This window comes from Triticum urartu, chromosome 2A (assembly GCF_056163025.1).
Source record: "Triticum urartu cultivar PI428250 chromosome 2A, HENAU_Tu73, whole genome shotgun sequence".
NCBI lineage: Eukaryota > Viridiplantae > Streptophyta > Magnoliopsida > Poales > Poaceae > Triticum > Triticum urartu.
In genome coordinates this window covers 251,887,133-251,959,221 of record NC_141874.1, presented here as the reverse complement: position 1 = coordinate 251,959,221, position 72,089 = coordinate 251,887,133, and the positions used below count along the sequence as shown (strand labels likewise).

Here is a 72,089-nt window from a genome sequence, read left to right as displayed (position 1 = left end):
TGAGCTGGAAGGAGAAATGTTATAAAAACATAAAAACATGATTGCACGTCTATTACTGCATTGGTCAGTAAAATCTGTGCAAGCTTATGTGTGCAATCACTAGGAGTTAACTTGCCAAGTTATGTATAAACAATTATTATTATTTCATAAGAACTTTTAATTTATGAAATAAAATATCATTTTAATTTGATGAGTTAATAGGATGTGGGGTATTATTATTGTTTAGGCTGGACGTGGGACAGTTGAGTTGGTTCTAGGGAAAAGTACTGGGAGAAAACTCAGTTTACATCAAAAAAGAAAGTGGGAGAAAATTTAGATATATGATTAATGAAAACGAAAAATAAAGGAAGTGGGAAGGTTTATAAAATGGTCAGACGAATGACATGTTTAACGGAACCTTATGTTGTTTCTATTATATATATGTAATAAAATAAGATATAAATATAGGTTCAGTTTTCCATTCTTATAGAAAACATAGGTTCAGTTTTGCATTCTTATAGAAAAATGGAACTGAGCTATGTGTCATCTTGAAAAAACAAACATAACTTGGGTTGCTGATGTTATAGACAAGCTAGGTTGGGAGGCCGAGAGGCCGCTTGATACCTACTGGATCCAAAAAATGTTGAAACATGTCGTGGGCTGCCCATGTTAAACAACAAAACCTAGGTCATGGACCTAGTGGGCCCGGGACTGTCAGCCTCTCAATGAACAGTTGTCTCTCGATTCCTCTTATTTTGCTGACCATGTTGAGAACGAAAGATGGCGGCTCCGCAGCGAGAGCACCAAGGCGGAGGACGACGTCGAGACCTCGGACTGAACGAACCAGAGTGGGGGAAGACACAGGCGGAGGGGAGTACGAGGGTTGAATTGTTTGGGTGCAGGGTGGGCCGGTGGAGCTGCTGCCATTGGAAAATGTGTGGGAGTAGAGGGATGGCATGGCTAATGCCATAGGCTATGATGGCCAGCCGCTGTATAGGAAGAGGACGAAAGATTGAACAAAATAAAGAAATACAAATGGATAGGTGGTTGGTCCCATATGTCTATGTACGAGACCTGCTGGGTCCACTGGAGAAGGGGAATATGTTGGGAGGAAGGTGATTCAAAGCATGACAGCCGAGTGAACTAGTTTCTTTTTGAAACGAACCAGTAATATAGTTACATACATAAGCAAATAGCCACTAAAAAACCAAACCGGTTAATGGGCTCTTAAAAGAAATATTTCGGACAAAACAGATAAATACAACACATAGGCTAATGCATAAAACACTCAGATGATAAAGGTGCTTATAAACAGATAAAGTACAACATCTAGACCTTCGTGGCACGCTTGATCATGACGCTGCCACTGTCTGTGTACTCGTCGGTTACGGGAAGCAGACACACCCTCATGTCCAAGATCCGCCTACACATGTCGTAGCATGCGTATGCGTCCTTGGCCACATAGGTTATGTAGGCTAGATTCAGAGGTACGTCCCACGTGTTCAGGTCCTTTGGTATCGTTGTCTTGTTTCATGTTGGCGTATCAGCGGTTGATGATTGTCTCGGCGAGGTCAACCACGGAGTCCTTTGCCCGATTTAGGGTTTCGGCATAACCCTTGAGGTTCGAACACTGGGGTGCGCATGAAGATCTCCCCCTCTCTAGCTTGCACACTCAAGGATCTCACGGCCTAGCTTCGACGGACTCAAAGAACATGAGACATAAGATTTATACTGGTTCGGGCCACCGCTATGGTGTAAAACCCTACTCCAGTGTGGTGTGGTCGATTGCCTCTTGGGATGAGGACGAACAGTTACAAGGGAAGAACAGCCTCCTGAAGAGAGGTGTTCTTGTGCTTAGTGAACTGGTGTGAGGCTAAGGATGGAATGGCTCTGATCCCAAATGAGATCGATCCCTAGCTATGGTGGTGGCTAGTCCTATTTATAGAGGCCCTGGTCCTGTTCCCAAATTTTGAGCGGGAAGGGATCCCACAATGGACAAATTTGAAGGGAGACTACTACTACAAGTTATCCTGACAAAAGTAGTCTTCGCCTGCCAAAGGCTCTGGTGGTGACGCCGTCTTGGGCTCCACGGTGACCTCCATCCTGCTGGTCTTGGTCTTGTTGCACCGATATGGAAACCTTTGCCTGATGCCTTGTAACTCCTCGCCTGCGCTTGCCTCCTTAACACCAAAGAGGAAGCGAGGACACTGCGCTTGCTGGCACCCGCCTGGTCTTTCTCGTCATGTCTTACGTCATTAGAACCTCGCGAGGTTTGCCTTGCCTTGATCTCTCGGCCCCTCGCGAGCCAGCCTGGTGAGGCCGCCCCTGAGGAGGTCTTGCGTCGTCCGCCTCGCGAGCCTTGGCCCCTCGCGAGGGTTGTCGGTGTCATAACCGGCGGATCTCGGGTAGGGGGTCCCGAACTGTTCGTCTAAGGTCGATGGTAACAGGAGACAGGGGACACAATGTTTTACCCAGGTTCGGTCCATCTCTATTGAGGTAATACCCTACGTCCTGCTTGATTGATCTTGATGAATATGAGTATTACAAGAGTTGATCTACCACGAGATCGTAATGGCTAAACCCTAGAGGTCTAGTTTGTATGGTTATGATGATGTCCCTCCACTCCGGACTAAGTCCTCCGATTTATGTAGACACCAGGAGGATCTATGGTTACACAAGGTCGGTTACAAAGAAAGGAATCTGCATATTTAGTCTCCAAGCTTGCCTTCCATGCCAATGAGGGTCCCATCCGGACACGGGTGCAGTCTCCGGTCTTCGTATCTTCACAGCCCATCAGTCTGGCCCATGGCTAACAGGCCGGACGCCCGAGGACCCCTTAGTCTAGGACTACCTTAGTAGCCCCTGAACCTGGCTTCAATGACAAGGTATCCGGCACGTAGGCATGTCTTCGGCATTGCAAGGCAGGTTCCTCCTTCCGAATTCCAAAATAGTCTTCGGACGTATCGACGTGTCAGGACCTGTAACACACACCACACACACAACCGCAGAGAGAATATAATTTTACATGAGTCCAATCTGCTGACAACTTTCCGTAACATGACATCACATCTGTCCGGTCATAATTTTGAACCATTTTTCGTCTGCCGCCCCATGTTTCAAGACGCGGTTGCCATTGGCATGTCTTTTCGAAGCAGAGATCGTGTCCCCTTATTACGAGGTTCTCATCAATACGGGCATGGGTAACCTAACCATGGCGTTTACACAACCCTTGGGAGTAGGCAAATTTTAAGGCGAGTGGGGAGGCATCCAATATTTTTCTGCCTTTATAGGGAGATAAGAATCCCTTTTCTTTACCAACGTCTTCTCTCTTCCTCTACCTTCCCATTCTTGAGCTCCAGTGCCCAAGTTCTCGTATTCTCCGTCTCGAGCAAGCACTCAACCAAGTCCGGATCCGGAGGTCAAGGCAAGTGGATGGCCTCCTCCGTCCAGGAGGAGGACATCGCCGAGCTTCGGGCAGCCGGGTACCTGGCGAAGGGAATCGCCCACCGCCTTCCGTCCCAGGGACAAATCGTTCCCACGCCGAAGCCCAACGAGAGGGTAGTATTCATCCTCATTTCCTCCACGAGTTAGGGTTTCCACTCCACCCCTTCATCCGTGGGCTGATGTTCTACTACGTGATAGACTTCCATGATCTATCGCCGAAGTCCCTCCTCAACATCTCGGCGTTCATCATCGTGTGTGAGGCATTCCTCCGCATCCAACCACACTTCGGGTTGTGGCTCAAGGTCCTCAACGTGAAGCCGAAGGTGGTGGATGGCCAGCACGCGGAGTGCGGAGGCGCCATGGTGAGCAAGCTGGACAATGTCTCCTGGCTGAAAGGCACTTTCGTGGAGACTGTAAAAGAATGGTAGAAACATTGGCTCTATATCACAGAACCCCGTGGCAGCACCTGGGCCGCAACTACCGAATTCAACTCTGGCGCTCCCATGCGACTCACCTCCTGGATCGAGAAGGGCCCGAACGGGTGTTCGCCAGCCGAGATGACAGCGCTGCAAACGCGCATTCAAAGCATGGTGGATAAAGATATCAAACTCGTCGATATAATCCAGGTGATGCTAGTTTGCCGGATTCTCCCATGCCAAAGCCGAAGCTGCCCTCTATGGGAGTTCAATCCGAAGAAGCACCATACCCTGAAGAGGCTCTTCGAAACCACTCACGAAGATGCCTGGAGGTTGCTTTTCAAAGGCAACGAAACACCGCCGGCCACAGATTCGGACCGCGGTCATGACATTAACCACCTTGCCAACGAGGTATGTTATTCTTACTATATCCCTTACTTGCCTATTTCAAGGATGATGACTAAGCTATTATCGTCATCATTTCTTCGGGACTGGATGGAGAGGCGAAGCTGATCCAATGTCCAGCTCCGCTGGCTGAAGAACCAGTCATCCCGCGTTTAGCGAAGATGCTGGTGCCGGCACCCTACAAGGCACCGGAGAAGAAGGCCAAATGGTAAGCCAAGGGGGTCTGGAGTGGCCCCCGCCGCAAGGGTGCTTCGGACGCAACGTCCGAAGAGAAGACTCAATCCTCCGTCGCTGAAGACGACGACGATGAGGAGGAGGAGGAAAACAACCCTCCCCCTGATGAGGGGAAGAAAAAGAGGGCGGCCTCCACCATTCTGGAGGTGGAGGCGCCCAAGAAGGGGAAAGGCCCACTCGTGGGCAGCTCCGCATGGGACGTAGAAAGCAGTCCGGAGCAATGCCCCCGAACTAAGCCGCGGGCTGCATCGTAAGTGCTAAGACTTATATCCACCCATAAAGTTTCTCGTCCTTATTGCATTGACATGATTGGTTATGTTATTTTAGTCCGGCCAACAACAGCTCCCCGCGATTCTCGTCAGGAGGTTCGTTGGATTCCAAGGCGAAGGCCAGCGAGTCACCGCAGGCCGCTCACTCCCCCAAGGCCAAGGATGATGCAGAGGTGCTGTCCCGAAGGACTGTTCCAGGCGGGGAGAGGCTCAGGAGGCGCCAGAAGGGGAAACCCCCATCACCGGACACCAGGGGGAATCAATCCCCAAGGAGACTAGTGGGGAGGTCTGTATTCAGTTCGGCCCTCAACCGGATTCGATTCCGGAGACCGATGTGGCTCCGGAATCCAGCATGCAACTTCCTTTAAAATAAGGGGGATGCCTATTCCGCTGGTGACCCCTGTCCAACTAGGGGCACGAGATAATCTGCTGGAAGCGCTATGAGGTGCTTCCATTGTGTATGAGCACCGTGTCCTTATGGGCACGGTAATTGAAAGGGTTCAGTCCACCAAGAGCGGACTAACCGAATCCTGCAGCAACCTACTGATAGGTTTTGAGGTAAGCGACACAAAAAAGAGAAAATCCCAATATATACAGTAGCCCTTGAGACACTGTCCGGTGTTCGGAAAGAAAAGCCGGACAGAGTATCAATCTCCTATTGCAGGAAACTAACTAAATTTTTTCTGAAATGTAAACACAGGCGTCACTATTGGCTGCAGCCTCGCATACTGCCGAAGTCCCCGGACTGAAGAAGAAACTGGCGGAGGCCGAGGAGGAGCTGGGCCAGGTGAAGAGGCAGCTCCAGGAAAAACAAGGTAAGTAATAACCTGTTATGTATTCGAAAAAACGAAAATGATATGCAATGACCAAAATGCCATGATGTGTACAAGGGCGATGACCGAGGTCGAGTCCTTGAAACAGGCCCTGGTTGAAGCCAAAGGGAAGGCTATCAAGGAGCAGACCGCTCGGAAGAAGCTCAAGGCCTGCGTCAACGAGGTCCAATAGGATCTCGAGGACATGGTGAAGAAGTGCGAGGCCTTGGAGCGTGATGCATCGGTTCAAGAGACCGAACTCGTCAAGGCTCGTCAGAGTGCGGAGGCAGCCCAAAATGAGGCCTAGGGCACCCTCCAGGAGATCCAGGAGGCCAGGAAGATCATGGAAGGTAAGGCATTCAATATGCAAAGCAAGAATGTGAAGACGAAACATCGTTTACTAACCCGGATTCGGAGTTCTCCAGGGGCTTTTACTGATCTGCCGCGCAGTGTGGCTGATGCCACAGAGTTCTTCCGAGCCAAAGAAGAGAGCTCCATGGAGAAGCTGTTCTGGTCGCAATATCTTGCGCCAGAACATCCAGTGTCCTTCAGCGATCAACTAAAACAGCTGGTCGAGCTGCATAGGGTGTCCGAATTGTCCATGAAGGATTTAATAATCCGGTTGTGGCCAGACAAAGCTATACCCGCCAGTTACTTCGGCCTCGTGAAGCGACTAGTGGATGCATGTCCTCGGCTGGACGCCATCAAGCGGTCCGTCTGTATTGAGGGCGCACGTCTGGCCTTGTCGTATTGCAAGGTCTGGTGGGCGAAGCTTGGCGCTATCAAATTAGCGACCGAGGTGCTTCCGGAGGGCAAGGAGCACCGCACACCTGAGCGATCCTTCGGCGATGTCTAGGAGGGGTCCCGCATTGTTGCGGATCATTGTGCAAAAGGCACTATCTTTGAATGAATGTATTCGACCTCCCTCTACCTTGTATGATAAAACTAAGTGATTGTGCAATGTAATGCTTGTTATGTTTTTAAATTTTTACTTCCTGCGTGGCCGTGTTGTATGAAATCTGAGGGTTAACCAGTCGTCGGCTTCTGCCCCCACATAGGTAGTACGGGGGTGTTCGGGATGGAATCTAAACAAACTTTATCCAATTAGATGGTCCTTGAAGGAGTTGTTTAGTGCAACGAACCAGGCAACTAGACTATGCGGCTGTAACGCCCTCACTTAGCCATAGGAGTTCGACAATAAAAATATGGGCGCAACCCCTAGTATCCGAACTAGAGTGCTATAAGCGTCTGATCGAGAAGTACCAATCCTTCGCGTAATGCGGAAGAAATCTCCAACGATTTGTAACCTCCAAACAGCTGACCGGCTCTCGCCGCGTCATGACAGTCAGTTTTCGGCTTTCTCTACTGAGGTGATCCTTTGGATAAACCAAGGCATAATCACAGTAGTTCTCTCTTTACTACCTTAGCCAATATAGCGGAACATAAGGTAGCATGCACAGGAGCCAGACAACCCAACTATTGACCAAAGACATGATTCGGAGCCAATGCATATAATGCTAAATTCGGGGTGCCGAACTATACTTATAAAAAGTGTTCGTACTTTTGTTGCCGTAATGTGGGGTATTATTAATCCCCTGGAAAACATCAAATGTACCAAAGTGTACGGGTGCTACATGATAGGGTTATCCACATGGGAGCTGAAAAAAGAAAAAGGAAACAGAAAAGGTACAAAGGTAAAAGGCTGGGTCCTAAAGCTCCAGCCGCAAACTATTCTCATTGTGATTTAATTAGTCCGTCAAGGCACATTGATACAGGTAGTGTGATAAGTAACATGCTATTTGACATGCCGAAACCAAGGGAGAGCTGCATGAGGGTCCTGAAAAACAGGTAGAGTTATCGTTAGCGGAATCACCTAAAAAGTCCCCACATGTCTGCGTTTGTAGCCATCTTGGTGTGTTTATCTTTCAAGAGGACAGATGACCAGACCGCCATATGGGGCCTATGGGATTTAGACCTGCAAAGGAAATAAGTAAATGTGAAAGTATGTGTGTATGGTATGTCGATTGATCCGTACTATGGACGACAAGCTAGCTGCCTCCGTCGATGCCCATGGAATTTTGAGTGCGTAGTTATGTATGCGCGCCACTTTATCGGGACTGAGACGGAGGAAGGATTGCTAGTCGAGCTCCTAACGAGCCGAGCTCTCCTGCCGCAGAGTAGTTCGGACCCTCTTAACGGTGTCCGTGGGCTCGGTAGCCGAATTAAGGTTCTGCTTGAGAAGGCCGCTCTGTATTTCTGCTGCTAAGGCAGCTGTGTGCTCTTCTGTACGGAGGAAGCGTTCCGTATTTCCACTGACCGTTATGACGCCATGTGGACCGGGCATCTTGAGCTTGAGATAAGCACAGTGTGGTACTGCATTGAGTCAAGCAAACGCAGTTCGTCCGAGTAGTGCGTGATAGCCGCTGTGGAAGGGTCCGATATCGAAGATTAACTCCTCGCTTCGGAAGTTGTCCGGAGATCCGAAGACAACCTCTAGTGTGATTGAGCCCGTACAGCGGGCCTCTACACCTAGTATGACTCCTTTGAAGGTATTCCTGGTGGGCTTGATCTATGATGGGTTAATGCCCATTTTCCGCGTTGTATCTTGATAGAGCAGATTGAGGCTGGTATCTCCGTCCATAAGGACGCGAGTCAGGTGGAACCCATCAATTATTGGGTCTAGGACTAGTGCGGCTGAGCCACCATGACGGATACTGGTCGGATGATCCTGGCGATCAAAAGTGATCGGGCATGACGACCATGGATTAAATTTTGGGGGTGACTAGCTCTATCGCGTAGACGTCCCTGAGCGCACGCTTGCGCTCCCTCTTGGGGATGTGGGTAGCATATATCATGTTCACCGTTTTGACCCGAGGGGGAAACTTCTTCTGTCCCCCTGTGTTCGGTTGCCGGGGCTCTTTGTCCTCGTCCTTGCTTTGCGATCCCTTTTCCCTGTTCTTGGTGTTTAATTTGCCGGCCTATTTAAAAACCCGGCAATCTCTATTTGTATGATTGGCTGATTTGTCCGGGGTGCCGTGAATCTGGCACGGATGATCAAGTATGCGGTCCAAGCAGGATGTTCCTGAATTGTTCTTCTGGAACAGCTTCTTCTGCTGACCAGACTTAGAGCCACTGAATCCGGCATTGACCGCCGTATCCTTGGTGTTGTCATTGTTGTTTCGACCCTTGTATCTGTTGCATCGAGACTTGTCTTTGTTATTTTTAACTTCAGGGGTGCTGGCGTCGCTTGCATTGTTTTTGCTATGGTCCAACCAACTGTCCTCGTCCGCACAAAAGCGGGTCATGAGTGCCGTGAAGGCCGCCATGGATTTTGGCTTTTCTTGGCCGAGGTGGCGAGCGAGCCATTCGTCGCAGATGTTGTGTTTGAAGGCTGCCAGGGCTTCGACATCCGGACAATCGATGATTTGGTTCTTTTTACTTAAGAACCTAGTCCAGAATTTCCTGGCAGACTCTCTAGGTTGTTGAACTATGTGACTTAAGTCATCGGCGTCTGGAGGCCGGGCATATGTACCTTGGAAGTTGTCGAGGAAGGCTTCTTCCAAGTCCTCCCAGCTACCGATAGAATTTTCAGGCAGGCTGTTTAACCAGTGCCGAGATGGCTCCTTGAGTTTTGATGCGAGGTATTTGATGGCGTGGAGGTCATCGCCGCTGGCCATATGAATGTGCAGAATGAAGTCTTCAAACCACATCGCGGGGTCTGTGGTTCCATCGTATGATTCTACATTCACAGGTTTGAACCCTTGTGGGAATTCATGATCCATGACCTCATCAGTGAAGCAATGAGGGTGTGTGGCGCCTCTATATCAGGCCGTATCGCGACGTAGCTCTGATGGAGTCCGTCTGTGGTTTTCAGCCCGCGCATGACTAAGTTTGTCACGTCCGAATAGGTGGCCATCATCGAGTGTCTAGGCACGTCCTCACGATCCGTAGATTGATCTTGCATGTCCTGCTTTATTGTTTAGGTTTTGTCGGAGGTCATATGTATGACCGTGGGCTAATTTACCTCTACCTGTGTGATGAGGCGGGGCGAGCTAGTGTTCGGCGTGAGTTGCCGTTTTGTCCCGGCCACGTGTTGGTCGGTCAGCCGTATTGTATGATGGTGGTATGTATTCCGGTGCCTCCACGTCAAACTGAGGTAGCAATTTGTGCTTTGGGTAGCTTTTGGTTGGGCGCTTGAGGCTGTATTCTTCGGCTGCTAGGACATCGATCCATTTATCATTGAGAAGATCTTGCTCAGCTTGAAGCTGTTGCTGCTTCTTTTTCGGGCTCCTTGAAGTGGCTATTAGCTGGCGCTTGAAGCGCTCCTGCTCAAGAGGTTCCACAGGCATGATGAAATCATCGGTGCCGAGGCTCGCCTCATCCTCGGAGAGTGGAAGATAACTTTTGTCCTCTGAGTCTTCAGGCATGGCCAGTTTACCAGGGCTAACCTGCCCATCTTCCTGTTCATCTTGTTCATTAGCTATTTCTACGGGGTTTTCGTTGTCTTCGACACCTTCTAGAGTGTTATCTTCTCTTGTGCCGATGTTGCTGTCTTTACTACGGCATGACTTAGAGCGGCGCCGCTGACGCCGGCGCTTGGATTGTATTTCGGAAGGTTTATCCTCAGCTGGATCTTCCTTGTCATCGTCGATGTTCTCCTTTGGTGCATCCACCATGTATACATCATATGAGGAAGTGGCCGTCCAGCGTCCGGTGAACGGCGGGTTCTGGGCCTCTTCTTCTCCGGCATCGTTGTCCATGCCATCGATGTCCTTGGAGTCGTAATCAAGTGAGTCGGTTGAATCCTTGACCGTGGCTATGAAGTGGGCGGCGGGTGGGGAGCAGAATTGTCCATCGCTAGCACCTAGTTCGAAACGGATATAGTTCGGCCGTGAGTCCTCCACCAAGGACAGGTTCTTTAATGAGTTTAGCATGTCGCCCAAAGGCGAGTGCTGGAAGATGTCTGCGGCGCTGAATACGAAGATCGATAAATGATCAAGTTCGGCGTCTGCGGGTTCACATGGTTCGGAACTTACCGTCAGAAACGAGTTCAGAGTTCTGGTGGCACAGGTATTGTGTGAGATTAAGTCTATGTACGGATCCAACGCCATGGAATCTGTGGCCTCCATGGTGGGGTCGATCCTCCCTTCCTTGGATGGCATAGTCTGCTCTGGATCTAAGGCCAGAGCGGTTATGGGAGCTGTCTCCTGGATGTTGTCCGGTGATAGATGTAGGTCATGTCCCTCGGGGTGACCAGGAGTGGGAGCCGCAGTCTCGAATCCGGCGAAGATCAAGTCTTCACGGATGTCCGCAACATAGTTCAAGCTCCCAAATCTGACCTGATGGCCAGGGGCATAGTTTTCGATATGCTCCAGATGGCCAAGCGAGTTGGCCCGCAGAGCGAAGCTGTCGAACACGAAGATCTGTCTAGGGAGGAAGACTCCCCCTTGGGCAGCATCGTTGTAGATGGTTGAAGGAGCCATCAAACCTCTTGATGATGGCACAGTGGAACTCTCAATGAAAGCACCAATGTCGGTGTGAAAACCGGCAGATCTCGGGTAGGGGGTCCCGAACTATGCTTCTATGGTTGATGGTAACAGGAGACAGGGGACACAATGTTTTACCCAGGTTCGGGCCCTCTCTATGGAGGTAATACCCTACGTCGTGCTTGATTGATCTTGATGAATATGAGTATTACAAGAGTTGATCTACCACGAGATCGTGATGGCTAAACCCTAGAGGTCTAGTTTGTATGGTTATGATGATGTCCCTCCCCTCCGGACTAAGTCCTCCGGTTTATATAGACACCAGGAGGATCTAGGGTTACACAAGGTCGGCTACAAAGAAAGGAATCTACATATTCAGTTGCCAAGCCTGCCTTCCACGCCAAGGAGGGTCCCATCCGGACACGGGTGCAGTATCTGGTCTTCGTATCTTCACAACCCTTCAGTCTGGCCCATGGCTAACAGGCCAGACGCCCAAGGATCCCTTAGTCCAGGACTCCCTCAAGGGTCTTGGGTGTTTGCTGGTGAAGATGGGCAGTACGGGGCCGCTGGTGGAGCCATGCTGTGGGCTGCAGGCAGGCAAGTCTGGGGACCCCTATTCCCAAAACGCCGACAGTATCCCTCGGGCCCAAGGCGCGCTCGGGCTTGGCTTCGAGGCGAAGCCAAAGGGCAAGTGCGGAGCGCCACGGGCCCCAACGGCCTGCGGCCTTGGTCGACGCGTGGCGACTGATTGGACGTGAGCATCTCCGCTTCCCCACGTAGCCTCGGCAACCGCCTGACTTGACGGGTCCTCGCTGCATGCAGGAAAAAGATCATTATTACCTTAGATCATGTTGGCCGGCAGTTGGCCTCCCCTTGGCTATAAATGGGAAATGGGGGCGGAGCCCCCATCACCCGTCTCTTCCTAGCTTCTCCCGCTTCTTCTTCTTCCTCCTATCTCCACCCCTTGCAGCGACACTCATGGCGCCTGTGAAGAGGCTCTCAGCCGCAGAGAAGGGGAAAGCTCGCCAGGAGGGGCCCGGCTCGCCGCCGCCCAAGAGGGGGCGCGGTCTCCCTCGCAAGAACACTGCGACCCTCGCCGCGGCCCCTCGCAGCCGTGATGGCGCCTCTTCGCGTGGTGGCAGCCGCCTAGGTCGCGACAGCCCCATTGAGGAAGTTAGGCCTGCCGTGGTTGCGCGGCCTCCCCGGCTACGCTTCCACTCGGCGGAGGTGATGCCGGAGTTAATCATGTGGTCGGAGAACCCGGCTGGCACCTGGCTTCAGCTCCCGTGGTTCTTTGTCGGCGAACTGCCGTCCGCAAGTCCTGGTGGTCTCTGGCTGCAGGCGGACGGTTGCTGCAGCAGGGCTTCATGGGTCGCGGTAGAGATCTCCGCCACGGGCAACGCGGTCCTGGCCCGCAGCCGGCAGACATTCACCCGCGCGCGCGAGTTGGGTAGGCGGTGTGCCCTCCACTTCAAGTACGACGGCGACGCGACCCTCTCCGTGAGGGTGTTCAGGGAAGATGGTCGCCGTGCCGGGTGTTGCCCCGAGGACAACAACGACAACGAGGTGCTCGGCCTTGGATGGTCGTGACGAGGAGGGAGGTGGGCCCAGCCATGTCTCGTCCAACTACATCAAATCTTCCTCCGGCGTCAGCTCCAGCAGCGGCGTCTACGACCAGCCGTCGGTCCCCCTTCAAAGGCGGTAGCGGGTCGGCTCGTCGCCGCGCTCCGGTGAAGCGCGAGGAGGGGTCCGACTGAGCTCAGGAGAGCGCCCCGAGACCATCCTTGCGACCTGCCGCAGGAGCACGTCCTGCTTTTGTTTTGTTCTTCCTTTCCTTCATGCATTAGAGAAAGATAAGTATGGGGCCCCATGGGGGCGTGCAACAAACTATGATCTCTGGGTTGTTATGCTATGTTTATCATTCCTGTGCTATGTCACAACATTATGATCTATGTGTGCGTGTAGAATGACTTAGCTTGATGTGCCTGAAGTGGATCCCGCTTCGCGAGACGCACGTTTCTCCATACCCGATGAGGAGGAACTACAAAAATTTGCTAGGAGATCCGTACCTGGTCCATGTCGCTGTTGCCTGCTGGCTAGCGCGCGTCACCTACGTATGGCCACATCCCAGCGCCTCGTGTCACGGTACCCATGGGGCACAGATTGAGGGGGGTCCACCAGCTTGCAAGTCGAACGAGGGTGCCTCGCGAAAAACAGACAAAACACTCATGAGGGCCCGAGGGGCACCTGTCCAACCCCCTCGCGAGGGACGCAAGAGAGGGTATAGGTCAAACGAAGAACCAAAGGCAGAAACAAGGTCAAAATCGAAGGAAAAAGATCAGCAAGCGACACCAGAAAGAGAATTTCAATTAAAGAGGGGCAAGCCAACAACAGAAAGCAAATGAAAAGCCGCATCCGACACCTAGTCTAGTCTTCTTGTCTTCTCACCAGCGCGGAGCTAAGTGCTACCACCAGTCGTGGGAGGGAGCCCCCGAGGCCCAAGGGCGGCACTCCTGAGACTCCGGGGCATGTACAACCCCATTCATTATTACGTGAGAGTGTCACGAGTGGAGATTCTTCACAGGCACTGGGCCTTGTTTCACAGGCACCGGGCCTTGCTTCATGGGTAGAACTTCCTGAGGTGCTGGATGTTCTAGGCGTTCTGGATGAGGGCCCCGTCCTGCGTCTCCAGGCACGCGGCGCCAGGCCTGGAGACGTGGGCGACCCGAAACGGGCCCTCCCACTTAGGAGAGAGCTTGTGCAGCCCTTTGATACGTTTCCAACGTATCTATATTTTTTGATTGTTCCATGCTACTATATTATCTATTTTGGATGTCTATGGGCTTTACTAAACACTTTTATATTATTTTTGGGACTAACCTATTAACCGGAGGCCCAGCCCAAATTGCTATTTTCTTGCCTATTTCAGTGTTTCGAAGAAAAGGAATATCAAACGGAGTCCAAACGGAATGAAACCTTCGGGAGAGTTATTTTTGGAACGGAAGCAATCCAAGAGACTTGGAGTAGATGTCAGGGAAGCTTCAAGGAAGCCACGAGGCAGGGAGGCATGCCCCCACCCTCGTGGGCCCCTCGTGGCTCCCCTGACTGACTTCTTTCACCTATATATGTCCATATACCCTATAAACATCGGAGAGCACAATAGATCGGGAGTTCCACCGCCAAAAGCCTCTGTAGCCACTGAAAACTAATTTAGGCCCATTCCGGCACCCTACCGGATGGGGGAATCCCTCTCCGCTGGCCATCTTCATCATCCCGGTGCTCTCCATGACAAGGAGGGAGTAGTTCTCCCTCGGGGCTGAGGGTATGTACCAGTAGCTATGTGTTTGATCTATCTCTCTCGTGTTCTTGAGTCAGCACGATCTTGATGTATTGCGAGCTTCCCTATTATAGTTGGATCTTATGATGTTTCTCCCCCTCTACTCTCTTGTGATGAATTGAGTTTTCCCTTTGAAGTTATCTTATTGGATTGAGTCTTTAAGGATTTGATAACATTTAATGTATGTCTTGCATGTGCTTATCTGTGGTGACAATGGGATATCACATGATCCACTTGATGTATGTTTTGGTGATCAACTTGCGAGTTTCGTGACCTCGTGAACTTATGCATAGGGGTTGGCACACGTTTTCATCTTGACTCTCCGGTAGAAACTTTGGGGCACTCTTTGAAGTTCTTTGTGTTTGTTTAATAGATGAATCTGAGATTGTGTGATGCATATCGTATAATCATACCCATGGATACTTGAGGTGACATTGGAGTATCTAGGTGACATTAGGGTTTTGGTTGATTTGTGTCTGAAGGTGTTATTCTAGTACGAACTCTATGATAGATCGTACGGAAAGAATAGCTTCATGTTATTTTACTACGAACTCTTGCATAGATCGATCAGAAAGGATAACTTTGAGGTGGTTTCGTACCCTACTATAATCTCTTCGTTTGTTCTCCGCTATTCGTGACTTTGGAGTGACTCTTTGTTGCATGTTGAGGGATAGTTATATGATCCAATTATGTTTTTATTGTTGAGAGAACTTGCACTAGTGAAAGTATGAAGCCTAGGCCTTGTTTCCTAGCATTGCAATACCATTTGTGCTCACTTTTACCACTTGCTACCTGGCTGTTTTTATATTTTCAGATTACAAAAACCTGTATCTACTATCCATATCGCACTTGTATCACCATCTCTTCGCCGAACTAGTGCACCTATACAATTTACAATTGTATTGGGTGTGTTGGGGGTTGCTTGAGAGAGACCATCTTCATCCTACGCCTCCCATGGATTGATAAACCTTAGGTCATCCACTTGAGGGAAATTTTGCTACTATCCTACAAACCTCTTCATTTGGAGGCTCAACAATGTCTACAAGAGGAAGGTTGTGTAGTAGACATCAAGCTCTTTTCTGCCGCTGTTGCGGGGGAGGTTAGAGCTTGAAGGTATATCTTTAGATCTTGTAATCGAATCTTTTTGTTTCTTGTTTTATCACTAGTTTATTTTATAAAAGAAAAAAATGGAATTGAGTTTGCCTCATACGCTTCATCTTTTTAATATCTTTCGTGAGAATGATGGAAAGGAAAATTGTGCTCAAGTGCTAGAAGAAGATGTCTCAAAAATGTTTGGCACTAAATCTTTTAAGGATGAGCATGATTGCAATGTTGTTAGTATGAACTCCTTGAATATCCATAGTACTAATGATGATTGCACTAGTCATAATGAAAATGTCTCTTATAAGCATGTCAATTTTTGTGGAATGCATAAAGTTTGCAAGTACACACCAAATAGGGAAGATATATTTTGCAAGAGGCATAAGTATTTGGAAACTAAAAGGTTGCAAGGAAGGCTAGATGTTTGTGCTGAAAATTTAAAATTTCTTCGCCATACTTGTGAACTTCGCAATGAACATGGTCATTTAAATCTCCAATGCAAATTGTTTCATGATCGTATCGTGTCCAAAAATTGTGATGATTTGATTTCCCTTGCACATCATAATGAACTTAGTTTGATTTTCGGTTATGAAGAAATGAAACGTATAACTAAGCATATTCCAGAATATAACCTTGAGATATTCCTCAATATTGATATAGAAGAATTTTTTATGTATTATGCGGTGAATTGCATTGAAAATCCTTATATTTCCAATTACATAAAGAAAAGAAAACAAATGGAGGATGAAGAGAATACTAATGAAAGGGAAGAGGCTTCCCAATATCCTCCTATTATTTCTTATGATGAATCAGGTAACGAGGAGGAGCCTTCTATTCAACCAATCCCATCAATAAGGAGCTCCAAAAAGAGGAATGAACCCACACATAATGTTAAGAAGAAAAAGAAAAGATGGAGAAGTGAAGGTGAAAAGGTATCCCTCCCAAATGATGTTGCCCCTATTACTCATTGTGATGATGATAATTGTTATACTATTGGTGATATCCATACTATTAATGATGAGAGTGATTATGCTTATGATATGAAAAGGACCAAGCTTGGGGATGCTATGTTTGATGAGAATGGCATGTCTAAGAATATATTTGCTGCAATTAATGTTTGCCCCAAGCTTGGGGATGCTATGTTTAATGAAGATGATATTTCTAGCCTCCCAAGTTTTGATATGCAAATTTATTATGATTATAGCATGCCTCCTATTTATGATGGTTATATTGATGAAAGTGGGTTTGGCAGAGTGTCAACTTTAGGAAGTAATGATCCCACTATTTTGGAGGGTGTTGAATCTTATTGTGAAAATTATGAAAGTGGATTTGGAGAGGTCATGACTTTATTTAGTAATGATTCCACTATCTTGGAAGAGGTTTCAATTGATTATGATGAGAACAAAGTTGCTACTTATGATGATTATTGTGATGACACGTATGCTATAAAAAGTAGTGATGATTATATTAAAACTTGTCGTGATTATGATTACAATTTTCCTGAATATTACTCTTTTAATGTGGAAACAATTTGTAGTATTCGAGTTTCTTATGATTCTCCCACTATTCCGAATGAGAAGAATTTTGCCTATGTGGAGAGTAGTAAATTTTCTATGCTTGTAGATCATGAAAAGAATGCTTTAGGTGCTGGTTATATTTTTGAATTCATTTATGATGCTACTGAAAATTACTATGATGGAGGAACATATGCTTGTAGGAATTACAATAATATCAAGTTTTCTCTCTATGTGCTTAAAGTTTTGAAGTTATGCTTGTTTTGCCCTCCTATGCTAGTTGATTATGGTTCCCACAAGTTGTTTGCTCACAAAATCCCTATGCATAGGAAGTGGGTTAGACTTAAATGTGCTAGTCATATTCTTCATGATGCTCTCTTTATGTTACAATTCTTATCTTTTATGTGAGCATCATTGAAATCACCATGCCTAGCTAGGGGCGTTAAACGATAACGCTTGTTGGGAGGCAACCCAATTTTTATTTTTGTTCCTTGCTTTTTGATTCTGTTTATTAATAAATAATTCATCTATCCTCTGTTTATATGTGGTTTTATGATTTTAATTAGTGTTTGTGCCCAGTAGAACCTTTGGGAAGACTTGGGGAAAGTCTTTGCGATCTTGTTGTAAAAAAATAGAAACTTTAGCGCTCACGAGATTTGATGCCATTTTTTTACTGGAGAGTGCTATTTAGTTAACTCTTTGTTCAGATGATTAATAGGTAAATTTCTCACGTCCAGCAATTTATTTTAGAATTTTGGGTCTTTTACATCTGTGTCCCTAACTCGAACCCACGACTCACATTTGCCCCTAATTCGAAAGCCTGCTCAAAAATGCCCCTCCGCCGTTACATGCCCTTACAGAAATGCCCTTTTGCGCCGTTACCGTCCGGTCAAAGCCGGTCAAAGGGCATTGACCGGCCCCAAAAAAATTGCAAAAAAAATCTAAAAAATCTGAAAATTTGTGAGATCAAAGATACTCAGGTTCGCAAGGTGCGTGCAATTTTTCGTGCTGTTTGGGCATTCCAGGAGCTCGTGTCAAAGGAAAAACAGTAAATATGTAAGCCTGTGAACAGTAAATTCAAAAAAATAGCAAGAAAATTCAAAAAAATATGAAATTTTTTGGCATCAAAGAGGCTATGGTCTAAAAGCTGCGTGCCAATTTTTGTTGTGTTTGGACATTGGAGGGGCTTGTGGAGAAAAAAACAAAATCTGGCCCGGGAAAAAACTTGGGAAAAATGACTATTTTGTTTTTTCTTGCGAGAGCTCCTCGCAAGTCATTTGATCACAAAAACTTGCAAGCACCTTGTTCACCCAAGCCTCTTTGATGCCAAAAAATTTCATATTGTTTTGAATTTTCTTGCTATTTTATTTCAAATTTACTGTTCACAAGCGTGCATATTAACTATTTTTCCTCGCCACGAGCTCCTGGAATGTCCAAATAGCACAAAAATTTTCACGCACCTTGCGCACATGAGTATCTTCGATCTCACAAAATTTTAGATTTTTTTAAATTTTTTTGCTATTTTTTTCAGGACGGTCAAAGTTGTTTGACCGGACTGTAACGGCGCAGAAGGGCTTTTCTGTAAGGGCACCTAATGGCGGAGGGGCAAATTTGAGCAGGCTTTCGAATTAGGGGTATATCTGATTAGGTGGTTCGAGTTAGGGACAGAAATGCAAATGGCCCTAGAATTTTTGGGGTTCCAGAAGTATTCGAAACCTACAGATTACTACAGACTGTTATGTTTTTGACAGATTCTGTTTTTCGTGTGTTGTTTGCTTTTTTTGATAAATCTATGAGTAGTATCGGAGGATGAGTTGGAATATAGTAGATATTACACTAATACGAATTTAGAATGAGTCCACAACAGTACCTAAGTGGTGATTTATTTTCTTATACTAACGGAGCTTACGACTTTTCTGTTAAGTTTTGTGTTGTGAAGTTTTCATGTTTTGGGTAAAGATTCGATGGACTATGGAGTAAGGAGTGGCAAGAGCCTAAGCTTGGGGATGCCCAAGGAACCCCAAGGTAATATTCAAGGACAACCAAGATCCTAAGCTTGGGGATGCCCCGGAAGGCATCCCCTCTTTCATGTTCGTTCATCAGTAACTTTACTAGGAGCTATATTTTTATTCACCACATGATATGTGCTTTGCTTGTAGCGTCATTTTATTTTCCTTTGTTTTGCTTGTTGTTTGAATAAAATACCAAGATCTGACATTATTAAATGTCAGAGAGTCTTCACATAGTTGCATAATTATTCGACTACTCATTGATCTTCACTTATATCTTTCGGAGTAGTTTATCATTTGCTCTAATGCTTCGCTTATATCTTTTAGAGCACGGCGGTGGTTCTATTTTATAGAAATAATTGATCTCTCATGCTTCACGTATATCATTTTGAGAGTCCTTTAGAACAACATGGTAATTTACTTTGGTTATAAATTTTAAATGCTAAGAGAAGTTGGATGCTTGATAGTTGTTTTCAGATATAAAGGTGGTAATATTGGAGGTGTGCTAGTTGAGTAATTGTGAAATTGATGAATACTTGTGTTGAAGTTGGCAAGTCTCGTAGCATGCACGTAAGGTAAATGTTGTGTGACAAATTTGAAGCATGGAGTGTTCTTTGATTGCTTTCCTTATGAGTGGCGGTCGGGGACGAGCAATGGTCTTTTCCTACCAATCTATCCCCCTAGGCGCATGCGCGTAGTGCTTGGTTTTGATGACTTGTAGATTTTTGCAATAAGTATGTGAGTTCTTTATGACTAATGTTGAGTCCATGGATTATACGCACTCTCACCCTTCCATCATTGCTAGCCTCTTCGGTACCGTGCATTGCCCTTTCTCACCTTGAGAGTTGGTGCTAACTTCGCCGGTGCATCCAAACCCCATGATATGATACGCTCTATCACACATAAGCATCCTTATATCTTCCTCAAAACAGCCACCATACCTACCTATTATGGCATTTCCATAGCCATTCTGAGATATATTGCCATGGAACTTTCCACCGTTCCATTTATTATGACACGCATCATCATTTTCATATTGCTTTGCATGATCATGTAGTTGACATCGTATTTGTGGCAAGGCCACCATGCTTAATTTTTCATACATGTCAGTCTTGATTCATCGCAATCCCGGTACACCGCCGGAGGCATTCACATAGAGTCATATTTTGTTCTAAGTATCGAGTTGTAGTTCTTGAGTAGTAATAAAATAAAAGTGTGATGATCATCATTAGAGCATTGTCCCATGTGAGGAAAGGATGATGGAGACTATGATTCCCCCACAAGTCGGGATGAGACTCCGGATGAAAAAATTATATATATATATATATATATATATATGTAAAGAGGCCAAAAGAAAAAAAGGCCAAATAAAAAAAAGAATGAGAGAAAAAGAGAGAAGGGACAATGTTACTATCCTTTTTCCACACTTGCGCTTCAAAGTAGCACCATGATCTTCATGATAGAGGGTCTCTTATTTTGTCACATTCACATATTAGTGGGAATTTTTCATTATAGAAATTGGCTTGTATATTCCAATGATGGGCTTCCTCAAATTCCCTAGGTCTTCGTGAGCAAGCGATTTGAATGCACACCCACCTAGTTTCTTTGATGAGCTTTCATATATTTATAGCTCTAGTGCATCCGTTGCATGGCAATCCCTACTCCTTGCATTGACATCAATCGGTGAGCATCTCCATAGCCCATTGATTAGCTGCATCAATGTGAGACTTTCTCTCTTTTTGTCTCCTCACACAACCTTGATCATCAAATTATATTCCACCCATAGTGGTATGTTCATGGCTCGCACTCATATATTACGTAAAAGTTGAAAGAGTTTGAAAAGGCTAAGTATGAAACAATTGTTGGGCTTGTCATCAGGGTTGTGCATGATGAGAGCATTTTGTGTGACAAAAATGAAGCATGGCCAAACTATATGACTTTGTAGGGATACATTTTCCTTGGCTATGGTATTTTGATAAGACATAATTGCTTGATTAGCATACTTGGAGTATTACTATTTTTATGTCAACAATAAACTTTTATCTTGAATCTTTCGGATCTGAACATTCATGCCACAATAGAGAATAATACATTGAAGAATATTCTACAAAGCATTCCACATCAAAAATATTTCTTTTGTCATTTACCTACTCGAGGACGAGCAGGAATTAAGCTTGGGGATGCTGATACGTCTCCAACGTATCTATAATTTTTGATTGTTCCATGCTATTATATTATCTGTTTTGGATGTTTATGGGCTTTACTAAACACTTTTATATTATTTTTGGGACTAACCTATTAACCGGAGGCCCATCCCAAATTGTTGTTTTCTTGCCTATTTCCGTGTTTCGAAGAAAATGAATATCAAACGGAGTCCAAACAGAATGAAACCTTCGGGAGAGTTATTTTTGGAACAGAAGCAATCCAGGAGATTTGGAGTAGATGCCAGGGAAGCTTTGAGGAAGCCACGAGGTAGGGAGGCGTGCCCCCCACCCTCGTGGGCCCCTCGTGGCTCCCCTGACCGACTTCTTTCGCCTATATATGTCCATATACCCTAAAACATCGGAGAGCACAATAGATCGGGAGTTCCGCCGCCAGAAGCCTCCGTAGCCACCGAAAACCAATATAGACCCGTTCCGGCACCCTGTCCGTGGGGGGAATCCCTCTCCGGTGGCCATCTTTATCATCCTGGTGCTCTCCATGACGAGGAGGGAGTAGTTCTCCCTCGGGGCTGAGGGTATGTACTAGTAGCTATGTGTTTGATCTCTCTCTCTCTCTCGTGTTCTTGAGTCAGCACGATCTTGATGTATCGCGAGCTTTGCTATTATAGTTTGATCTTATGATGTTTCTCCCCCTCTACTCTCTTGTGATGAATTGAGTTTTCACTTTGAAGTTATCTTATCGGATTGAGTCTTTAAGGATTTGAGAACACTTGATGTATGTCTTGCATGTGCTTATCTGTGGTGACAATGGGATATCACGTGATCCACTTGATGTATGTTTTGGTGATCAACTTGCGAGTTTTGTGACCTCGTGAACTTATGCATAGGGGTTGGCACACCTTTTCGTCTTGACTCTCCGGTAGAAACTTTGGGGCACTCTTTGAAGTTCTTTGTGTTGGTTGAATAGATGAATCTGAGATTGTGTGATGCATATCGTATAATCATACCCACGGATACTTGAGGTGACATTGGAGTATCTAGGTGGCATTAGGGTTTTGGTTGATTTGGGTCTTCTGGTGTTATTCTAGTACAAACTCTATGATAGATCGAACGGAAAGAATAGCTTCCTGTTATTTTACTATAGACTCTTGCATAGATCGATCAGAAAGGATAACTTTGAGGTGGTTTCGTACCCTACCATAATTGCTTCGTTTGTTCTCCGCTATTAGTGACTTTGGAGTGACTCTTTGTTGCATGTTAAGGGATAGTTATATGATCCAATTATGTTATTATTGTTGAGAGAACTTGCACTAGTGAAAGTATGAACCCTAGGCTTTGTTTCCTAGCATTTCAATACCATTTGTGCTCACTTTTACCACTTGCTACCTTGCTGTTTTTATTTATTTTTCAGATTACAAAAACCTATATCTACTATCCATATTGAACTTGTATCACCATCTCTTCGCCGAACTAGTGCACCTATACAACTTACCATTGTATTGAGTGTGTTTGGCACACAAGAGACTCTTTGTTATTTGGTTGCAGGGTTGCTTGAGAGAGACCATCTTCATCCTACGCCTCCCATGGATTTTTAAACCTTAGGTCATCCACTTGAGGGAAATTTGCTACTGTCCTACAAACCTCTGGACTTGGAGGCCCAACCACATCTACAAGAAGGAGGTTGTGTAGTAGACATCACCCTTCCCTGGAGAGCACCCGCCTCATGACAAGGTCACCCACCTCGAGCATCCTGGAGCGGACGCTGTGGCAATGGTACCGTCGCAGCGCTTGCTGGTACCTCATAGCTCGGAGCGAGGCTTCACAGTGGCGTTCCTCCCCCAGCACGAGATCCACCCCCCGCATGGCGTCCTGCCGCGTTTCATCAAGCTCCAGGACCCGCGCGGAGCGATGCTTAACCTCGTGTGGGAGAACTGCTTCTGCTCCGTAGATGAGGAAGAACGGGGTTTCGCTTGTCGGCCTGGTGGCCGTGATGCGGATGGACCACAGCATGGACTCGAGCTCGTCGTGCCAGCCACTGCCGCAAGCCTCGAGCTTCTTGTTGAAGGTCCTGGTCTTGAGACCCCTCAGGACTTCCGCGTTGGCGCGTTCGGCTTGACCGTTGCTCCTGGGGTGTGCCACGGAGGAGTAGCAGATCTGCGTCCCAAGGTTAGCACAATATGTTTTGAAGACATTGCTAGTGAACTGTGAACCGTTGTCGGTGATGATGCGGTTAGGGACCCCAAACCGGCTCACGATGCCCTTGATGAACTTGACCGCCGACCCTCCTGGGATGGTGCGGACGGCTTCCACTTCCGCCCACTTGCTGAACTTGTCGATGGCGACATAGAGGTAGGGGTAACCTCCAGACGCTCGAGGGAATGGACCCAGGATATCCATCCCCCAGACCGCGAACGGCCATGAGAGCGGGATAGTCTGGAGGCCCTGAGCCAGCTGGTGGATCTGCTTGGCATGGAATTGGCAAGCCCCGCAGGACTTCACTAGCTCGGTCGCGTCGTTGAGTGCTGTAGGCCAGTAGAACCTGCTACTGAAAGCCTTGCCGACCAAGGTGCGCAACGATGAGTGGTACCCGCAGCCTCCGCCATGTATGTCATCCACCAACTCCTTCCCCTATTCCATGGAAAGGCTTCATAGAGAAACATCATTTGGCTGCTTCCTGTATAGCTCATCGTCCTGAATGCAGTACGTCGTAGCCTGCCCGGCCATGCGCTCCGCGTCTTCCTCCTTCTCCAGCAACGTGCCCTACGTCAAGTATGCCTTGAACTCCTCGATCCAGCACCCCTCCTGAGGCTCGAGTGTCAAGAGGAGGTGCACTCCTGAGGTTGGGCCGCAGGCGGGGGCTCCCGAGACCGGCGGCTGAGGGAGCTCCTCCTGAGGTGGCGCTGGCTCCGCAGGCTGAGGTGCTGCTGAAGGCTTGTAGAGCCGTTCCTCGAAGACGCCAGGCTCTTGGGGCAGCCGCTTGGATGCTCTTTTGGCGATGTCATCAGCCTCTTGGTTGGCGCCACGTGGCACATGCTGCAACTCTAGGCCCAAAAACTGCTTCTCCATTTTGCGTACCTCCGCGAGATATGCCTCCATGTGCTCATCCTTTGGCTCGTACACCTTGTTGGAGAAGTTGATGAGGAGCTGTGAGCCTCCCTTGACGGTGAGGTGCTTCACTCCCAGGGCCGTCGTTGCCTTGAGACCGGCGATGAGGCCCTCGTACTCTGCGATGTTGTTGGAGACCTTCTCACCCTGCTAGAAGCAGAGCTGCATGGCGTAGTACAGTTTGTCCTGGATGGGCAGCGAGATGAGTACGGCTCCAGCCCCTGCGCCCTAGTGCGTGAACGCGCCATCAAAGTACATGACCCAGCCATCCGGCGCATCATTCCCTGGTGAGAGGGATCGGTTTTCGCCTGCTTCGAGCTCCGGTGTGTCGATCCATTCTGCCACAAAATCGGCAAGCGCTACGCCCTTGATGACTTTGGTTGTGCTAAACTCCAGGTCAAACGCTTGCAACTCGATGTTCCATTCGGTGACCCTCCCCGCAGCATTGGGGCTCCTGAGCACTATCTCCAATGGGTAGGCTGAGATGACCTTGATGGGGTGACCCTGGAAGTAGTGGCGCAACTTACGCGAGGCCACCAGAAGTGCGTGCAAGAGCTTCTGAGGCATGGGGTATGGTGCTCTTGCATCTCACAGCACTGTGCTGATGAACTATACTGGGTGCTCGACAAGGGTGGGAGAGCTGACGGAGTTTTTGGCTCTTGGGGACTGAGGTGTTTCCTATGGATCTCCAGCTCCTGTGGCTTGACAACTAGCCAGTCCAGCCATTGCCTCTGGAACATCGTCTTGGTGTTGTGCAGCCTTATCCGGCTTGGCCGCTTCATTTGGCAAGCCCTTTACTTGGGGCTCCTCTCTGAGGGCCACCACCGCCGCGCTAGCGGAATGGGGTGTAGCAAATAGGTAGAGTACCAAGGGCTCGCGAGGACGAGGTGCCACCATCACCGGCGGGCTGGTCAAGTATCTATTGAGGTCTTGAAATGCTGGGTCGGCCTCGGGGATCCACTCGAACGGACCCTTCTTCTTCATCAGCTTCAAAAAGAGCAAGGCGTGCTCCCCCAGCTTGGAGATGAAGCGCCCCAGCGAAGTCACACAGCCTGCAAGCTTCTGCATCTCTTTGAGGTTTTGTGGTGGACTCATGCCTTAGATTGCCTTGACCTTCTCCGGGTTGTCCTCGATCCCTCTGTGGGATACGAGAAAGCCCAGCAGCTTGCTGGAAGGGACACCAAACACGCACTTCTCTGGATTGAGCCACAGCTCCACCTGGCACAGGCTTGCGAAGGTCTCCTCCAGGTCCTGAATCAAAGTTCTTGCCTCCCGAGATTTCACCACAATATCGTCGACGTAGGCCTCAGCGTTCCTCCCGAGCTGCCACCACAAGGCGATGTGCATCAGCCGCTAGAAGGTTGCTCCTGCGTTGCGCAGTACGAATGGCATACAAGTGTAGCAGTATACCCCGCATGGGGTTAAGAAAGCTGTCTTTTCCACATCTTCCACTGCCATCTTGATCAGGTGGTATCCTAAGAGCGCATCCAGGAAGCATAGCAGGTCACACTCCGCAGTGGAGTCAACAATCTGGTCGATGTGCGGCAGTGGAAACGGGTCCTGAGGGCAGGCCTTGTTGAGGTTGGTGAAGTCGACACACATGCATTCCTTTCCTCCTTTCTTCGGCACAATGACTCGATTCGCCAGCCACTCCGGGTATTGGACCTCGCGAATGACGCCTGCTGCCTCCAGCTTACGGGTTTCCTGAACAATGAAAGACTGCTTCTCCATGGATTGTCGCCTCGCCTTCCGCTTCACCGGGCACACAATGGGGTACAACCTCAAATGATGTTCGATTACTCCTCTTAGCACCCGAAGTAGCTGCTTGGGCTCCTAGGCGAGTACTTCCTTATTCGCTCGCAGGAAGTCCACTAACTCCTTCTCTTGAGCTGGGGCAAGGTAGGCGCCTATGATAAAGGTAGCGCTAGAGGCCTCGTCCACGTCGACTGGTATCTGCTTCGTCTTGGCTTGACCTTGAGTGAATAGCTGCTTCTTCTTGGTCGGCGCAGCCCCCTTGGCCTTGGGAATGGCTTTGCCAGCCGGGAAAGCTGCCGCCGTGGCCCTGAAGGCTAGCTTGAGGGCCGCCACAGCTTCCCTGGTGTCTCCGGCCATGGTAAGGACGCCATTGCTTCCTGGCATCTTCATGAGGTTGTAGGCAGGATGGGTCGCCGCCATGAACTGGAACAGCGCCGGGTATCCGAGGATGGCGTTATACGGCAAACCGATGCGGGCGATGTTGAAGTTGATTAGCTCGGTGCAGTAGTTGTCGCGCGTGCCGAAAGTCACGGGGAGACAGATTTGCCCCAGGGGGTTGGAAGAGCCGCCGCCGACTCCGAAGAAGGACATGCTGGGGCGGAGCCGCTCGAGTGGTACATGAAGGAGACTAAAGGCCTCCACAGAGAGCATGTTGAGGCCGTCGCCGCCATCGATGAGGGTCTTGGTGACGGCTACACTGTAGATGGTCGGCCTGCAAAGCATCGGAAGCACGCCCGAACCTACGGTGTTGACCGGGTGATCTCCTAAGTCGAAGACCAGGTCGCCCTTGGGCACCGCCCATCCCGGGGGAGCCCCCTGCCGCGTGGAGGTGGCACTGATCTGGCGAATGAACTGCTTGATGTGACGGTCCGAGGGTGGTGCCTGCGAGCCACCGAGGAGAGCCGCGACGATCGGGGGTGCTGGTCCCCCGAAGCGCGCGATGAAGAGGTTGCACAGCTCCTCCCAAGAGGCCATGGAAGATTCCGGTAGATGGAGTAGCCAGGTGCGCGGCACGCCAGCGAGGTCCATCGGGAACCAGTTGGCCATGATCTTGTCGTTTCCCCCGGCCTCCAGGACAGCCTCCTCGTACACCAGCAGAAAGGCCGCCGGATCTGCCACGCCATCATAGAGGGGCGACATCTCCGGCTTGAACTTGTGTGGCCACTACACTTGCCGCAAGACGGGGGTGAAGGCCTGGAGCCCCCCGGTGCCGCAGAGGGCGCCCGTCGATCCAGTCAAGGAAGAGGCGGCATCCATGAGAGCTGGTCGAAGAGGCGAGGCCGTCGAGGGGCGAAGCTCTAGCACACCACTGCCTGGCGCGCCAAATTTCGGATTTCGGGTTTCGGCAAAACCCTTGAGGTTCAAACATTGGGGTGTGCACGAAGATCTCCCCCTCTCTAGCTCGCACACTCAACGATCTCACGGCCTAGCTTCGACGGACTCAAAGAACACGGGACACAAGATTTATACTGGTTCGGGCCACTGTTGTGGTGTAATACCCTACTCCAGTGTGGTGTGGTGGATTGCCTCTTGGGCTGAGGACGAACAGTTACAAGGGAAGAACAGCCTCCTGAGGAGAGGTGTTCTTGTGCTTCATGAACTGGTGTGAGGCTAAGAATGGAATGGCTCTGATCCCAGATGAGATCGATCCCTAGCTATGGTGGTGGCTAGTCCTATTTATAGAGGCCCTGGTCCTCTTCCCAAATATTGAGCAGGAAGGGATCCCAATGGCCAAATTCGAAGGGAGACAACTAGTTCAAGTTATCCTGACAAAAGTAGTCTTCGCCTGCCAAAGGCTCTGGTGGTGACACCGTCTTGGGCTCCACATTGACCTCCGTCCTGCCGTCCTGCTAGTCTTGGTCTTGTTGCACTAATACAAAAACATTTGCCTGATGCCTTGGAACTCCTTTCTTGCGCTTGCCTACTTAACACCAAGGACGAAGCGAGGACACTGCGCTTGCTAGCACCCGCTTGGTCTTGCTCGTCATGGCTTACGTCATTGGAACCTCACGAGGTTCGCCTTGCCTTGATCTCTCCGCCCCTCGCGAGCTAGCCCGGTGAGGCCGCCCCTGAGGAGGTCTTGCATCGTCCGCCTCATGAGGCTTGGCCCCTCGCGAGGGTCTTGGGTGTTTGCTGGTGAAGATGGGCCGTACAGGGCCGCTGGTGGAGCCACGCTGCGGGCCGCAGGCAGGCAAGTCTGGGGACCCCCGTTCCCAGAACGCCGATATCCTTCTCCTGCCTATTGCTGATGATCTTGTATTGCTTCGACAAGCTTGTTGCACCAGATGGCCAAATCGTCGCGTTTTTCCTTCTCTCCATCGCAGCGAAGGTGCAGTCGGCGCTACCGATGAAACGGGCGAATGCTCTAGAACATCTGATGGCCCTACAATAGGGGTAGACGAGAACCTCGTCCTGGACACATACCTGGGCGACGACGATCCGCTGGTCCCTATCAAGAGATGAATGGATGGGCACAAGGTCTAGCCCTGCGACCTTGTGCTTTCTCGTCCTGTAGGAATTGCTTGAACTCGGCGAAGCAGAGCTTCACTGAGTCCGGGTACATCACATTCAACTTGGTGCATCCATAGGACTGAACGGCGAAATCAAAGGGGAACTCCTTGCTGAAGTCCATATCCAGCAGGCTCACCCCTCGGATCGCCATTGGAGTCTCTTCAAGTGAATGAGTGGGTAGGCGGCGGCAGCAGTTCGTTTTTCAGCTGATGGGGAACTGGATTCAATAGTAAACTAAGTGTGTATAGGTGACAACAGTTACTACCCCTCCCTCGCCCGCTGCACGCCCGGCAGAAGATGCACCCTCGGCGCGTTCAAACGCCTCCATTAAGAAATCTACTCCGGCCACACGTCAGTTCATGAGCGGGTCTCTATTGGTACTGTAATAACAAGAGTTAGTGGTCAATTTACTTAAATTTAATTAGCTTTAATAAAAATTTATACTAAAAGAAGCAATGCATTGGCTCGTTCTATCAGTGCCACAGGATCAACATGCACAACAATTAGAATTATTATTCTCAAGACGCAAACGATCAGCACATTTGTCGCACTTTCACACAGATAATACTACCAAGTTTGAAATGTTTGTTATGGTTGTTGTCCTCTGCATCATCATGCCGTGTTTCCCATCTTGCAAGATTCAGAACCAACAAATAAGATCCAAAGAATAAGTACAACAAAGATGCCAACACATCTCATTGATTCACAGCTTGCAAGATTCAGAACCTACAAATAAGATTCAAATAATAAGTACAACAAAGATGCCTACACATCTCATTGATTCCCAGCTTGCAAGATTCAGAACCAACCTATTAGAGCCTTTTGATAAAGTGAATATCGGGATTAAATCCATCTTGGCTAGCCATGTCATACAACCGAAGAACTTGGCGAATGCTCTTGACCGTCACAACATCTGTAGTTGAGTATTCCTGTTTGCACAACACAAATAAGAAGAGCATGATTACTATAATAATGACACTCCTTGAACTCAACCTCCACCTCCACTAGGATGAGGCCTACCTAGAGTTCCATGATTTAATTCATGCGCCTTTTTCTGCAATTCACCTGAAATGAAGCAAAGATTGGATCATTCAGCTAGCAAGAAGTACTTGCTCTCGTGAGCTGGCAAGTTCTTCTTTAATAGTTGCACTAAAATTGAGAAACATTAAGGTTGGTTGTCCTACTCATGTAAGGTTCAACTATAATTTGCTTATCCTTTTGTGCAGTTCCACTAAAATAAAGTGCCATTGTGTGACAGTGACGGCTCATCTTGCAAAGGCTAATAAATTGTTGACAAGATTACTAGCAGAATTTGACGGAGATTTCAGAAACTCCAATCACCATTTTGTGCAGTTCCACCAAAATTGTGAGATGTTGCCCATGTGACATTTTAGTTGAACTGCAAATGACACTCATTCCAAAAAAAGTGTTTTGTGTAGTTCACCAAAGGTCACAATAGCAACAAGGTGAAATGGATATCCCTATCCGCACAAAAATATAGAAAGTAAACAGTTGCTGGTCAATAAGAATAATCGAAACATACACGAAATGAAAAGAAGCATCTTAATTATGTTCATGGCAATCACGCAAGGACAGTAGAAATTTAAAACGTCGGCAATGCTTCATGTTACCAAAAGCATTATGATCAACAATGACATTCGTCAAATATGGGATTACTTTAATGGTGGCATAGCTTGTTTACCAGATATAGTAAATCAACAGCAGCTAAAGAGTTGGTTTAAGGGCATGGGACCGTGGGGACACCAGGACACTCAACAGCGTAAATGATCAACTTACTTATCATACTGGGGAAAATAGCAGGAGTACCATTTGTAACACAGTTTAATTGCATCATATCATTGGAGGCATTAGATTAACAATAACACTGGTTAGACATGTCCTTAAGGTAACAGTGTGATCGCTTCATTTTACATGTGCCCTTACATTAACAACAGCAAAAGGTTGGTATAAGGACATGAGACAGTGGACCCATTAGCACAATGTACCTACAAGGAGGCATAAAGTGGTGATGTCGAGTTTGTTCATGATCTGTGAGGGCATCAAATCTAATCCTGGAGACCTCTTACTGTGTGAGGGCAGCAAATCTAATCCTTGAGACCTTTTACTATGTGAGGGCAGCAAACCTAATCCCGGAGACCTTTTACTATGTGAGGGCAGAAAATCTAATCCTGGAGACCTTTTACTATGTGAGGGCAGCAATTCTAATCCTGGAGACCTTTTACTATGTGAGGGCAACAAATCTAATCCTGGACATACTATGTTGACTTGTCCACTAGCCGCCACTTTCTATCCTTTTTTCAACCAATAATATATCTGTTCCTTATCCAGTTTGTACTGCGTTTTCCCATTATTTCCCTTTTCAACCAAGAAACCAGTTGGGTATCCGGTCTCTACTACTTTCACCATATTATTTCCTCTTTGAATAAAGTCCTAGATTCATGCTACAACTTTCCCTCTTTCTTCATTGTTTGAACCAAGTCCTAGATTCGAATGCGTGAACTAGCTTTACCTCTAATAATACTAAAAATTTAGGTGGCTTTGGAAGAGCTGATGGGAGTAGAAAAAGATGCACACGCAGACACGTGGGGAGCTGGGGCAGTAGAGCAAGGCCGATTTCGAAGAACTTATACCTAAGGGTCGTTGGAATGTCGGCAGCGGCTGGTCGGATCTGCGCACAACACGGCAGAGAGGAAGAAGGGTCGTGGGACCTCCTGAGCCGGCGCTGTGTTGGAGAGAATGGCACGGGCAGAGGATCGGGCCCCTCCGGCAGCTATGGGTTTCCTCCCTCGCCGGAGATGACCGCGTGAACGATGCACCTAGTCCTCTACACACACCAGCCGAAGGGATCCGGCAGGATCTGTGACCAGCGGTGAGCAGAGAGAAAATGTCGCTACCGCTGTCTTGTTTAGATCTGGAGAGGATGATAGAATGAAGAGAGCAACCCTAGTAAAGCAACCGCTCAGGCCCCTGCGTACATATATAGTGGAGTGATTATCTTTTTCTCTCCACTACAAGCGTTTCAATTTGTGTACGTGGCATTAAAGAAAACAAACTCTCTATTTAAGGTGACTAACTGTACGACTCCTACTTACTACTACTAGTAGTAGTATTGCCCACTTGTGCTCCCTGGCCCTCCATTCATTGAACAACCCCATGGGTGAACAAACATACAATATTAGTATTTATATAGAACGAACAAGCTCGAACTATTTTCGCGTAGTGAAAAGTTGAGGGTGGGGCTTTTCTCGGGCAGTACGCGCGGCAGTTTCCGCGTAGGCATTTTGACAGAGAGGTGAGGAGGGTGAGGGAGTAGCGGATTCAACTTACTTACTTCTTGAAAGGTCAGGCTGTGTGATTTGATGGTGCATTACTGCTGGAAAGACTTGTGATATGACTACTCACTATAGTCATGAATTATTGGCGGTATGACCGGGGTGATGCACCCCTTCCGTTCCGCATTGTAATCTGGTGCATGACACGTCGACCCGGATGCTGGCTCTCCCACATGTCGGTGAAGTATGTAGTAGTAAGAAGGAGCAAAGAATCATGCGGTATATACTAGTAGTACTACTAACGTCGGAGGAGTGCGAACCACGACAGCCCAGTGAACCAGCAGTAGAAAACAATGTGCTGATATGGCCATAAAAACAATGTGCTACGGTCCAGACTGTAACATGTACAGTACTACTCCTCTTTGTTTGGATCCCTAAGTTAGAGCTAGTTTGGGTTGAAATAGCCTCAAATTATCCAAAAAGGAGGGGTTAGTTTGAGCTAGTTTGCTCTAACCCAGCTAAAAAACCTAGCCCGGTGGAGAGGTTCTAATTGGGTTAGTTCTCCTCGGGCCCACAAAAAGAGAACTAAAAAAATCTCCCCTGCCCACACCAGATCGCTCCCTCCCCCCCCTTCGCACGACTCCTCTCTATTCCCCATCGGGCAGCCCGCCCAAGCGCTGCTTCGCTGCTCACCCTCTCTCTCCTCCGTCCGCCCTCTCCGTCCGGCCTCCGCCGCCCACCTCCGGCCGCCCTCTCCCTCCGGCATTCGAAGCTCACCCCGCCCCCCCTTCACCGGTCGTTTTTCTCCCTCTGTCGTGCGTGGAGGCGGTGCATCTACCAGGGAGGTTGCGAGAGGGGTGAGTTTGTTCGTTCCTTCTCTGTCTCACAGCCATATCATTGATCTTGCTCGCTCTAGCGCTAATTCTGATTTGGAAAAGTAGACCCTGATTAAACTTGGTATAGATTTGTGGTGCACTCATGGAATTGTTTGATGCTACTTAAGGAGGTAATAAATCTTTCTAGAGGCCCAAATATTCAGTTCACCTTTCTAGGTATTTCAGTATCAGGCTTGCATTATTTCTAGAGGCCCAAAGAATCAGTTCACCTTTCTAGGTATTTCAGTTCCACGCTTGCATTATTTCTAGAGGCCCAAATATTCAGTTCACCTTTTTAGGTATTTCAGTTTTAGGCTTGCATTACTTCTAGAGGCCCAAAGATTCAGTTTAGCTTTCTATGTATTTCAGTTCCAGGCTTGCATTATTTCTAGAGGCCCAAAGATTCGGTTCGCAGTCATCGGCAAGTGGCCCTGCTACCCATGCCGGTGTCGACCTCAACTCGCAAGCGCCGTCGTCGGAGGGGTTCCCGTTGCTTGGGATCTATAGAGCCTTCCTCCAGAGTGACGATGACTAGTTCCTCCCTAGGTGAGTGAGGGGCTTCGGGCTCCGTCCCTGTCGTGAATGACTTCCGTGATGAGTTAGCTCATGCTTTGTTTCATGGAGTGTATTGTTTTTTGTGAAGCTTGATTGAGGACTTGTATGTTTAAGTGGGATATCTCATTTGTATGGACAAGGTAAAATTTATCACGTTTTGCATGCATGATTTGTAAAGATGGTTCGTTTATGTCAGTTGTGAGTGGGAGGAGGCCACACAAGAGCCGGCCACACCAAATCCAGCAGGAAATAGGCTCCAAAGTAGTCAAATGATTGACAAAGAACATTTATTGTCAATCTAACCCTGCCATCCATACACCTCTTTGGGTTAGAGTTAGTTCAGGGTAAGAATCTAACTCTTACCTCTAACTGAGTTAGAGTTCTCCTCGTCTCGGTTAACATCATACTTTCCCGATTCATGCGTTTTTAGTATCCTGCAAATCAAAGAGGCCCTTAGACTGGGTTTAGGTCTGGTAGTTTTTTATAAATGTGTTATGTCCAAAATTTAATGAACATGCTCGGATTTCTACGAAAATAATTCGGTTTCATGTATTAATTAATTCATTTATTTATTCTTCTGCAAGGGGTTTGCATGTAATTCATGAGGTCCGAAATGTAAAGTACCCCGGCATATGCTCTGAGTCGTGCATGCACTACGACCCAGATGCTCTATGTCCCACATGTCGGCGAAAGGGAGCATGTGGAAACGCCTAGGAGGATAAATGCGTGAAAAATATGTATGGTGAAGCGTAGCTGCAGTTCGAAAAGGAGACCTAAAGTGATGACAGGTATAGGTCGCATGCACCCAAATAGTGGTAGTACTAGACATACGACTATTTTTCCCTCAAAAAAGAGGTACGAGTGCTCAGTACTCCTATTCTATCAACAGGAGATCCATCTGACAACAGCGTCCGTGCTACAGCTAGCTCTTCTCCCTCGTTTCTCTCTTCTAATTCTAAACTCAGCCAACGCCCAGTGGGCATTGTGTGGATTTGTCGATGGTCGGTTTGCTCAACTGCGGCCCCACCTCACAGTGAAAACGTTACGACTGGAATAGAAATGCCATATACACCCTCCGTTCCTAAATATAAGCCTTTTTAGATATTTCAAATGGAATACAACATAAGGATGTGTGTAGACATACTTTAGAGTGTAGATTCACTCATTTTGCTCCGTATGTAGTCACTTGCTGGAATCTCTAGAAAGACTTATATTTGGGAACGGAGGGATTACTATACTAATAAAACATTAAGGCCACGAGGTGATGTAGTGCTGGTTATAGGAGGCAAGAAGAAGAGATGCATCCATCAATGACGTCCACCTCCTCGACTGAGGGCGCCGGCCCACCGAACGGCGGCTAATTAGCAGCGGCTTTCGTGGCTAGGTCGACGTGCTTCTGAACAATGGCGTCCAAAGATTCCAGCCGCTGGAAGAAGGCCAACGTATTTCTGTCCTCACTGGCTGATGTCTACTACACAACCTTCTTCTTGTAGACATTGTTGGGCCTCCGAGTGCAGAGGTTTGTAGGACAGTAGCAAATTTCCCTCAAATGGATGACCTAAGGTTTATCAATCCGTAGGAGGCGTAGGATGAAGATGGTCTCTCTCAAGCAACCCTGCAACCAAATAACAAAGAGTCTCTTGTGTCCCCAACACACCCAATACAATGGTAAATTGTATAGGTGCACTAGTTCGGCGAAGAGATGGTGATACAAGTGGTATATGGACAGTGGATAAAGATTTTTGTAATCTGAAAATATAAAAACGAGCAAGGTAAATAATGATAAAAGTGAGCACAAACGGTATTGCAATGCTAGGAAACAAGGCCTAGGGTTCATTCTTTCACTAGTGCAAGTCCTCTCAACAATAATAACATAATTGGATCACATAACTATCCCTCAACATGCAACAAAGAGTCAGTCCAAAGTCACTAATAGCGGAGAACAAACGAAGAGATTATGGTAGGGTACGAAACCACCTCAAAGTTATTCTTTCCAATCAATCCGTTGGGCTATTCCTATAAGTGTCACAAACAGCCCTAGAGTTCGTACTAGAATAACACCTTAAGACACAAATCAACCAAAACCCTAATGTGTCCTAGATACTCCAATGTCACCTCAAGTATCCGTGGGTATGATTATACGATATGCATCACACAATCTCATATTCATCTATTCAACCAACACATAGAACCTCAAAGACCGCCCCAAAGTTCCTACTGGAGAATCACGACGAAAACATGTGCCAGCCCCTATGCATAGGTTCATGGGTGGAACCCGCAAGTTGGTCACCAAAACATACATCAAGTGAATCACATGATATCCCACTGTCACCACAGATACGCACGGCAAGACATACATCAAGTGTTCTCAAATCTTTAAAGACTCAATCCGAAAAGATAACTTCAAAGGGGAAACTCAATCCATTACAAGAGAGTAGAGGGGGAGGAGAAACATAAGATCCAACTATAATAGCAAAGCTCGCGATACATCAAGATCGTGCCAAATCAAGAACATGAGAGAGAGAGAGAGAGAGAGATCAAACACATAGCTACTGGTACATACCCTCAGCCCCGAGGGAGAACCACTCCCTCCTCGTCATGGAGAGCACCGGGATGATGAAGATAGCCACCGGAGAGGGATTACCCCCCTACGGCAGGGTGCCGGAACGGGTCTAGATTGGTTTTCGGTGGCTACGGAGGCTTCTGGCGGTGGAACTCCCGATCTATTGTGCTCCCCGATCGTTTTAGGGTATATGGGGATATATAGGAGGAAGAAGTACGTCAGGGGGGCCACGAGGGGCCCACGAGGGTGGAGGGCGCGCCCTCCTACCTCGTGGCTTCCTCGAAGCTTGCTTGACATGGACTCCAAGTCTCCCGGGTTGCTTTTCTTCCAAAAGTAAGTTCCGTGAAGTTTCAGATCAATTGGACTCCGTTTGATTTTCCTTTTCTGCGATACTCTAAAACAAGGAAAAAAACAGAAACTGGCACTGGGCTCTGGGTTAATAGGTTAGTCCCAAAAATAATATAAAAGTGTATAATAAAGCCCATAAACATCCAAAACAGAAGATAATATAGCATGGAGCAATCAAAAATTATAGATACGTTTGAGACGTATCAGCATCCCCAAGCTTAATTCCTGCTCCTCCTCGAGTAGGTAAATGATAAAAACGGAATTTTTGATGAGGAGTGCTACTTGGCATAATTTCAATGTAATTCTTTTTTAATTTTTATATGAATATTCAGGTCCCAAAGATTCAAGATAAAAGTTCATATTGACATAAAAATAATAATACTTCAAGCATACTAACTAAGAAATCATGTCCTCTCAAAATAACATGGCCAAAGAGAGTTCATCCCTACAAAATCATATAGTTTAGTCATGCTCCATTTTTGTCACACAAGAATGCTCTCATCATGCACAACCTGGATGACAAGCCAAGCAATTGTTTCATACTTTAGTAATCTCAAACCTATAAACTTTCACACAATACATGAGCGCGAGCCATGGATATAGCACTATGGGTGGAATAGAATATGATAATGGGGGTTATGTGGAGAAGACAAGAAGGAGAAAGTGTCACATCAATGAGGCTAATCAATGATCTATGGAGATGCCCATCGATTGATGTTAATGCAAGGAGTAGGGATTGCCATGCAACGGATGCACTAGAGCTATAAATGTATGAAATCTCAACAAAAGAAACTAAGTGGGTGTGCATCCAACTTGCTTGCTCACGAAGACCCAGGGCACTTGAGGAGGCCCATTGTTGGAATATACAAGCCAAGTTCTATAATGAAAATTTCCCACTAGTATATGAAAGTGACAAAACAAGAGACTCTCTATCATGAAGATCATGGTGCTACTTTGAAGCACAAGTGTGGAAAAAGGATAGTAGCATTGTCCCTTTTATTTATTTATTTTATTTTTTATTTGTCCTTTCTTTTTTTATTTGGCCTTTCTTTTTTATTTGGCTTTTTTTTCTTTTTTGCCTTTTTTTGGGACAATGCTCTATGAATGATGATCATCACACTTCTATTTATTTACAACTCAAAGATTATAACTCGATACTAGAACAAGATATGACTCTATATGAATGCCTCCGGCGGTGTACCGGGATATGCAATGAACCAAGAGTGACATGTATGAAATAATTATGAACGGTGGCTTTTCCACAAATACTATGTCAACTACATGATCATGCTAAGCAATATGACAATGATGAATGTGTCATGATAAACGGAATGGTGGAAAGTTGCATGGCAATATATCTTGGAATGTCCATGGAAATGCCATAATAGGTAGGTATGGTGGCTGTTTTGAGGAAGATATAAGGAGGTTTATGTGTGATAGAGCGTATCATATCACGGGGTTTGGATGCACCGGCGAAGTTTGCACCAACTCTCAATGTGAGAAAGGGCAATGCACGGTACCGAAGAGGCTAGCAATGATGGAAGGGTAAGAGTGCGTATAATCCATGGACTCAACATTAGTCATAAAGAACTCACATACTTATTGCAAAAATCTATAAGTCATCAAAAACCAAGTACTACGCACATGCTCCTAGGGGGATATATTGGTAGGAAAAGCCCATCGCTCGTCCCCGACCGCCACTCATAAGGAAGACAATCAAATAACACCTCATGTTTCAAATTTGTTACACAACGTTTACCATACATGCATGCTACGGGACTTGCAAACTTCAACACAAGTATTCCTCAAATTCACAACTACTCAACTATCACAACTTTGATATCACTATCTCCATATCTCAAAACAATCATCAAGTATCAAACTTCTCTTAGTATTCAATGCACTTATATGAAAGTTTTTATTATATCCCTCTTGGATGCCCATCATATTAGGACTAGTTTCATAACCAAAGCAAACTACCATGCTGTTCTAAAGACTCTCAAAATAATATAAGCGAAGCATGAGAGTTCATCTATTTCTTCAAAATAAAACCACCACCGTGCTCTAAAAAGATATAAGTGAAGTACTAGAGCAAATGACAAACTACTCCGAAAGATATAAGTGAAGCTCAATGAGTAGTCGAATAATTATGCAACTATGTGAAGACTCTCTAACATTTAAGAATTTCAGATCTTGGTATTTTATTCAAACAGCAAGCAAAACTAAATCAAATAGAATGACGCTCCAAGCAAAACACATATCATGTGGCGAATAAAAATATAGCTCCAAGTAAAGTTACCGATGAATGAAGACGAAAGAGGGTATGCCTTCCGGGGCATCCCCAAGCTTAGGCTCTTGGTTGTCCTTTAATATTACCTTGGGGTGAGTTGGGCATCCCCAAGATTAGGCTCTTTCCACTCCTTATTCCATAGTCCATCGAATCTTTACCCAAAACTTGAAAACTTCACAACACAAAACTTAACAGAAAAATCGTAAGCTCCGTTAGTATAAGAAAATAAATCACCACTTAGGTACTGTAATGAACTCATTATAAATTCATATTGGTGTAATATATACTTTATCCCGACTTCTCTATGGTTCATACCCTCCGATACTACTCATAGATTTATCAAAATAAGCAAACAACACACGAAAAACAGAATATGTCAAAAACAGAACAGTCTGTAGTAATCTGTATCAAACATAATCTTCTAGAACTCATAAAATTCTAAAATAAATTGGTGGACCTGAGTAATTTGTCTATTAATCATCTGCAAAAAGAATTAACTCAATAGCACTCTCCAATAAAAACTGGCAGAAATTGTCATGAGCGCTAAAGTTTCTGTTTTTTACAGCATGATCGCAAAGACTTTCCCCAAGTCTTCCCAAAGGTTCTACTTGGCACAAACACTAATTAAAAGCATAAAACCACATATAAACAGAGGCTAGAGGAACAAAAAGCAAGGAACAAAAATAAAGTTGGGTTGCCTCCCAACAAGCGCTGTCGTTTAACGCCCCTAGCTAGGCATGATGATTTCAATGATGCTCACATAAAAGATAAGAATTGAAACATAAAGAGAGCATCATGAAGAATATGACTAGCACATTTAAGTCTAACCCACTTCCTATGCATAGGGATTTTGTGAGAAAACAACTTATGGAAACAATAATCAATTAGCATAGGAAGGTAAAGCAAGCAAAACTTCAAGATTTTAAGCACATAGAGAGGAAACTTGGTATTATTGCAATTCCTACAAGCATATATTCCTCCCTCATAATAATTTTCAGTAGCATCATGAATGAATTCAACAATATAACCTTCACATAGAGCATTCTTTTCATGATCTACAAGCATAGAAAATTTACTACTCTCCACATAAGCAAATTTCTTCTCATCAATAGTAGTGGGGGCAAACTCAACGAAATAACTATCATGGGATTGAAAATTGAAATCAAGATGACAAGTTTCATTGTTACCATTATTCTTTAAAGCATACGTGTCATCACAATAATCATCATAGATAGGAGGCATGCTTTCATCATAATAAATTTTCTCATTAAGACTTGGGGGACAAAAAATATAATCTTCATCAAACATAGCTTCCCCAAGCTTGTGGCTTTGCATATCATTAGCGCCATGGATATTCAAGGAATTCATACTAACAACATTGCAATCATGCTCATCATTCAAATATTTAGTGCCAAACATTCTAGTGCATTCTTCTTCTAACACTTTGGCACAATTTTCTTTTCCATCATACTCACGAAAGATATTAAAAAGATGAAGCGTATGAGGCAAACTTAATTCCATTTTTTAAATTTTATTTTATAAACTAAACTAGTGATAAAACAAGAAACTAAAAGACTCGATTGCAAGATCTAAAGATATACCTTCAAGCACTAACCTCCCCGGCAACGGCGCCAGAAAAGAGCTTGATGTCTACTACACAACCTTCTTCTTGTAGACGTTGTTGGGCCTCCAATTGCAGAGGTTTGTAGGGCAGTAGCAAATATCCCTCAAATGGATGACCTAAGGTTTATCAATCCTAGGAGGCGTAGGATGAAGATGGTCTCTCTCAAGCAACCCTGCAACCAAATAACAAAGAGTCTCTTGTGTCCCCAACACACCCAATACAATGGTAAATTGTATAGGTGCACTAGTTCAGTGAAGAGATGGTGATACCAGTGGTATATGGATAGTAGATAAAGGTTTTTGTAATCTGAAAATATAAAAACAGCAAGGTAACTAATGATAAAAGTGAGCACAAACGGTATTGCAATGCTAGGAAACAAGGCCTAGGGTTCATACTTTCACTAGTGCAAGTCCTCTCAACAATAATAACATAATTGGATCACACAACTATCCCTCAACATGCAAGAAAGAGTCACTCCAAATTCACTAATAGCAGAGAACAAACGAAGAGATTATCGTAGGGTACGAAACCACCTCAAAGTTATTCTTTCCAATCAATCCGTTGGGCCATTCCTATAAGTGTCACAAACAGCCCTAGAGTTCGTACTAGAATAACACCTTAAGACACAAATCAACCAAAACCCTAATGTCACCTAGATACTCCAATGTCACCTCAAGTATCCGTGGGTATGATTATACGATATGCATCACACAATCTCAGATTCATCTATTCAACCAACACATAGAACCTCAAAGAGTGCCCCAAAGTTTCTAACGGAGAATCACGACGAAAACGTGTGCCAACCCATATGCATAGGTTCATGGGTGGAACCCGCAAGTTGGTCACCAAAACATACATCAAGTGAATCACGTGATATCCCATTGTCACCACAGATATGCACGGCAAGACATACATCAAGTGTTCTCAAATCTTTAAAGACTCAATCCGAAAAGATAACTTCAAAGGGGAAACTCAATCCGTTACAAGAGAGTAGAGGGGGAGGAGAAACATAAGATCCAACTATAATAGCAAAGCTCGCGATACATCAAGATCGTGCCAAATCAAGAACATGAGAGAGAGAGAGAGATCAAACACATAGCTACTAGTACATACCCTCAGCCCCGAGGGAGAACTACTCCCTCCTCGTCATGGAGAGCACTGGGATGATGAAGATGGCAACCGGAGAGGGATTACCCCACTCTGGCAGGGTGCCGGAATGGGTCTAGATTGGTTTTCCATGGCTACAGAGGCTTCTGGCGGTGGAACTCCCGATCTATTGTGCTCCCTGATCATTTTAGGGTATATGGGGATATATAGGAGGAAGAAGTACGTCAGGGGGGCCCACGAGGGTGGAGGGCACGCCCAGGGGGGTGGGCGCACCCCCTACCACATGGCTTCCTCGAAGCTTCCTTGATGTGGACTCTAAGTTTCCCGGGTTGCTTTTCTTCCAAAAATAAGTTCCGTGAAGTTTCGGGTCAATTGGACTCCGTTTGATTTTCCTTTTATGCGATACTCTAAAACAAGGAAAAAACAGAAACTGGCATTGGGCTCTGGGTTAATAGGTTAGTCCCAAAAATAATATAAAAGTGTATAATAAAGCCTATAAACATCCAAAACAGAAGATAATATAGCATGAAGCAATCAAAAATTATAGATACGTTGGAGACGTATCACTAGCCTTGTAGTGGCCTATGTAGATGATTTCCTCGTAGACGTGGATGTCCAGGTCGACGGTTTCTTGCATGGCGAGGCGCCGCACAGTGAGCGCGGCCTCGAGGTGCACATTCTTTGTCGTGACCTACGGCACTTGCAGGGCCACTAGGGCTTGAAAGAGTTTGTCACCATGGAGGCCAATGAGGGTGGCAGGCAATGAGGAGCCTGGGAGTGCGAGCTGGAGCAGTACGGCAAGGTCATCCGCATGCTTCTTCATGGTTGTGAACTTGCAGATGGAGTTGACCATCATGTCGGCCATGCGAGAGGTGAAGCCAGCGTCTGCGAGGGCTACGACGCCGGCGGTCGCCAGCATCGTCTGGAAACGCTACGCGATACGGGGCCGCAGGCCGGTGCCTTGGATGATTTGGCATAGCCGACTGCCACTCGCGTCCATCGCCTCCATAGGTGCTTGTGGCTTCTAGTCACTTGGTCTTGGATTGGAGTGAGCAGTGTTGCGCAGAGACTAGGAGTAGATGGATTGGAGTGGTGGGGCACCTTTATATGAGAATCCAAACCCTGTTGCATTCACATCATGCTAGCTCTATTCTGCTTCTCCAATTAATTCCCACTACATGTAATTGAGGATGCATCATTGACCGTTCAATGTCTCGGGAATCGCTACCCTCTCCCTCCTTTGCAATGGCATTCAAGCACCTATGGAGGTGACTGTCGCTCGCGTCTATCGTGTGTTAGGGGACGTTCCCGTCGACGATGAGGTGCCTATGGTGACTTCGTAAATTTCAAGATGATAGTACTCGTATACTCAATATTGTGCACCGCGACAAAGGCGGAGAGGAAAATGAGAGAACTACGTATTTATTTACGTATTTTGGACCATATGTACTCCGTCTCGGTGTAGTCTAGTCACTTGTTGAAATCTCTAGAAAGACAAATACTCATTTCTGGTTACAGGGCTATACTAGCGAGTACTACAATAGTGGGCTCAAATAGCAATTTTGTCTCATGCTAGAGGCTTTCTATATGCGTTCTCCAAGGTTCACAACTTCCATGTTTGGGTTGTGCTTGGCTCTTTGCCTCTTCAAGAAGACAAACAATGATTTTACTACTGCTGCTTCTACAGTATCGAATCCACTGCTGCATGTCCGTCCACCGCGAATGGGAGGGATAGCTTGTTGTAGTACTATAAGAAAAAGCTTGTGCTCGTCTGCGAGCCACCACGTGCATGGGTGAGGGAGAAGGCATGTATTAGTAAAATGAAGCTTCTGCTCGTTGTACGAGTTGATGTGACACATCATAGCACTGGCCCCACATGGTTGCCTATAAACTTGGCTGAAAGACCCATAGTGTACAATACTCCATTTGCTGCAACCTCTAACATTTACCCGACCACAAATTAAAAAAAATATTCCTGTCTTGACCAGATGAGCGTGCAAACTACAATCGCCAGGATGACAAGTAGGGCCAGAAGATTATTTTAATCAAAAAAAGCATGGAGCCGACCCCAACGATTTTAAGCTTACAGGCACGGTACTCTACACATGAAACTGCCACACGAGCGTCCGGGCTGTGCTTGGCTCTTCGCCTCTTCGGGAATTCGAACAATGATGGAGTACTACTAAAGTGGAGGAGTACTACAGTATGCTTCTGGCCATCTGACACCGATTGAACTGCTGCATGTCCACCGCGTGCGGGAGGGAGAGTGTTGTAACGCCCCGAGACCAATGTGCCAGGTGTCTTCCAGTTATTCGATGTCGTTGTCATGTCATTTGCTTGCGTGTTGCATCTTATCATGTCATCATGTGCATTGCATCATCATGTTTTAAAACTTGCATTCGTCCGGGTTCTCCGAGTTCTCTCTGTTGTCCGTTCTGAGCCCAACCACACTTGCACGCGCCCGCGACATGTCCGAAATAGTATTTTTATAAGTGGCCGGAAAATGTTCTCGGAATGGGTTGAAAGTTGGCATGAGGTGGTGTTATAGTGTTAGTAGGTCGCCTGCCAAGTTCCATCGCATTCGGGGTTCATTTGATAGCCCAAACGTTAAACTATAGCCGGTCTATCGTCGGACGTTTTCGGTCTCCGGAAACAGTCGCCGGGCCTCTCTCTCTTCTCTTCTCTCAGCCTAAGGACTTCTGCACAGTCCACTACCTACCGCCAGGCCTAGCCGAAGCTCTCTCTTCAGCCCGCGGACTTCCTCGCGCGCGCGTCCGAAAGCTGTCCCGGACCCGACCCGGGCAGTCGTGATGGTCTCTTCTCGGCGGGGTCCGGGAAGTGAACACGGTGTTGGAGTAATGCTTGACGTAGGTAGTTCTAGGATCACTTCTTGATCATAGATTCTCAACCATGCTTTTGCCTTCTCTTCTCGCTCTCTTTTGCATATGGTAGCCACCATATATGCTAGTCGCTTGCTGCAGCTCCACCTCATACCTTTTACCCTTCCTATAAGCTTAAATAGTCTTGATCGCGAGGGTGTGAGATTGCTGAGTCCCCGTGACTCACAGATACTTCCAAAACCAGCTTGCAGGTGCCGATGATACCATGCAGGTGACGCAACCTAGCTCAAGGAGGAGCTCGATGAAGACCTTGTCCATTATGTTGTTCCGTTTTTCAGTTGATCAGTAGCGGAGCCCAGTTGGGATCGATCGGGGATCTGTGTAGCATTTGGGGTAGTCTTCTTTTATTTTGGTTCCGTAGTCGAATCTTGATTGTATTTGGATGATGTAATGCTTTATTCATGTAATTGTGTGAAGTGGCGATTGTAAGCCAACTATGTATCTCTTTCCCTTATGTATTACATGGGTTGTGTGAAGATTACCTCACTTGTGATATTGCTTTCAATGCGGTTATGCCTCTAAGTCGTGCTTCGACACGTGGGAGATATAACCGCATCGAGGGTGTTACAAGCGTCTAGCGAACGAAAGCTTCTCCTAGTCTTGCCTGCCACCATGCTCATGCCTTTGCGTGTGTGACAGGTGGGCCCAACAGGTGTGTGGCTCAGCTGTCATGTAGCCAAAGGCAGGTGCGGTTAAGGCACCAGAGCTTAGTCCGCGAGGGAGAGGGCATTGTGGTAATCAAACTTCTCGGTCTTGTACGAGTTGACGCGACACATCAAAGCACTGCACTTGATATATTTCAATAATTTGCGTTTATCGTGCTTTAATTACAACGCATGCATGCATGTTGTGACTCTCCTTTTGATACTTGCATGTGTTGATTTAATGCACCTTGAAGTAGTATGAATATGTGACGGTAAAGCTTTGTAATGCCCCAGCCCTAATAAAGCGAGAGATGGTTGAGCACGAGGAGGGCGAGATCATGTAGACGGAACATGACCCAACAATGGAGCTATCTATGGTCTCGATGGACCTCACCTTGCTCCCACTACCCCTTGTGCGTCCGCCCCTTGAAGCCTCCAGTGTATGAGGTTTGAATACACCTCGTCCGTTCGGCTGATCGACCAAGGTGCAGGTTTCTTGATTGATGTGTTGTTCGATTGATTTGTGTAGTGCAAGGGAGGGCACCTGGCCTGCTCGGACTACCGCGTCGAGCGCCCCGAGAACCAGCGGCAGTGCCAGAAGTGTGAGCGCGGCGGTAGCTTCGACGTGCGGAGCACGATGGTGGATGCCGTCCTCTCCTTGGTGAGGGTGGAGTGCCCGCACGAAGGCTGTGGCCTCTACGTCACATACCACAAGCTCGCCGATCACCAGAGCATGTGTCCGCTCGCGCCCTGCAAATGCCCCGTGCCCATCTGCAGCTACGAAGGCCCACTGCTGGCGCTCTCCCGCCACATCAGCACCGTGCATCTCATGCCCGTGCACAGGATCCAGTACGGCAAGGTGCTCCAGTTGCAACTGCCACTGTCGGAGCCACGGCTCTTGCTGTTCGCGGAGCAGGACGGCCGCGCGTTTTTATTGGTTGGCGGCGTGCTCGACATCGGCGCTCCTATTGCTGTGTCGGTCGTCTGCATCAGAGCGGGGTCGTCCCCACTGCCGCACTACGTGGCCAAGCTATGGGCGAACGGCCCGTCGGGGGAGCCCAAAGGCAGGACCGACACTGTCAAGGTGGAAATGGAGGTGACAAGCAGCAAGGATCCCGGCGACGTTGCCGTGCACGAGCTGACCTTATTCACAGTTCCGCCCAAGCTGCTGGCCGGGGCTAAGCTAGTGTACCTCCACATTTAGATTGTCAAGCTCACGTACTAAATGATTCTGCAATGCCTTCTGTTTATCTTAGTAATATGCTAATATAGGGGTTAGATCGGTCTACTTTAGCTTAAGAGATGGTGGGCTTTGGTGGTGATGCAGCAATTATTTCGACATCAGATCAACAGTTAATGTAATTTTCAACAGTCAAACAGATATTTTGTGTCTGTTGGATATAAATTTCCTTTGGGTAAGAAGTATAACAGCTTATAAGAAGTAAGTATAACAGCTTATATGCTTGTTTGTTCAGGAAGTGGTGCATACTTGTGCGAGTTGACGCGACACATCAAAGTAGTAGTACTACTTGTGCGAGTTGACGCGACACATCAAAGTAGTAGTACTACTAGTAGTACTCCCTCCGATCGTAATTTCTCTGCGCATAAGGCTGGTCATAGTGGGAGTAACATAGGTAGTAACATAGATGCCACATAAGCAAAAATGATGAGGTGGCAAGTAATTAATGAGGAGAGGTAAATAGAGTAACATAATATGTTATCATCACATAGCGCTTTCCAATGCAAAATGAGTCTACAAAGTAATAAATGAAGACATCTAGTACCATGTTATCACATATTATGTCCCACTATGAAGGTAGTAATATAGACTAGTGTATGTTACTCTTCACTATGACCAGCCTAAGTCAAGGCATGGATACCAAGGAGGGCCTGGTTGTGTCTATACTTGGCCAACTTACCCGACTGCATGTGCACGAGGCAGACGAAGCTCGTGTCGTGTTGGTGTTGTGTGCGGCCTGCACATTAACCAAAACCTCGCGCCTCCATCTGAGCCTCCGTGTTTTAAACTTCTCAATCTCAAGGTCAAGGAACAACGTGAAACCTATGATAGAGCCAATCGGATGGTTGAGAACACTACAATTCGTAGCTACAGATGTGTGTGTGAGAGAGGACGAGTGCGTGTCTGCACCTCTTCTCTTCCTATATAACATACTAAACTCAGAGTACAAGTGTATGTGGTTGGCATCGACCTAGGGAGCTAGAGATGGTGCGTGTGAGAAGTCCCGAGAGATAGGTGTAATGCGTCTGAAAAAATACTAGTCTATAGCTCGCTACGAGGCTATTCCTGTCGAACTCCCCAATAAGCGTAAGATATGTATCCGATGGTGCCAGTTATTGCACGTACATACCAGTAGAAAAAGAACTAGTACCATGGAATATGCTACACCACGGGCGAGAACACGTGCCCACGTTACGCCATCCGGGAATAGTGCCGCACTTCGAAACTAGAACTGTCAATCAATTTTGAGCGCGTCTCGTCACATTCCAAATTACTGCTACTACCACGCTATATTTAATTGCAAAACTGTTCACACCGATCACAACCTACTCCCTCCATCATCATCTTAGGTTATTCACCGTGACCAAGGAGTAGGGGAAAATGAGAGAACATAATGTTTATTTGCTAATTAATAGCATTGCTTGCAATGAACTAACCACTTCATGTCATGTTTGGTAGTCTCAAGTCATTAAAAGCATGCACACCCACATCTCTTATTGGTTGATATGTCAACAAACAAGGAACGAGGTAGAAGTTAATGCACCGCGCCTAAGTGTTTTGGGATTATTTGGTTTTCATAGGCTGACTTACACACCTAGACGGAGGGAGTAAACGGATTCCCACTTAGGAGCTTATTAGTACTCAGTTATAAACACTACTATGCCAAGCTGACTGCACATTCCTCCTCAACTCCTCATCCACAAAAACAAAAAAGTCATTCAACATCCTTCCCTTGCGTCTGCCATGGCCAGCGTGTGTTCTGAGTCAAGAGATTACCACCAGGGAGAGGCAAGCATGGAAGCGGAAGCATGAGAGATGTCCCGCCTTCTCTTGAAAGCAGCCGACATGTCCCGCCACGTGGAAGTAGCAACACAGAGGTCCTGCCGCGCCACCGAAGCAGCACGGAGGTCCCGCCGCACCGTTGATGCAGCAGACAGCTCCGGCCGTGCCACGAAAGCAGCAGAGATGTCCCGCCATGCCGTGAATGCGGCAGAGATGTCCCGTGGCGGCCTAGGAAAATGTCTCGCGGGCAGGCGATGACGTGCATGCATGCGATCGTCCATAGCCAGATGGATTAGATCTCCGGCTGGGCAAGGTTGCAAGACGACATGAAAGCCTTGTTTGAATAGGCTAGCGGCGTCATCCGGCAACTAAGGGAGGGCAATGAGAGACTCCGGGCCGAGCGAGACCTGCTGAGGGCGAAGATCTCCGAAGTGTAGAGCAACAGGAGGAGACCAGTGCCTTGTTGAAGACGACCGGTGTCATCGTCAAGAAACTTCTTCATGAGAATGACATGCTCCCCATCGAGCACCAAAGCCTGGTGGAGGAATCCGTGGATGCTCTTATGCGGCGTCTTGAGGACACGACAGAGCTCATCGCCGGTCGCTGCGGAGACTAGTTCCCGCGGCCTGCAGCAATGCATCAAGAATGTAGAGATCAGCGAGCCAGGTCGTTGTCTTCCTTCTTCTTTTGCCCTTGTGTATTTCAGGCATAGCCGCATGTGGCTTTTTTTAATTCTCTTCCTAATTATGTAAGAAAATTATTATCCACTGTCGTCGTCCTTCTATATTCATCAGTCTTGCTATATGTCGTAGTAGATGATATATATTCATCAGTCTTGCTATATGTCGCATGTGGCTTTTCCTTCTTCTTCCCGCTCGACCGTAAGTACTGTACTGATGACTTGTCCAGTGGCTGTAATGTAAAGCAGTAAAAGCTCTTTGCTGATTGGGGCAGCAAGCACCGGCTGGGTGGAAAGCAGGGCTTTAAGCTCTGCAAATGCTGCATCAGCTTCAGGAGTCCACTCGAACTTATCTGACTTCTTTATCAGTCGGTAAAGAGGCAGTGCCTTTTCACCGAGGCGAGAAATGAATCGACTTAGGGTGGCCAAACAACTAGTAAGCTTCCAGACATCATGCACACACACAGGGCGTTTCATCCGGAGTATGGCACCCACTTTCTCTGGGTTAGCGTCGATCCCTTGTTCGGAAACGAGAAAACCGAGTAATTTTCTGCCCGGAACTCCAAACGTGCACTTTGATAGATTAAGCTTGATATTATAACTTCTGAGGTTGGCAAAGGTTTCAGCAAGGTCAGCCAGTAGGTCGGAACCTTTACGTGACTTGACCACAATGTCATCCATGTATGCTTCCAAATTCTGACTGATCTGAGTGAGCAGGCACTTCTGAATCATCCGCATGAATGTGGCTCCAGCGTTCTTCAAACCGAATGGCATAGTGACATAACAGAAGAATCCAAATGGGGTGATGAAAGCTGTTTTTATCTCATCGGGTCCATACAGACGGATCTGATGGTACCCGGAATAAGCGTCTAGAAAGGACAAACGCTCGCACCCCGCAGTTGAGTCGACTATTTGGTCGATGCGAGGGAGAGGAAAGTGATCTTTCGGGCAGACCCGATTGATATGTTTGAAGTCGATGCACATGCGAAGTGAATCGTCCTTCTTTGGGACCATGAAAACATTAGCTAACCACTTGGAGTGGTAAATCTCTCGGATAAACTCAGCTGCCAGAAGCCGAGCCACTTCTTCACCGATTGCCTTCCTCTTCTGTAGGGCGGACCATCGAAGATGTCCTTTGACTGGTTTCACTTTTGGGTCGACTCGCAAACGATGCTTAGCCAGTCCCTTGGGAACACCTGGCATGTCAGAAGGTTTCCATGCAAAGATGTCCCAGTTCTCATGGAGGAACTGGATGAGTGGTTCTTCCTATTTGGAGTCGAGTGTTGTTTAAATGTGGGTCGGAGCAGCATTGTGATCAATTGGGTGAACATGAATCGGTTTCATTTCACCGGACGACTGAAATGCTGAATCTGTGGCAGGCTTCTTAGCTCGCAGCAAATCACTCGGATCTGCATTTTTCTGATATTCCTGCAATTCCACTACTGCCATCTGCACATCGGCGATCTTCGAGCCCTTCTGGAAGCATTCTTCTGCCTTCTTTCTATTGCCAGCGATAGTGATCACGCCCTTAGGACCAGGCATCTTCGGTTTGAGGTACACATAGCATGGTCGAGCCATAAAACGTGCATAAGCTGGCCTACCCAGAATAGCATGATAAGCACTCTGGAAATCCACAACTTCAAATGTCAACTTTTCTTTGCGGTAATTCTTGGAATCACCGAAAACCACGTCGAGAGCAATCTGGCCGAGTGATGCAGCCTTCTTTCCTGGAATGACTCCATGGAAACTCATATTGCGTTCACTGAGTCTGGACATCAGAATGCCCATTCCTTTCAACGTCTCCGCATATAGTATATTCAGGCCACTGCCACCATCCATCAGAACCTTAGTCAATCGGGTGCCTTCGACCACTGGGTCGACCACCAACGCTTGCCTCCCAGGGGTGGCTATGTGCGCTGGGTGATCGGACTGGTCGAATGTAATGGCAGTCTAAGACCACTTCAAATAACTGGGTGTCATCGGGGCAACCATGTTTACTTCTCTGTTGATGACTTTCAGTCGACTCTTACTCTCAACATTAGCAAAAATCATCAGAGTGGAATTGACGTGGGGGTAACCATCATCGTCCTCCTCCTCATCCTCAACTTTGTCTGCTTCCTTCTCCTTTTCCTTGGGTTGTTTCTCCCAGAATTGCTGGATTAGGATTCAACACTGTCAAGTGGTATGCTTTGGGTAAATGAAATTACCCTCCTCATCGTTCTTGGTGTGAATGTGGCATGGTAAATCCAGCACATCATTTCCATCTTGATATTTTACCTTCTTGGGGTTTCACGGTCCTTTAGGTTTCCCCTTGAACTTCCCCTGAGTCACGGCTAAGGCTCCACCAGGAGCGACTGGCTCGGCTTTGCGCTTCTGCTTTTAACTGGAGTTTCCTCCTCCGGTTTCGTGGGCGACTGCTTTGTGCTTACCACTCTGGAGTCGGTCTTCTTCTTCGCCATTGGCATACTTGGTGGCAATCTCCATCATCCGAGTCATAGTTGTGTCGGTGTACAAAAAGGGGGGTACACTTTTTGTACCCCTATAACTGTGCACGGGCAGTCTAAGCCACGGGCACCACCACACCAAGCAAGGCAAGGGATGTGAGCCAGGGTAAGACCGAAGCTCAAGAGAACTAGAACGACGCCAAGGCCAAGACCACGAAGAGCAAAGGGGACGAAGCGGACTCCCCCGGCAAGATCCTTGCCGGGAGACAGTTCTAGCAGCCCCGGCAAGACCCTTGCCGCGGCGACTCGTCCCGCGCCTATGGAGCAAATCACCCTTGAGTCCACTGCCCCCAAAGGGCAAGGATTCGGGAGACATCCCTGTGGGGACATGCAGATCTTTGTGAAGACATTCAAGATCAGATACGCACTAAGGAGACGACAACCCTTGGCAAGATCCCAGCCGAGGAAGACCACAAGGCCCCTGGCAAGCGCTTTGCCGGGGATGACAACAGACGCCTCGGCAAAACCCTTGCCGGGGCCCCAGCAAGGCCCTTGCCGAGGACACCCGCAGGGCCACCATCAGGCCCATGCCGACTAAACCTCCACCACAGCATGCATGCAGCTGCCAACCCAACCAGCTGGGCAGGCACCTGCGTGGCGGCATACAGATCTTATTGAAGACCCACCACTGCGCCACCTCATCTGCCTGCCTACCTACGTGGCATCTCAGGCATCGCTGGCCAGGGCGCGTGTCGACACAAGAAGGAGCGGCGACGGACGAGACAGATCTCTCCCCCGTCCCCGATAAAGCAAGGACACCTAAGCAAGACGCATTAAATGCGCCTTGCAATGTAATGCGAGGGATAACCTCGCATCACTGTACCCTTTCCACCTCCTGTGTGCCACTGTGGCCACCCCTATTTCTATAAAAGGAGGCCCGAGGCGACCAGGAGGAGGATTCGGCTTTTTGGAGCTCATCACGCCCCATAGCTAGCTCAAGAACACAGATATACAATCCACCAAAGCAGGAGTAGGGTTTTACGCGTCCTTGCGGCCCGAACCTGGATAAACGAACCGTGTGCTACCTGCTTGATCTGCTCTTCTCACGACCCCGCGCCCCTCTAACCGTAGTAGGGATTCTCGTGATCCCATAGGTGTCGTTCCCACCGACATCTTTGGCATGCCAGGTAGGGGGCGCAGTTGTGAGAATCGGCTTTAGCAGTTAGTTCGGCGTTTCTTCATCATCATGGCGCCCAAGAAGAAGACGACGGTGGCGGTTGGCCAGTCGGAAGCCGGGCAGCCCGTCCCGACGTGGGCGAGCAGCAGACCGGTCGCAGAAAGAATCCGGGCGCTGCTCGCGAACACCAGCACCATCCCAGCAGCCGGAGTTTGGGAGGCGGCGATGTTTGTGCGCCTGGTAACGGGCCACACGTCGCCAAATCCAAAGGCGGAGCCAAGTCCTTCGCAGGTGGAGCGGGGCCTTCCAAGGTCATCGCCGCCCCGCCCGAAGGCAATGCAAGGGCCTCCAAGACTCCCACGCCGGCGTCAACGGCGCGCTCCTCCCAGGCAGCGCGCGATGAACGGCGTAATCACGCCGAAGATCCCGGGCGTCACCGCGGGAAGAGCCCCGAGCGACACTCCCGAGACGTAGAAGACCTGCCCACTCACCGAGGCGCTGGTGAAAACGGCATGCGACCGCGGGGTCGTGATAGAGCTCCTTATGACATGGTCAGAAGTTGAAGCGCGTCGCGATCCATGCAGGTTTTGCCGCCACCGATGCCAGCAGAGGCCCTGGCGCGCGCGTAGTTGCTCCTCGACTTTCCTCCCACTACGGGGAAACTCGACGAATGGAGAGCCACTATCCGAAGCCTTGTTGCGGTGGCCAACAAAGACGAACCAAGTCCGGTGGGGCTCCCGGGTCGACGTTCCGATGGAGTCCCACGGACCAGTGGTGGAAAAGCCGGCGGCGCCGCGACCACAGTGCATTCACCTCTTCCCCATCCAGTACCGCGGACGCCGGCTCGTCGCGACGTCGCGGGCGACGCCATCTCCATAGCATCGTCTGACCCGCAGACCCACTGTGACCAGCGCCAAGTTCTTCGGGAACGAGCCCATGAAGACGCTCGAACCACTATCGAGCGCCGGCGCGGAGCGCGCCACCAGTCTGACAGGCGAGCAGGGCCTGCTATGAACCACCCGGCCCCAGAGAGCCCTGGAGGCCTACCTTACGAGGTAGGTTGTCCGGCTTTTACCTGTGAGCTGTGTGGCAGTTCTAGTGGCCCACTCACCGCACCTTCAAACCTGACGTTGGCAAAAAGTACAGCGGCAAGACTCACCCGTCTGAGTTCCTCAGCATCTACACCATCGCGATGCAAGCCGCCGGAGCCCGCGACGATAAGGTGCTTCCGAATTACTTTCCGTTGGCTCTTAAACCCAACGCCATGTCGTGGTTGATGGACTTGCCGGTAGACTCTATTTCCTCCTGGTCAGATTTGTGCCATGAGTTTGTGGGCGCCTTTACTGGAGGTCACCAAGCCCATGGCCAAGCAAGCGACCTGCATGTCATTCCCCAGAAGGGAGGCGAGAGTCTGCGCAAGCATATACAGAGGTTCAGCCGGGTACAGTACAATATCCCTGATGTTCACCCTGCCGCCATCATCAGCGCGTTCCATCAGAACGTGCGTAACCGCAAGATGTGCGAAGAACTAGCAATGAACAAGGTGAAAGATGTGGCAGAACTCTATGTTCTTGCTGACAGATGTGCCCGAGCTGAAGAGGGAAGGAAGTACCCCGGCGAAGATGCCAGTGTGGAAACCGACTCCTCAGATGAGGATACTGCCGCCCCAAAGAAGAAAGGCCGGCGCCGCAACAGGAAGCACAAAGGTAAAGTTGTGCTTGCCGTCGAGGGATCTGGCGACTCCGGCTCTGCCAAGGAAACCAAAGCAGATGACCCCGGTAAGGAAATTGCCGGATGTGTCGCCTGCCGGGCTTTGGCGGCTGCCGAGAAGCCAGGAAACTCCGACAAGCTATACTGCAAGATCCATCGCACCAAAGGCCATGATCTCCAGAACTGCCGATAGGTTGAGCTCCTTGCTGAGAAGCAGAGGGCTGAATATGAGAGGCGAAACAAGGAGAAAGGCCAGGACGGTGCTGAGGGGTCCGACAAGAAGCGTGACGGCCAGGCAGGCCGTCGCGGCAAAGATAAACAGCGGGAGAGGCCCGCCCTGGGCCGTGAAAAAAAGCCAGAAGACAATGATCACGAAGAGGACGATGAGTCTAGTGACCAAGGATTTCAGAAAGCTACAGAGGCCATGTGCGTCGATGGCGGCACCTCGCTGCATACCTCTCACCGCCAGCTTAAACAGTGGGCGCGTGAGATCACAGCGGCGGAACCGTCGTTTGATGCCCAAAGGCCGCTGAAGTGGTCCAGCACACCTATCATTTTTGACACTGAGGATCACCCTGATCGCACTACTGCAGTCGGGTGCTTGCCATTGTTGGTTTCACCAACAATACACAACCTCAAGGTGACAAAGATGCTAGTCGATGGTGGGGCCGGTCTGAACTTAATCCCGCCTGCCGTGATCGAGAAATTGCAGATTCCTGATGAAGACCTCGAAGAGACAGGAACGTTTTAGGGGGTCAACCCGGGAAGAAGTCAACCTAAGGGAAAGGTCACGTTGCCCATGACTTTTGGGAGTGATCTGAACTACAGGACAGAAAGGATTGTGTTCGACGTTGCCAAGATCCCCTTGCCTTACAACGGGATCCTTGGCCGCCCAGCGCTGGCCAAGTTCATGGCAGCGTCACATTACGCCTACAACACCCTGAAGATGTCGGGGCCTGTGATGATCATCACCGTCCCATCAAACAAGAAGGATGTGCTAATTTGCGCTGACCAACTCTACCAACAAGCAGTTGCAGCAGCCGCCACTGCTAAGGCGCTTGCTCCTGCCGCTGGAGCCCCAGGAAGGCAAAAGAAGAAGACGAGTGAGACCTCGGGCACCCACTCCGGCAAGCGCACCTCTTCGGAGTGTAGCGCTCCCATCGAGGACGTGCCAGAGAGCTCCGCTGACAGAAACAAGAAGTCCAGGGCCACACTGCCGGGAACCAAGAAGGTTTCTGTCAAGGAGGACGGCACGGGAGGAGCTTTTACCATAAGCTCCACCCTTGATGACAAATAGGAAGATGCGCTCGTCACCTTCCTACGGGCGAATGTCGATGTGTTTGCATGGAAAGCATCCGACATCCCCGGTGTTCCCATGAAGGTGATTGAGCACCACCTTGCTGTCTGTCCTCATGCGCGGCTCGTCAAGCGGAAGGTCAGAAAGCAAGCTTTGGAACGACAAGAGTTCATCACAGAGGAGATCCGGAAAACTGGAAGCAGCGGGTTTGGAAAGAGGAGTGCTCCATCCAACGTGGTTGGCCAATCCGGTGGTAGTGCGCAAGGCAAATGGGAAGTGGAGGCTGTGTATTGATTACACAGATATTAATAAGGCTTGTCCCAAAGACCACTTCCCGTTGCCGCGCATCGACCAGATTGTTGACTCCAAAGCTGGGTGTGATCTGTTGTCATTCCTCGATGCCTACTCCGGCTACCACCAGATCTTCATGACAAGGGAAGATGAAGAGAAAACGGCATTCATCACCCCATGTGGTACGTATTGCTTTGTACGGATGCCTTTCAGGTTGAAGAGTGCTGGTTCAATGTTTGCAAGGGCGGTCCAGATTGGTTTTGAACCCCAGCTCCATAGAAATATGGAAGCTTATATGGATGATATAGTGGTCAAAACCAAGGACAAGGCAACCCTCATATCAGATTTACAAGAAACGTTTGCAAACCTACGCAAGATCAATCTCAAGCTGAACCCTGAGAAGTGCGTCTTCGGCGTCCCGTCTGGCAAGATTCTCGGGTTCTTTGTGTCACAGCATGGGATAGAGGCCAATCCGGACAAGATCAAAGCTATAGAGCAGATTGAAGCGCCCAAGCGAGTCAAGGATGTGCGTCGGCTTGCTGGTTGCGTTGCTGCCATGAGCAGGTTCATTTCCAAGTCCGCCGAGCGCGCCCTTCCTTTTTTCAAGATTTTGAAAAAGGCGGGCCCGATGGAGTGGACGCCAGAAGCCGAAGCAGCATTGCAAGATTTGAAGAGGTACCTATCCTCTACGCCAATACTAGTTGCGCCTAGGCCACAGGAACTGTTGCTGCTGTACCTGGCGGAAACGAACCAGGTGGTCAGCGCCGCACTAGTGGCGCAGAGAGAAATTGATGATGAGGTAATAGCAGCGATGGAGCCCGATGCCATCGATGCCGAGATGACGCAGCCAATTGAAGTGCCGCATAAGAAGAAAATGATGCAGCACCCGGTCTACTTTGTTAGTTCCCTCCTGCAGGGGGCTAGATCGAGGTACTCCGGTGTGCAAAAACTGCTCTTCGACCTTCTTATGGCCTCGAGGAAGCTGCATCACTACTTCCAGGCGCACGAAATCACTGTCGTCACTCACCTCCCTCTGCAACAGATATTGCACAATCCAGACGCAACGGGAAGGATTGTAGAGTGGGCACTGGAACTGTCCAGCTTTGGCCTCAAGTTTGAGAGTACCTCGACGATTCAAAGCCGAGTCCTGGCGGAGTTCATTGCAGAATGGACCGCCACACCTGACGAAGAAACCCAAGAGACTACTCTCCCCAGCAAAGAGGCAAGTTGTGACTGGATCATGTACTTTGATGGAGCTTTCTCCTTACAGGGCGTCGGGGCTGGCGTACTACTTGTCGCACCCACCGGAGAGCACCTCAAGTACGTGATCCAGATGCACTTCCCCAGGGAGGTGTCAACAAACAATATGGCTGAGTACAAAGGGCTGCTTGCCGGTCTTAGGATCGCGGCGGACCTCAGAATCAAGAAACTCATCGTCAGAGGCGACTCGCAACTTGTCGTCAAGCAAGTCAACAAGGATTACCAGAGCCCGTTGATGAAGGCCTACGTCGATGAAGTGAGAAAGATGGAAAAGCGTTTTGACGGTATACAGGCAGAATACGTTCCCCGAGCGGAGAATGATATCACTGATTACCTGTCAAAACGCGCTGCCCTCAAGCTACCTATGGAACCAGGTACCTTTGTGCTTCAGCTAACTCAGCCATCCGTTGATCCATCAACAAAGCAAAACAATAGGAGGAAATCAGGGCCCGGCAAGTACTTTCCCACCGAGCTCCCCGAAGCCGCCGACAAGGATGTTGCCAGAGATACTGAGCCCACCACGGGACGGCTAGCTCCGGCGGAGCATCAAGCTCTTGCCTTCGAGATAGCCGCTCATGTAGCGGAGGAAATGCCTTTAGTCCTCGCCGTCGAGCCCCAGGCTCCAGCGTCGGCACAACATACCGTCCGATTCCTCCAAACAGGGGAACTTCCTGAGGAGCAGGAAGAAGCGGAAAAAGTAGCCCGTCGCTCTACTATGTACCAGTTCGTCGATGACGTCCTATACAGAAAGAGGTGGAATAGCGTGAAATTGAAGTGTATCCCTCGAGAGGAAGGACTGGGGCTGTTGGCGGAGATACATGGAGGCATATGTGGATCCCAAATCGGGTCAAGGGCCCTTGCCAGCAAAGCGTTTCGACAAGGCTTCTTCTGGCCCACCGCCCTCCAGGATGCGACGACACTAGTCACTAGGTGTGAAGCGTGTCAGTTCCATTCAAAGAAGCTTCATCAGCCAGCTCAAGCCCTTCAAACCATTCCTCTCTCCTGGCCTTTCTCGGTCTGGGGGCTCGACATACTGGGCCCTTTCCCCCGCGCTATCGGGGGCTTTGAGTACTTGTACGTTGCAATCGACAAGTTCACAAAGTGGCCAGAAGTGGAAGCAGTGAGGAAGGTCACAGCACAGTCGACCGTCAAGTTCTTCAAAGGACTGGTGTGCCATTTTGGTGTACCCAATAGGGTTATCACCGACAACGACACGCAGTTCACAAGCCACACCTTCGTGCAATATATTCAAGACCTCGGTAGCAAGGTCTGTTTCGCTTCCGTTGCTCACCCACGAAGCAATGGTCAAGCTGAGAGGGCAAATGCTGAAGTACTGCGTGGCCTGAGGACAAAGACCTTTGACAGACTGCACAAGAGTGGCAGGCGCTGGATTGATGAATTGCCGGCGGTTCTTTGGTCAATCAGAACGACACCAAATCGAGCCACCGGCCAGACACCCTTTGCCCTGGTATACGGAGCAGAAGCAGTTCTCCCCACGGAACTCATATACGGGTCACCTCGAGTACTCGCTTATGACGAGCTTGAGCAAGAGCAATTGCGGCAAGATGACGCAACGCTCCTTGAGGAAGATCGTCTTCGGGTGGCTGTGAGAGCAGCGTCCTACCAGCAAGCCTTGCGCCGCTACCATAGCCGCAAGGTTCATGCCCGAAGCTTTGAGGAAGGTGACCTTGTTCTTCGGCGCGTTCAATTGGCCAAGAATTCCAACAAGTTGACGCCAAAGTGGGAAGGCCCTTATCGGGTAATGCGAGTCACCAGGCCCGGCGCAGTCCGCCTGGAGACCGAAGATGCCGTTCCAGTGAGTAACTCCTGGAACATTGAGCATCTTCGCAAGTTTTACCCATGAGGCGCGGCTTGCCGGGCCCCCCGGCAAGCCACCTTTTGTACGAGCATTGCCGATGGCGCATGTAACCCTTTGTACAAAGCCAGGCGCAGACCCTGAGCATAAGTAAATGAAGCGCTGGCGCCCTGAGTTACAGCATGCATGCTAGGTCGAGTCTTGTCCTTGGTTAGGGTTGATAGTGCTTAGCGGCGACTAACCCCTAGCTTGGAGGTCGAGTGTGTGTCTCTTTGTCTTTATTTTGTCTTATTTGGTTCACAGGACACACGGATATCCATGTCAAACCACCTGGGGAGGAAAAAAAGAGGAACAGACCAGCATCTAGCCCTCGGCAAGCCAGAATTGCCGGGGGCTGCAAGAGCAAAGATTCACCCACGGCGAACCAGGGTTGCCGGGGACTGCAGCTTCAGATAAGTTCTTCATCCTTTATCATGCATTCCATTATGGACTGAGGTATGTGAAACCTCGTTTTCCCCTAAGCTATCGTGCTCCCATAACTCTAGGCCCTAGGGCTCGTTATTGGGGCCAAGTTTGGTCGTAGTCGCGGCAGCGAAAGGATGAAACAAGGAGCCTGAACCCGCCTCATCCCTGCCTCCGCCAAAGGCGTGAGGAAGGTCGAGTGAAGTGGGGAGATGGCAAGGCCTGTTGTCGGGCAAGGAAATGTTTATCTTGAAGATATCAAGGATTTACTCCTTGTCGTGGGTTCCACCCGCAAACAAATGACCCGGTAAGCATCCCTTTTTCATTAAAAACATTCCACTTAGGTACAGTCCATAGGGAATGAAAAACATGAATGACGGGATTACAAGTTTTAAATTCAACAAAGGCTCACAAACTAAAGAGAGATAAGGTGCCCGTAATCCCTTTCTTGTCCCTCTCCTCAGGAGGCAGGTCAAGGAGGCGAAAGGGACAAAAGGAGCGCATAGGCGAGCTACGAGTGGCAGAAGACACCAAGAGAACATCTTGGTGGCCGTCCAAAGGCTGGATGGTGATGGCGGCGCCAGAAGCAAAGCTCGAAGACGAGGCGGTAGGACGTCAGCACGCGTCGAAGGCGTCGGTGCCCGCGTACTCCGACTTGACGGCCTTGCCGCCCGCCCTCTTCCTCTTCCGCAGCCTCCCAACGCCAGCCGCCCAAGGAGACGACCCCGAGAAGTTCAGGGAGCCGGTGACGCGGATGATGGGGTCGCCGGTGCCGCATGGAGCGGCACCCGACACCTAATCGGACCCGTCATCCTGCCGCCTACTACCCTCGTTGTTGCTGCCGCTGTCCTCCTCGTCACTCCCGCCCGAGGAGGAGTCTTCACTATCAGAAGAGCTCTCCACGCAGCACCTTGCACGGGTCCCAAAGCACCCGAAGACCTTGACGGAGAGAAGGCCACCCTCCATCAACTTAAAATGGAGAGTGAGCCCTCCGTCAAGCGGTGGATATGAGCAAACGTCTTCCATCCCCGACAAAGATACATCACGTGAGGGGCGGGGAAGTCAATGCGGACACGCGTGCCACTGATCCCGCAGCCCCTCATGTGCAGCCGCAACGATTCCGGCGGATCCAGCTCCATGTCCCACGCAAATGGAGTCAGGAGACGAAGGCGACAGCGCGGCGGCTGGCGCAGCCTGACGAAGAACTCATAAGGGTCATCCCCAACATGGCCCTCCATTGGAGGAGGAGCTGCTGGCAGAGGCGAGACCGGCGTGCCGCCCCATCCTCCACTTCCCCGAGCGCCCCGGCTCGCCCACGGCCTCGCCCCCTCCCCCTTCCCCTCGCGGCTGGCTCTGCCACCGCAGGCGCAGGAGAAAGAGGGACGCGTTGTTGAGCGGCGACCCTCGCTGCCACTGTTGAAGGACCAGGATTCCCTCTCTCCATGACGGATGGAAGGGAGGAGCAGAAGCTGAAGGAAGAAGAAGATGAAAGAATGCGGGATGCCATCCCCCCCCCTCCCCGCTCTTTATAAAGGATCGGAGTTGGGGCTCGGCCGCCCCGCTCGGCCAATCAAGATACGGAAGGCGCAGGGAGCCAGGACCGACCCGCCGCCCCAACCAGCGACGGCCCGGTTTCCCGCCTCCACCGTTTGCCGCCCCAAGCGCATGGGAGACATGTGGCGGACGTGCAGAACCAAGGGGACGGGTGAGACGACCCCTCCCCACCCCATGATCGTGGGGAGTGGACGCCTTGAAGACCGTGCCTCAGCCCCATTCAGTAAATGGGTCGCGCCTCCACGCCTCCCTCCGTTTATGGGGAAGGCGCGAACCGCCCCTTTACTACGATGTGACGCATGCCTGCGGGAACCAACCCCACGCATGCTACCCACGTCACACGCACCTCCCCACGCTGCGCCACACGCGGGAGTCGTGGGAAGCGCAGCACGTGAAGCATCTTACCGCGGTAAAAACCGCCCCACCTGCCCGCGCACCATTTTTGGGGCTAACCCAACAACGTGTTGCGCTTATGTGTGGCCCAGGCCCGGGGGCTCTTGTCGGTGTACAAAAAGGGGGGTACACTTTTTGTATCCCTATAACTGTGCACGGGCAGTCTGAGCCAAGGGCACTGATAACCCACAAGTATAGGGGATCGCAACAGTTTTCGAGGGTAGAGTATTCAACCCAAATTTGTTGATTCGACACAAGGGGAGCCAAAGAATATTCTCAAGTATTAGCAGCTGAGTTGTCAATTCAACCACACCTGGAAACTTAGTATCTGCAGCTAACTGTTTAGTAGCAAAGTAATATGATAGTGGTGGTAATGGTAACAAAGTAAAGACAGCAAAAGTAATGTTTTTGGTATTTTTGTAGTGATTATAACAGTAGCAACGGAAAAGTAAATAAGCGTAAATCCGTATATGGAAAACTCGTAGGCACCGGATCAATGATGGAGAATTATGTCGGATGTGGTTCATCATGTAACAGTCATAACATAGGGTGACACAGAACTAGCTACAGTTCATCAATGTAATGTAGGCATGTATTCCATAAATAGTCATACGTGCTTATGGAAAAGAACTTGCATGACATCTTTTGTCCTACCCTCCCGTGGCAGCGGGGTCCTATTGGAAACTAAGGGATATTAAGGCCTCCTTTTAATAGAGAACCGGAACAAAGCATTAACACATAGTGAATACATGAACTCCTCAAACTATGGTCATCACCGGGAGTGGTCCCGATTATTGTCACTTCGGGGTTGCCGGATCATAACACATAGTAGGTGACTATAGACTTGCAAGATAGGATCTAGAACTCACATATATTCATGAAAACATAATTGGTTCAGATCTGAAATCATGGCACTCGGGCCCTAGTGACAAGCATTAAGCATAGCAAAGTCATAGCAACATCAATCTCAGAACATAGTGGATACTAGGGATCAAACCCTAACAAAACTAACTCGATTACATGATAAATCTCATCCAACCCATCACCGTCCAGCAAGCCTACGATGCAATTACTCACGCACGGCGGTGAGCATCATGAAATTGGTGATGGAGGATGGTTGATGATGACAACGGCGACGAATCCCCCTCTCCGGAGCCCCGAACGGACTCCAGATCAGCCCTCCCGAGAGAGATTAGGGCTTGGCGGCGGCTCCGTATCGTAAAATGCAATGAAACTTTCTCTCTGAATTTTTTCTCCTCGAAAGCCAATATATGGAGTTGGAGTTGGCGTCGGAGGGCCACCAGGGGGCCCACGAGGTAGGGGGGCGCGCCTAGGGGGGAGGGGCACGCCCCCCACCCTCGTGGACAGGGTGTGGGCCCCCTGGTCTTCATCTTTGGCGAGGATTTTTTATAATTTATTCTAAGATATTCTGTGGAGTTTCAGGTCATTCCGAGAACTTTTGTTTTCTGCACATAAAACAATACCATGGCAATTCTGCTGAAAACATCGTCAGTCCGGGTTAGTTTCATTCAAATCATACAAGTTAGAGTCCAAAACAAGGGCAAAAGTGTTTGGAAAAGTAGATATGACGGAGACGTATCAACTCCCCCAAGCTTAAACCCTTGCTTGTCCTCAAGCAATTCAGTTGACAAACTGAAAGAGAAAAAGAAAAACTTTTACAAACTCTGTTTGCTCTTGTTGTTGTAAACATGAAAAGCTAGCATTCAAGTTTCAGCAATTATTATGAACTAACCATACTCACAATAACACGTAGGTCTCACAATTACTCATATCAATAGCATAATCAGCTAGCGAGCCATAATAATAAAACTCAGATGACAACACTCTCTCAAAATAATCATAACATGATATAACAAAATGGTATCTCGCTAGCCCTTTCTGAGACCGCAAAACATAAATGCAGAGCACCTTTAAAGATCAAGGACTGACTAAACATTGTAATTCATGGTAAAAGAGATCTGGTCAAGTCATACCCAATATAAACCAATCATAATGAATGCAAACGACAGTGTGCTCTCCAGCGGGTGCTTTTTAATAAGAAGGGTGATGACTCAACATAAAAGTAAATAGATAGGCCCTTCGCAGAAGGAAGCAGGGATTTGTAGAGGTGCCAGAGCTCGATTTTTGAAATAGAGATAAATAATATTTTGAGCGGCATACTTTCACTGTCAACGTAACAACTATGAGATGGCTGTATCTTCCATACTACATGCATTATAGGCAGTTCCCAAACAGAATGGTAAAGGTTTATACTCCCCCTCCTCCACAAGCATCTATCCATGGCTTGCTCGAAACAATGAGTGCCTCCAACATTCAACGGGTCCCAGGGGGAGTTTTGTTTAATTATTTTGATTTGCTTTGATCTTTTTGGATCATGGGACTGGGCATCCCGGTTACCGGCCCTTTCTCGTGAATGAGGAGCGGAGTCCACTCCTCTTGAGAATAACCCACCTAGAATGGAAGATATAGGCAGCCATAGTTAAACATGAGCTGCTCGAGCATACAAAACAGAATTTCATTGGAAGGTTTGGAGTTTGGCACATACAAATTTACTTGGAACGGCAGGTAGATACCGCATATAGGAAGGTATAGTGGACTCATATGGAACAACTTTGGGGTTTAAGGAGTTTGGATGCACAAGCAGTATTCTCGCTTAGTACAGGTGAAGGCTAGCAAAAGACTGGGAAGCGACCAACTGAGAGAGCGACAACAGTCGTAAACATGCATTAAAATTAATTCACACCGAATATAAGCATGAGTAGGATATAATCCACCATGAACATAAATATCATGTAGGCTATGTTGATTTGATTCAACTACATGCGTGAACATGTGCCAAGTCGAGTCACTCAATTCATTTAAAGGAGGATACCATCCTATCATACCACATCATAATCATCTCAATAGCATGTTGGCACGCAAGGTTAACCATTGTAACTCATAGCTAATCAAGCATGGCACAAGCAACTATAATCTCTAAATGTCATTGCAAACATGTTTACTTCATAATAGCTGAATCAGGAACGATGAATCATCATATTTACAAAAACAAGAGAGGTCGAGTTCATACCAGCTTTTCTCATCCCAATGAGTCCAGATATCATCATTATTGCCTTCCACTTGCACGACCGAACGGTGTGTATAATAATAAGAGTGCACGTGCATTGGACTAAGCTGGAATCTGCAAGCATTCAACTCAAGAGAGAAGACAAGTAATATGGGCTCTAAGTTAAATAAACAATCTTGCATATAAGAGCCACTAAGCATTTTCAATATAGTCTTCTCGACCCCCAAAGAAAGGAAAAGAAAAATAAAAACTATTTACACGGGAAAGCTCCCAACAAGCAAAAGAAGGACGGGAAATATTTTTGGGTTTTCTTTTTAATTCTACTACAAGCATGGAAAGTAGACTAACTAATTTTTTTTGTTTTTTTTCTTAAGGTTTATCAAACACACAAGAAGAAAGCTAGAAAAATAAATTTAAACTAACATGGATATTACGATGAAAGAGTATGAGCACCGACATCTAGCAATGAGTGTGTGTGAACATGAATGTAATGTCGGTGGGAAATACGTACTCCCACAAGCTTAGGCTTTTGGCCTAAGTTGGTCTATTGCCAGGGATAAACTGGCTGATATCCGTAGGTGAAGCTGGGGTCGTACTGCGATGAAGAATAGTTGGGATCATAATGTGATGAAGAGGACTCTGACTGCCACTGGCTGGCAACCGCCTCAGGATCCCAAGAATAAACAGACATTCATGGAGGCTCAGATTCCGAGGCTGGTGCAGGATTCCGATAGGCTTGAACAGCCGCCCACGGAACAATGTAAGTACCTGGAGACAAGTTAAACAAAGAGGGAGCAGGCAAAGTAATAGTCTCAGGGTGATGTTTATCAAAGTACAATTTATATTTAAGCGCCCTTTCGCGATTCTTAACAAGAAAATCATGCGCTACCATACTCTTATAATCTAAATAAGCGCGGGGCAGTGCTGTTTCTTCTTTCTCCTCATGCCTAATAGGTATTTCAAAATGTTCAGCTAGGCGTGAAGCATAAATGCCTCCAAAGATGGGGCCCTTAGTACAATTCATACTCAACCGTCTAGCAACAATTCCACCCATACTAACAGAGTTATTGCGGTATAAACCATGGAGCAAAATAATAATATCAGGAATACTAAGGTTCCCACAATTCCCGCGACCAATCAAGCAACGACTAGCAAATAAGGCAAAGTAGCGTAAAACAGGGAAATGTATGCTAGTAATTCTTGCATCAGAAACCTTCCTGGTTTCTCCCACAGTGATAGTGTAAATATAAGCTTCCACTTCATTACGGTGTGGTTCATCTAAAGAACCCTCAAAAGGTATTTTGCAAACCTCGCAAAATGAAGCTAATGTCATCTCCCTAGCAACATCATATAAATGGAACTCTACTATTGGAGGTGATTTCTTAGGGAAAAAGTAGAAGTTCTGCACAAAAGTATTTGTGAGTAAGAGATACTGATGACGTTGGTCGCGGAGGAAGTTGGTGAGGCCGGCGTTCTCAATCAATAGATAGAAATCTTCATAAATCCCGACACTCCTCAAGAAGTCATCGGAAGGCCATTCACTCGGCCGGACCTCCGCGATACGAGGCAGATTAAATTTGGGCTTCTGTTCTTCTTCCTTTTGTTTCTCCTTAGAACTTCGGCTCAACGAGCCCCTCAAAAGTCTCTTCATTATTTCCGAAACAATCTGAAATTTTTAGTAACTTCAAACAAAGTGAACCAACTTCAATAAGATTGATAGCAACTACTCATACAAGTGCCTAGAGCATATATCAAGCATTAGAACTACTTGGAACCATATATATTTGACATGCAAGCTCAAGAACATGGTCACCTATGCAGCACAAATTTGCAATGAATAAAGCACTAGAACAAAAACTAATTGGACCAATGGAGGAGTCACATACCAAGGAACAATCTCCCCGAGTAGTTTTGCGAGAGGTGCTTTGAGCAAGGAGATCGAAAATCGCAGCAAAAGTTGCTGGAACACGAGCTTGAGTTGGTTTTTCGGGTTTGTGCGAGACAGAGGAAGAAGATGGGTGCAGGAATAAGTGGAGGAGGGCCACCGTGGGCCCACGAGGCAGGGGGCGCGCCCAGGGGGGTAGGGCACGCCATCCACCCTCGTGACCAGGTGGCAGCTCCCCCCACGGTAATTTTTGCACTAAAAATCCTTAAATATTCCCGAAAAAATCATATTAAATTGGCATGGCATTCTGAGGACTTTTATTTTTGGGATATTTTTATATTGCATGGATAAGTGAGGAAACAGAGAGAAAAATACTATTTTACTTTATTTCTACTAAAGAACAGAAAATATAAAGAGGGTACAGAAGTTTGTGCTTCTAGTTTCATCCATCTCATGCTCATCAAAAAAAATCCACTAACAAGGTTGATCAAGTCTTGTTAACAAACTCATTCCGATAATCATGGAACCGGAGAAATTTCGAATAACACTATGTTACCTCAAGGGGGATATGGACATCCCCAACAATAAGTATATCATATTTCTTTTTGACAGTAGGAAGAGGAAATTCAAAACCTCCAAATATAATCGATGGAATTTTTCCAATAGAGTTGACACTATAAACTTGAGGTTGTTTCCTCGGAAAGTGCACCGTATGCTCATTACCATTAACATGAAAAGTGACACTTCCTTTGTTGCAATCAATAACAGCCCCTGCAGTATTAAGGAAAGGTCTTCCAAGAATAATAGACATACTATCATCCTCAGGAATATCAAGAATAACAAAGTCCGTTAAAATAGTAACGTTTGCAACCACAACAGGCACATCCTCACAAATACCGACAGGTATAGCAGTTGATTTATCAGCCATTTGCAAAGATATTTCAGTAGGTGTCAACTTATTCAAGTCAAGTCTATGATATAAAGAGAGAGGCATAACACTAACACCGGCTCCAAGATCACATAAAGCAGTTTTAACATAATTTCTTTTAATGGAGCATGGTATAGTAGGTACTCCTAGATCTCCAAGTTTCTTTGGTATTCCACCCTTAAAAGTGTAATTAGAAAGCATGGTGGAAATTTCAGCCTCCGGTATCTTTCTTTTATTAGTAATGATATCCTTCATATACTTAGCATAAGGATTTGTTTTGAGCACATCAGTCAGTCGCATACGCAGAAAGATAGGTCTAATCATTTCAGCAAAGCGCTTAAAATCCACATCATCCTTTTTCTTGGATGGTTTCGGAGGAAAAGGCATGGGTTTCTGAACCCATGGTTCTCTTTCTTTACCATGTTTCCTAGCAACGAAGTCTCTTTTATCATAATGTTGATTCTTTGATTGTGGGTTATCAAGATCAACAGCAAGTTCAACTTCTACATCATTATCATTACTAGGTTGAGCATCATCATGAACATCATCATTAACATTTTCACTAGGTTCATGTTCATTACCAGATTGTGTTTCAACATCAGACATAGAGATATCATTTGTATTATCAGGTGGTTCAGCAATAGGTTCACTAGAAGTTTGCACAGTTCTATCATTTTTCTTTTTCTTCCTTTTAGAAGAACTAGGTGCATCAATATTATTTCTTTGAGAATCTTGCTCGATTCTCTTAGGGTGGACTTAAGGATACAAAGGTTCCTGAGTCATTCTACCAGTTCTAGTAGCCACTCTAACAGCATAATCATTTTTCTTACTATTCATTTCATCAAGCATTTCTTTCTGAGCTTTAAGTACTTGTTCTACTTGAGTGGTGACCATAGAAGCATGTTTGCTAACAAGTTTAAGTTCACCTCTAATATTATCCATATAATCACTCAAGCATTTAATCATAGAGGTATTCTGCTTTAATTGTCTACCAAAATAAGCATTAAAGTCATCTTGCTTAAACATAAAGTCTCAAAACTCATCCAAGCACTGACTAGCAATTTTAGTAGGAGGGACTTCAACTTTATCATATCTATAGAGAGAATTTACCTTTACTACCTGTGTCGGGATATCGGGAGGTTCTTCAGTAAATAAGTAATTGAGATCATATACTTCTTCAACAGGCGGTAAATTAAGACCATGTATTTCTTCAATAGGAGGTAAATTCTTAACATCTTCAGCATTAATACCTTTTTCTTTCATAGATTTCTTTGCCTCTTGCGTATCTTTGGGACTGAGAAATAGAACACCTCTCTTCTTCGGAGTTGGTTTAGGAATAGGCTCAATAATTGGCTCAGGAGCTGGCTCAGGAGTTGGCTCGGGAGTTGGCTCGGGAGGTGGCTCAGGAGGTGCCCAATTATTTTCATTTGCCAACATATTATTCAATAAAATTTCAGCGTCATCCGGTGTTCTTTCCCTGAAAAGAGAACCAGCACAACTATCCAGGTAATCTCTGGAAGCATCAGTTAGTCCATTATAAAAGATATCAAATATTTCAGGTTTCTTAAGAGGATGATCAGGCAAAGCATTAAGTAACTTGAGAAGCCTCCCCCAAGCTTGTGGGAGACTCTCTTCTTCAATTTGCACAAAATTGTATATTTCCCTCAAAGCAGCTTGTTTCTTATGAGCATGGAAATATTTAGCAGAGAAGTAATAAATCATATCTTGGGGACTTTGCACACAGGCAGGATCAAGAGAATTAAACCATTTCTTAGCATCACCCTTTAATGAGAACAGAAATATTTTGAGTATATAAAAGTGGCGTGATCTCAGATTATTAGTAAACAGGGTAGCTATTTCATCTAACTTACGAAGATGTGCCACAATAGTTTCAGATTCATAGCCATAAAAAGGATCAGATTCAATCAAAGTAATTATATCTGGATCAACAGTAATATCATAATAATCCTGATCAGGAATACAGATAGGTGAAGTAGCAAAAGCAGGGTCGGGTCTCATCCTACCTCTAAAAGATTCCTTACTCCACTTAATTAGTAACCTCTTACGTTCAGGTTTATCCGGACAAGCAAGAATAGCTTCATAAGATTCATTATTAAAAAGATAACCCTCGGGAATAACAGGCATAGGTTCATCATCACTAACATCATCGTGTTCAGGTTCACTAATTTCTCTTTCTCTAGACTTAGAAATTTTCTCATCTAGAAATTCACCAAGTGGCACAGTAGTATCAAGCATAGAAGTAGTTTCATCAAAAGTATCATGCATAGCAGAAGTGGCATCACCAATAACATGCGACATATCAGAATTCATAGCAGTAGTAGGTTTAGGTGTCGCTAGCTTACTCATAACAGAAGGTGAATCAAGTGCAGAGCTAGATGGCAGTTCCTTACCTCCCCTCATAGTTGAGGGAAAAAAATTTGTCTTAGCGTCTTTCAAGTTCTTCATAGTGTCCAGCAGATATAAATCCCAAGTGACTCAAAGAATAGAGCTATGCTCCCCGGCAACGGCGCCAGAAAAAGGTCTTGATAACCCACAAGTATAGGGGATCGCAACAGTTTTCGAGGGTAGAGTATTCAACCCAAATTTGTTGATTCGACACAAGGGGAGCCAAAGAATATTCTCAAGTATTAGCAGCTGAGTTGTCAATTCAACCACACCTGGAAACTTAGTATCTGCAGCAAAGTGTTTAGTAGCAAAGTAATATGATAGTGGTGGTAACGGTAACAAAGTAAAGACAGCAAAAGTAATGTTTTTGGTATTTTTGTAGTGATTGTAACAGTAGCAACGGAAAAGTAAATAAGCGTAAACCAGTATATGGAAAACTCGTAGGCACCGGATCAATGATGGAGAATTATGTCGGATGTGGTTCATCATGTAACAGTCATAACATAGGGTGACACAGAACTAGCTCCAGTTCATCAATGTAATGTAGGCATGTATTCCGTAAATAGTCATACGTGCTTATGGAAAAGAACTTGCATGACATCTTTTGTCCTACCCTCCCGTGGCAGCGGGGTCCTATTGGAAACTAAGGGATATTAAGGCCTCCTTTTAATAGAGAACCGGAACAAAGCATTAACACATAGTGAATACATGAACTCCTCAAACTATGGTCATCACCGGGAGTGGTCCCGATTATTGTCACTTCGGGGTTGCCGGATCATAACACATAGTAGGTGACTATAGACTTGCAAGATAGGATCTAGAACTCACATATGTTCATGAAAACATAATTGGTTCAGATCTGAAATCATGGCACTCGGGCCCTAGTGACAAGCATTAAGCATAGCAAAGTCATAGGAACATCAATCTCAGAACATAGTGGATACTAGGGATCAAACCCTAACAAAACTAACTCGATTACATGATAAATCTCATCCAACCCATCACCGTCCAGCAAGCCTACGATACAATTACTCACGCACGGTGGTGAGCATCATAAAATTGGTGATGGAGGATGGTTGATGATGACAACGGCGACGAATCCCCCTCTCCGGAGCCCCGAACGGACTCCAGATCAGCCCTCCCGAGAGAGATTAGAGCTTCGCGGCGGCTCCGTATCGTAAAACGCGATGAAACTTTCTCTCTGATTTTTTTCTCCTCGAAAGCCAATATATGGAGTTGTAGTTGGCGTCAGAGGGCCACCAGGGGGCCCACGAGGTAGGGGGCGCGCCCAGGGGGGAGGGGCACGCCCCCCACCCTCGTGGACAGGGTGTGGGCCCCCTGGTCCTCATCTTTGGTGAGGATTTTTTATAATTTATTCTAAGATATTCCGTGGAGTTTCAGGTTATTCCGAGAACTTTTGTTTTCTGCACATAAAACAACACCATGGCAATTCTGCTGAAAACAGTGTCAGTCCGGGTTAGTTCCATTCAAATCATACAAGTTAGAGTCCAAAACAAGGGCAAAAGTGTTTGGAAAAGTAGATACGACGAAGACGTATCAGGCACCACCACACCAAGCAAGGCAAGGGAGGTGAGCCAGGGTAAGACCGGAGCTCAAGAGAACTAGAACGACGCCAAGGCCAAGACCACGAAGAGCAAAGGGGATGAATCGGACTCCCCCAGCAAGATCCTTGTAGGGAGACAGTTCTAGCAGCCCCGGCAAGACCCTTGTCGCGGCGACTCGTCCCATGCCTATGGAGAAAATCACCCTTGAGTCCACTGCCCCCAAAGGGCAAGGATTCGGGAGACATCCCCGTGGCGATATGCAGATCTTTGTGAAGACATTCAAGATCAGATACGCACTAAGGAGACGACAACCCTTGGCGAGATCCCAGCCGAGGAAGACCACAAGGCCCCCGGCAAGTGCTTTGCCGGGGATGACAGCAGACGCCTCGGCAAAACCCTTGTCGGGGCCCCAGCAAGGCCCTTGCCGAGGTCACCCGCAGGGCCACCATCAGGCCCACGCCGACTAAACCTCCACCACCGCATGCATGCAGCTGCCGACCCAACCAGCTGGGCAGGCACCTGCGTGGCGGCATGCAAATCTTCTTGAAGACCCACCACTGCGCCACCTCAGCTGCTTGCCTACCTACGTGGCATCTCAGGCATCGCTCGCCAGGGCGCGTGTCGACACAAGAAGGAGCAGCGACGGACGAGACAGATCTCTCCCCCGTCCCCGATAAAGCAAGGACACCTAAGCAAGACGCATTAAATGTGCCTTGCCATGTAATGCGAGGGATAACCTCGCATCACTGTACCCTTTCCACCTCCTGTGTGCCACTGTGGCCACCCCTTTTTCTATAAAAGGAGGCCCGAGGCGACCAGGAGGAGGATTCGGCTTTTTGGAGCTCGTCACGCCCCATAGCTAGCTCAAGAACACAGATATACAATCCACCAAAGCAGGAGTAGGGTTTTACGCATCCTTGCGGCCCGAACCTGGATAAACGAACCGTGTGCTACCTGCTTGATCCGCTCTTCTCACGACCCCGCGCCCCGCTAACCGTAGTAGGGATTCTCGTGATCCCATAGGTGTTGTTCCCACCGACAAGTCATATCTCATGTCCGACCGAATTTCAGATTCAACTCCTGATACTTAACGCCTTCTTTGAAGGCACAAATTGCTTGGTGATCTGACACATTCTCCACTGTGTGGTGCAACGTGATCCATCTCTGGATATAATCCCTCAAAGTTTCATTCGGTTTCTGAACGCAACATTGTAATTCTGTTAACCCTGCTGGCCGCTTGCAAGTACCTTCAAATGTTCTGACAAATACTCGAGCAAGATCTTCCCAAGTATAAATACTACCAGGAGCTAACTGATTCAGCCACGCCCTGGCCAAGCCCTCTAGCATCAAAGGAAGATGCTTCATGGCCACTTC

The 72,089-nt window shown here is 47.6% G+C and overlaps 1 protein-coding gene across 1 annotated transcript; it reads left to right on the top strand.

Annotated features, from left to right (window-relative positions):
* The first annotated feature begins 45,121 nt into the window (after positions 1-45,121).
* LOC147984725 (E3 ubiquitin-protein ligase SINA-like 10) lies at positions 45,122-45,942 on the top strand. Its single transcript, XM_087541229.1, has 2 exons — positions 45,122-45,178; positions 45,268-45,942. The coding sequence occupies exons 1-2, from the start codon at positions 45,122-45,124 to the stop codon at positions 45,940-45,942; spliced, it is 732 nt and encodes a 243-aa protein (XP_087397355.1).
* The last annotated feature ends 26,147 nt before the right edge of the window (positions 45,943-72,089 follow it).

Bases quoted from the DNA above. Each gene is read 5' to 3' on its own strand.
- LOC147984725 (XM_087541229.1), top strand. From the start codon at position 45,122: ATGGACCTCACCTTGCTCCCACTACCCCTTGTGCGTCCGCCCCTTGAA. The intron at 45,179-45,267 runs GTATGAGGTTTG...TGATTTGTGTAG, and splicing joins CGCCCCTTGAAGCCTCCAGT to TGCAAGGGAGGGCACCTGGC.